The sequence below is a fragment of the Phallusia mammillata genome, chromosome 4 (genome assembly GCF_965637545.1).
Source record: "Phallusia mammillata chromosome 4, kaPhaMamm4.hap1.1, whole genome shotgun sequence".
Taxonomy (NCBI): Eukaryota; Metazoa; Chordata; class Ascidiacea; order Phlebobranchia; family Ascidiidae; genus Phallusia; species Phallusia mammillata.
The window spans coordinates 6210853-6277955 of record NC_137255.1 but is presented as its reverse complement, the minus strand read 5'-3'; the positions used below and the strand labels follow the sequence as shown (position 1 = coordinate 6277955).

Genomic DNA, 67103 nt, shown 5'->3' with positions numbered 1-67103 from the left:
ATCAACAATAAAACATTGGCTTTTAAACTCATACTCGTTTTTCTTGCAATTATTGCCAAACAGTAACTTCTTTGACTCACTTCAGTTGTTAGTTTGTTTTAAGTTTAAGCAAAGAAATGCAGCACTTTAATGGTTTGCACAACTATTTCGAACACACCCGGTTTACCCAACAGCCCATTTTATGGTCAGGCTGCTTGAACAAAACAGGAAGACTGGAACATGTAACAACGACACTGAATATGTGCTTCCAAAAGTTACTGAATCATAAGAACACATGGTACAGTAAGTTGCACCACTCCCGACCATATGTCGCAAAAACAGCATATAATCTATGGGAACGAAAAGTCATGCTTGCAAAGTTAAAATTTTCCATTGCTTAAAGCCAAACCAAAGTGCCAAATTATGGTTTGAAAGCACGTGACCGCTACAGCTTTGAATGCCTAAAAAGTATGAGGCGTGTTTGTTTACAGCGGAAACCTAATACATAAAAAACAGTCCTTCAAAAGTATCTTGAAAAGTTCTACAGATTCGGGACAAGCTAACAATTCAGATGGAGATGTTTGTTTGGTCAACAGTTGCTTTCATTCATGCTGAAAATCCTTGAAAGATCTCTATCAAAATGCCTGTAATTATGCCCGTTGAAACGCGGCTGGACGATGCTCTAAAGCAAAACGACAATATTTGACTTTTGTTAATCCAACAACATTGCCTTAATCCAACACACGCATGACTAAAAGGTAATGATTTTTTTAACCATTTAAGAAAACATTGAAGGTTTTTAGAGATCCCAATAGCCACAAAAACTAAAAGATTTGTCAAACGCATATAGATTGATTACGCGTAAATGAACAACTCTGCACTACCAGCATGCACAAAGAGTTAATATCCTACAGTTGACAATATTTCGCTCAGTGAAGGTAAGTATGGCAGAACACAAGTTAGAATATTATAGTTTGTCTCTGCAGTGGCTTGTGTGCTGCAAACGATTTATCAAGTGGCTATTTCCGAGAGACGATCATGTTACACGGCTGAGAGCAACACTGTTTTCGACTCGCTAGATGTCACTTTTAGGAATATACTTTGCGAAAACAGATCAATGCTCCCAACAGGTGGGGCAGGAACTTGGCCGAATGACCTAGAGCGCCTGACCCATATACAGACATAGAAAACCTTGATCGGGATTCGTCCCCGGGAGTGTCCTGGGTTCGAACCTCGTAAATAAAAAATAATAATAATGCTCCCAACAGGCGGTTTACAGATGAAAGAATGTTGTCCCTGTGCGTTCGCGCAATTACGCACTGCTTGTACAACACAAAGCAAAGATACACATACGTATTTGGTAAATATGTGTACGTTCAGTCTTTTCATTATTATAACATATTGGGTTTGGGCACTGGCGTACAGTCGGCCCTGTTTGTGAATATAAGTAATTACTGAAGTAGAATTCTTACGTGGTGGACGTTAGAATATAGTTGAAAAAGACGTTGTGAGCGGTCCCTGACATGTAGACTCTGTTGTGGGTTTGATCTGTGTTTCTCTGATAATCCACATAACGTAGAGAACTGCATCCTGTCGAGCTAAATTTCTGAACCATCAAAGAACATTTGAGTGTTAAATTTAAATATATCCTTATATGGATTAGCCATTATAGGCTATGTTTTCTGTTAAAATGTTTATTGAAGAATTATTTTGTTGTGGTACACGTTTCATTTTTTTTCTTGTTTTTCTATCCGCTTTTTTCCTTGTTAAAATAATTGGAATTTTTGCTTAAAAATTTATTTTCCAGTAGTTAAAGACGCTGAGAGATTAGGCCTAAAATAGTAAAATAAAATGAAATAGTGGTAGGCCAAACTTTTTTTAACTCGTTTGCTATTCACTATACAATAGTTGTAAATATTTAAGTGAAAAATGTCCCTTAAACCAGGGGTCGGCAACCTTTTTTGCACTGCGGACCGGTTTTACAACTAAAATTTTATCGCGGACCGGTCTTCAAAAAACTAAATATATAGCTATAAAAACGCTTAAATTAGTTTATCATGTCCGGGATACATGGGCAAAATGTTTTATAGCATTTAACCTGAAAAATTATACGGCCCGGTAACGAACACTTCGCGAACCGGTACCGGGCCGCGGACCGGCGGTTGCCGACCACTGCCTTAAACGCACTTTGAATAAAACTGCCAACAATTCGGGGTCACTGGAGAAGGTTGCTCTATTTTAGGCAAGTAAGCAACAACACATTTTTATTCGTCCACTTACTTGACTTGACACTGTAAAGAATATCTGTATGATGGAAGGATCGTTTGCTCCGTATACTTGATACAACGCGTAATGTATGTTGTAAGATCCAACCAATAAAGATCCAGTATTCCACTCAGAGCTTCCACTGCCGTCTGCTCCCAGATTGCTGCTTTCCTGTCAACGTGTTTGTTGTAAATAAAACAGAAAACAGACGGATTAATGTGAACTTTAAAAATATCTTAGAACTCCAACGAGTATTTAACTTTTTTGTGATGAAATCGTTGACCTTCCGATTTAATATATTTAAGAAAAAAACGTCTATAAAATTTAATGCATTTATGTTTAACCTAGATGTGTAACTACTCCCTAAATGGTTATTTTGACGCTTTCCCTGAAGTCATTAGGTTAACATTCTTTTTTATTTTGTTGCGTTTATATACCCAAATATTTATTGTTGGACATTTTGTTGGTGGTTCTTTGGCGTCGAACTGTAATTTGATATATTACGGTAAAGTGAAAATCCATTAGTTTCTTCTCAAAAGTAGCAATAAAAAATATTTGTTTACTGCTTTGAAATCGTCTCTAATGTTTCTAAACGTTAGTGTTGTGGATTCCTGTGACCCAACAATGTGGTCAGGCATTACTTAGATCATTTTTTTTAAACTGGAGCATTTATAAAGACGGCAAAAAACTCTGTTTCGCGACCAAAAATTGGTTCGGGGCCAACACCTACGTTGATGCCAAGGGTGGCTTACAATCCAAATGAAGGTATCAATAACTTATTACCTCGATGTAATAGGTCCTAGGACTTCCATCAGGATTTGACACCAGCATGGATAAGACGAATGGGTGCAACGCTTTGCAAACCATGGCAAAATAGCCTTGTGGATGACTAGACAAAACGAATAAAATTATATCTTCAAAACTAACTATTGACCTCAAGTGTAATCAAATAGTTAAGCTTAAACTCAACAAACGGTTCAGTTGGCATGATTTAAATGTCAGCTTCTGACATCTATCACGCAAGTCAAATGGCGGTGACAAGTATAAAGCAAGCCAAGCCATTTTTAGGGCCTCGTGTGGTATAAGTCGAGAGTGCCATTTGACACTTGTCGTGTTAAGCAGCTCAAGTCATGTATTTATGTGTCATGTACAAAACAAACAGTTACCAGTGATTTGAACCAAGTAGTTTTTAACACAAACAACCTCAGGCTATTTTATGTGGTTTTAACGCACTAAACATTTTCTGCAACTGCAACACTTACTAATAAGTCGAATTGTAATTGACTTGCACTTTTGAATCGCTGTTGCACCAGACTTTCAGCTAAATTAGAAAAGGAAGATTTCTGTTTATTACACTTTAAGCTAATTTAACAAAAAATAATAAATCCTATTTTTCACCTACGTGTTAACATACAAACTGTACCTTATTTCCTGTGTCATACATATCACCGCCTCCATCATCTATGCTGTAACCGTTATTTCCGTCGTACTTAAATCGATAGTAGTTAGACAAACGTCGGGGAAAGATGCTTGAGGCAGAGTTTGAAAGGGTATCAAAAAATAGGAGCCCTTCCAAAGCAATAGCGACATGAAATTGCAGCATGTTATTGATGATTCTAACAAGAGTGACTTAAAAATTCCGGGTATATTTCCCTCATATATGACTCATATTATGTTCTTTATGTTTATGTCAACATTATCTTAACTTATGTAACAATATTGGTGTTTTTAATCATAACTACTAAATGTTATAGCTGCACGCAACTATCATTGATTAGTAATAATGGAAATTAGATTATAATGATAAGATGAACTTACGTTGTATCGGACATTGCTCTATTGTATCAGACATGGCGCTTAGTGAGAGTCTACTGGTCAAGTTTTCTGTTGGAACAATTGGTGGTATGATTAAGAATTATGTTTGACTTATTTTTAGGCAAATTTGTGACTGAATTTTATTATATACAGCAGTGTAAATATTAACACATTTTTCTCCAACAACTTGTTCATGGTTTCTACACTAACTTTCATTGCGTAGGTTTTCAAAAACAAAATAGACAAAGTGAAATAAACAAGAATTAACCTCGTTTTACCTTGTAAGATTGAAAATCCAGATTCCACGGCTGTCATATTGTGCTGCAACGTTTCTAAACAAAAAGTAACAAGCTAATCATGATTTTCCCGTTAATAGTGCTTTTTACACAAGGATTAGTTGAAAACATCTTTATAGGGTAAATAGTGGGTAAGGGTATTTTCCTACTGACTACGCGTTACATACTAATCCTGACTATTTTTGGCGGTATGAGGGTAAAATCTACATAAAATATGTTAGAATCCTTAGAAGTTGTGGTGCATTATATCTTAAAACAGAGACAAAAAAAACAAAAACAAGAAATATATTTACGAAATAATACACAGCAAGTTATCATTAGAGTTAGTTCACCTTTCATGTCACGCAAGTCGTTTAAAACTAATTGCAAGTCGCAGCTGGAGTTGGTTGAACTATTCTGAAGCAACTCTGTAAATAAATCGCTTTGTCTGATAACAAATGTTATTGGCTTTCATGGTTGATAATTGTAACTCGAGCCATGGCAATACAGAGCTTCCTGGATTATTCGAAACTCGTTTAATAGGGATTTGATTATCCGGTCGTCTTATCAACCGTTTTATGAGGTGACAATGCGGGAAGTTACCAAGCCTCGTACTTATGCTACATGTTGCACTCATGAATTCAATAGCAAAAACGATTTTATATCTTACAATTTTTGAAGCTCTTAATATTTCAAAGGAGAAAAGGAAGAATCGTTTTATCTGTTGATGGCAATCTGAAGATTCGGTTTAATACAATATAATTTCATTCATCCGTTATTTTGCCTTATTAGGAAAAAATACAGTCCACACTGGAATGGATAATCAAGAATGCATTGGTAGTATGGTATAAGTTTCTAGAATTTCTAAGATAGGTGTCTACTGTACATATTGTTTTACGAACAGTTAAAACAACAAGCACCAAACAAGGGTTGTACATACAAGTTACCTTTCGTATTTTTGACACCGCTTTCAATCCTATCCAAGCTGCCAGTTATAACGGATAGATTGTGTTGAAGTAAGTCTAAAATTGGCAAAAGTTGTAAAGTTATAAGTTGGAAACAGGCAATTTTGTTGCAGGTTTATTACAACAATAAAAGTATTATATGTTAACATGCAACAAGCACAGTTTTTTTTAAGGTTTAGTTTGGGTGACCGCTAAGTAGTTTTAAGAGACCGCAAGTGTTTCATTTAAATACCAAAAACTGTAGTTGTAGTTGCAAGTCCAAATTTTGGGAAACCGCTGGAGAAATTTCGTTCCCCCAAAACACCTTAAAAAACACTGAACAAGTACAACAATTTAGTTCATCCATCATTACGTGTTTTTACCACCTTCTTGATTTTCCCGTCTGTGTAGTATGCCGACAATCTCAGTTAGGTTGTGGTGTGTAATATCTAAACACAGACACACAAAAATGGTTTGTTATATATGAATGTTAAAACATACAACTTGAGGTATATAATTGTCATTTAATATGTTTATCTTTCATTTTGCGCAATTACCTTTGTAACCGATGCAGGTTGCGATCGGAGTTGGTTAAGCTGACCCCAATTAATTTTAAAAAACTAAATACTTTAGCAAACGTAGCAAACATTAACAAAAAATATCAGATTGATATAGAATGTGCTTTACAGGTTTCTCGTATAAAAGTTTTCACAGCTAACTACTAACACAGAGTTGTTAGTCGGGTCGGGTTCGGTCCGGATTGGACTTAGGTTTTATAAAAAAAACGGGCTTGATTCGGATCTGCCTTTACATTCAGTGTAAGTATTTTTGTTATAAATGTAACTAGCTGAGTGCTAGACCTGACCTCATGTCAACGGCCCTAAAACGTCATGTTAACGACCATTGTCTATTGGACTTTCCCGAGGCTTTAAAAAGTATATACCTGTCAATCAAATTTTCAGACAAAAGACCACCGCGCCAACTTGGCATACCAGCTCGTTGTCCTAGTTATACACACCTTCGGGACATTTGTCAATCAACCCCTGAAATTACTCGTCGCTTTTTCTCTATACTGGCATAACAAAGTTTTACCTTTCAAAGCTGTCAATGTAGTTTGGAGAGATTCAATGTTGTTGTTTGTTGCGGTGAGACGCCCCGAATCATTTGCATTCATCGCTAAATGGAAGAAACATGTATACATGCAGCATTCAACTTTGTTAACGAAATCTGGATCATTTGAAACATAAACGCAAAGAAGACTTTTTGCTGTGTAAGATGTTTTAAGTGTTAGAAACCTTCGTGAGCTCTGTAGCTGGATTCGTAACGATTTTGATTTTAAAGCGATTTTGCGATTCATGTCTCATGAAAACGATACACTTGTTTTTATCAACAAGCTGTATTGTTTACGTTAGAAGTAATATTATGCGGCAATTTCTACGTTCTGTTTAGGCTATTGGTGCTGTTTCATATTAAAAAGCCCACATAACAAATAGATTATAGTCGATTTAACAAATTAATTATGTTAACTTTCAGAACTTTAAGTGACATTTTCGGCGACGTACTTCCTTAATCTTACCTTTCCACATGGCTAAACTTTTTCCCAGCATAATTGCTCCAGTTGAACTGTTGAACTGCTCCAACAGGGTAGTTTGTAAAGCTGGAAAAATTCATAAGCAAAAATTAAGAATGTTGAATTTTTATGCAAAATATGATTACGTGTTTGCTTTGGTAGATGGACAGTGTAGTAAAACGTTTCAAACCTTTATTCATTGCAGACTTTCTATCTTGTAAAGTTTTACAACAAAAAATTACAGCATTAAATCAACTATTCGCTTCATGACAGTTTTATCACTATTCGAAACTCAACAATCAATCTGCTTCGAGAAAGCATTGTAATTTCAGTTTCGTGATGTGCAATAGCCATCATTCATGTCGCTATTTCGGAATCATTCATTCTAAAACTTTTCATGCCTGGGATCATTCATTTCGCGAAAACCATTGTATAAAAAGGAGACGAGAGATTTTTTTTAAATCCTCACAAAAAGCTTTTAGGGATGGCTGACAGAATGACCACCAGGAAATTCGCTGCCTCGCACGCACAGTTTCGGTTTACCATCATCTATTCTGTTTGAGAGTGAAAATAAATTAAACCAACTACAGCAAAATGTCGGCATCTTAAAGTTTGAGTAGGCATAACTTTCGTTCGTGACTATCAGTTCGAAGCAAACGACTTTTACAAAGTTTAGAAAAGTTGGATGCTAATACAATATATGAATGAAATGATCCAATCTTACCACGTCTTGTTTCTATTTCCACTTTAGCAGAAACCTGGCGAAAAACAAATGTAATTTTTATTTGCCGACAATTTTTCCTGTTTTATAAACAATATATATCGTTAAAAAAGCTTTGATTTTATTAAGTCTTTCAGGATATTTTGCCAAAAAGTTTTTTAATGGAAAATGACATTGCTGAACTTTGATTGCTGAACAAATCAACTTTTGCACAATCGCACCGAGAAATGAAGAGCGACAAATCCGGCAGCAAAAATAAGGTGTGTGAAGATTAGACTCATCCACATCAATTTTCGATTGCCTTGGACGCTTTTATTCGTCTCCCTTATCATAGTTTCAAGTTTTTCGTTGTTTCTCACTCTGTTGGTGCTTTGCTCCGGTGGTGCAAAATTTGCTGCAAAGCACAAGACAACAGGAAGTATTACACACTGCATATGTAACTTGAATGGCCAAAGAAGTTTATGCGACCAGTAATGTTTAAAAGATTGTAAAAACCGAATTAATTCTGTTCTTTTCAGCATGGTCAATACTACGGAAATGCGTTACGTTGCCGTATTGTCTATGACGACTTCAATATAACTAGGGGCTACCAATGTCAACAAAAACAAAGACATATTGCAATTGCACTGCTGTATCAATATAATTAGCTTTGTTGTAAGTTTTGAGAAGGGGTAGAGAAAGTTTTTCGTAAAACGTTTTGTCGTGATTTTTTCGTTCATAAAATGTTGGTTGTGGTAAAATCAACAACGGGATCTCAAACACTCTGTTCACGGGCCAAGTCTGTTTGTGCGGTCCACGAAGTAATTTTACAAGTTACGTTTTGCCCGAGCCGAATATAGTGCCCGGCCATAGATTGGACTCAATATTAGTGACGGTCCTGGCTCAGAGGCGACGATTTTTGAGGATGCCTGTAATGACCTAAAATAGTCTCAATAATCGGAGAATGTGATTATTGCGTCAAATTTTTCCATTGTAGCGTCTTAGTATGCCGTTGTTTTCAATCATACTGATATAGCACCGTTGGTATTTTCACTACACTGCCCTTTATATCTTTATGTTATTTATGACATTTACAGCTTTTTTATGTGGTTAGTGGTACAAAAACACAATATTTCTATTGATGCAATATTTTGTCAATAAAAGTTCCAATAGTGTGGCTCTCAACTTACTAAATATAATTGCTACTTAAAACAGCTTTAAACAAAAACTATGTTGCGCACCGAACAGGGCCTTTATAGTGTTTCAAATTTGTATGCGGTCCCACAATTTAAACTCAGTCCTAATGCGAAGATGCTTATAAAGTCCGAATTAACATCGAATATATAGTTTAACATCAAGTTAACCAATTTGCCAATAAACTTACACGAAAGATATACAGATTTTTTTTACATACACAACAAAAAATTAAATATACATCATGTGTGTGTACACAATTAGCATTTAGCCATTGATTCATTTATTTTTATGATTTTTCAAAAAACTAGCCAGAAACCGATCCACAATCGACAAAATGCCCAGTCCGACTTGCAGTTCTTTTCAAAAAGTGACTCGTTTACTTAGTCGCTTATAATTCAGGTCTTGATATGATTTAGGTTGGCAAAACATTATATCAAGGCAATCATAAACAAAAGTCAGCTTCGCAAAAATAAAAAGTTCTTTACTGAAATTTAAGGCTTAACTTAAACTTCACGTAACTTAAACAAAACTAATCTTACGTACCATATTCATTTTCAACCATTTCCATCCCAGGCTGGTCGCGGTTCTGTGCACTCATTGCCTTTAGCTGTTGCTTGTAAAGCTTATCACTTAGAAAGTATAACTGATACTCAGAAGGACATTTTTATGCTTTAATTAGGACTGAAGTAGTAACAACGCGTTCTGCTTTTAATAGGGCTGTGTCGTAACGAGCCTTTTTCTTCCGCTTAAAAATGCTTAGTCAGCATTATTTTTACACCGGAGGGGATTTCCCACTGGCGTACAGAATGACGTTGATTTACTTTTTTAAGGACTATGACTCTTTATCGCTTCCTGGTGTCAATATTTCAAAATAGGGGCTCAAACATAGGTTTTAGCAGAAATGGTCTTTGTTATTAAACGCAAAAACGTAGGTATATATTCCTATAGGAATATGCAGTTGCCTCATTAAAAAATTCAAAAGATCACATAGTTAACTATTTACCATTTATCAAAAAATGAGAAGGTTTTATCTCCTCCCGGCGCTTGTTTTGGTGTAAAATTAAGATAATAATATCCATTATTTTATTTTTAAGAAAATACTGACCTCATTATAAATGGTTTACAAACAACAACAGTTGTATGTGTTGTAAAAAAAAATACATAACTCGGTCATATATGTTCTACACAAAGTTGTAAGAGGGCCCGAAATCGCGGCCTAAAGTCGAAAGTACAAGCCCGAATCTTTAGTTCAAATTTAATTCCAAACCCAACACTGCCCGGCACAACCCAAATCTAAACCGAAAAGTCCGGTTCTGCTTTACGTTAGTTAGTTTTTGTTAACATAAGTTTTTTATGGTTTTTATCTGCCTTTTCGAACGCAACCATCGCGCCCACCTCGCGTTCCAGCTCGTTGCCCTAATTATACACACTTTCACCTTTTTTATTTGGAATATTTGGTAATTAATTGTGGCATAACTCGGGTTTTTTTCCTTTGGGCTCGATAACGAGAAAAAAAGAAAATCAAATCAAATCGGTGCAGTCAATTGTGGCACAAGGCACAAAGTGATTGTTTGATTAAAAAAAACGTCAAGTTTTCCAAGAAAATGAGAAAAAAATGGCAGTTTAATTAATTATTGGCTAGAAAACTAAACAGGTTAAAAAACTAAGCAGAGAAAAAATGAGAAAAAAACGCATATTCTTGGAATTTTGTACGATTGCAAACACAACTTTCCGTGGAGACTCGCACTTAAAACACAACAACCTTGAAATAATAAAGGCAGTATTAGTAAACGTTTGTCTGCTTTCTTGGGAGGCCATTTTTGGGAGTCAAAGGCTTGTAAGACCATTAGGCACATGAACGAAATTCGCAGTAGTATACATGTCAAAAGTCGCTTTACTAATTACCGCCGAATAGCTCGCATAGTGCAAATGTGACAATGCTCAAAGCCTAAACTGCCTAAAAGTGCATGGCACACTAAAACGTCAAAAAGAAAGCGATATGGTAGAGAAGCAATACGCTACTTCAGGGGTTCCCAACCTGTGGTACGAAGGTTTTTCAGGTGGTACGCGAGTAGCTTCCGTTTCGTTCACAAAAACAAAATACAGGTCATGTCAATTGTCAACAAGAAGCACAGTTGCTTTGAAAACCCATACAACGCTGTGGGACAGTAGGCGTTAATTATGTTGCTTATACTAGATAGCATCTACTGTTTCATAGCTTAAGCTACAAATGGCTTTGAATATTGCTGGTTGTAAGCTAACAAAATAGATAGAATGTTCAATAACAGTTACATATGAAGAGGTGGTTTATGCTTCATAGTAGGCCATAGTTTTATGAATATACCGATACTGGTGGTAATGTGATAATGCAGGAACGTGAGCAGCAAAAATGCAAGAAACTAAATTTGAAAAAGTTGTAACTAACATTTCGTTACCAACTTTAGACTATCACATTTGTAGGTTTGGCTATTTTGGTGGACAGTAAACAAAAATAAAAATCTCATCAAATTTAGTTGAGGTGCTTTAGTGTTATTTTAGTAGGCCAATATTCTTCTTCTGAATAACACATGATTCGATCAAATTAGTGGTACGCGTGACAGTACAGAGCGTCCAAGTGGTACGAGATCATAAAAAGGTTTGGAACCCCTGCGCTACATTAACTGTTGCAATTGTAACTTTTGTCATTGTGTTTTATTTCGATTTACATGTCAGTGGTTCTTAACCTGTGGGTGGAATGGAGGGACACAATTCACGGTCTACGCATATGTCCCAACTACCCAGAGTTCCACTACAGTCCCACTCACCCTGAGTTCCACTACAGTCCCACTCACCCAAAGTTCCACTACAGTCCCAACTACCCAGAGTTCCACTACAGTCCCACTCACCCAGAGTTCCACTACAGTCCCACTCACCCAGAGTTCCACTACAGTCCCATCTACCCAGAGTTCCACTACAGTTCCACTCACCCAGAGTTCCACTACAGTCCCACTCACCCAGAGTTCCACTACAGTCCCACTCACCCAGAGTTCCACTACAGTCCCACTCACCCAGAGTTCCACTACAGTCCCACTTACCCAGAGTTCCACTACAGTCCCACTTACCCAGAGTTCCACTACAGTCCCATCTACCCAGAGTTCCACTACAGTTCCACTCACCCAGAGTTCCACTACAGTCCCACTCACCCAGAGTTCCACTATAGTCCCACTTACCCAGAGTTCCACTACAGTCCCATCTACCCAGAGTTCCACTACAGTTCCACTCACCCAGAGTTCCACTACAGTCCCAACCACCCAGAGTTCCACTACAGTCCCACTTACCCAGAGTTCCACTACAGTCCCACTTACCCAGAGTTCCACTACAGTCCCATCTACCCAGAGTTCCACTACAGTTCCACTGCAGTCCCACTCACCCAGAGTTCCACTACAGTCCCACTCACCCATTGTTCCACTACAGTCCCATCTACCCAGAGTTCCACTACAGTCCCACTCACCCAGAGTTCCACTACAGTCCCAACCACCCAGAGTTCGACTACAGTCCCAACTACCCAGAGTTCGACTACGTCCCAACTACCCAGAGTTCCACTACCCAAAGTTCCACTACAGTCCAAAATAACCAGAGTTCCACTACAGTCCTAACTAACCAGAGTTCCACTACAGTCCCGTCTACCCAGAGTTCCACTACAGTCCCAAATAACCAGAATTTCACTACAGTCCCGTCTACCCAGAGTTCCACTACAGTCCCAACTACCCAGAGTTCCACTACAGTCCCAAATGACCAGAGCTCCACTACAGTCCTAACTACCCAGAGTTCCACTACAGTCCCACTCACCCAGAGTTCCACTACAGTCCCAACCACCCAGAGTTCGACTACAGTCCCAACTACCCAGAGTTCGACTACGTCCTAACTACCCAGAGTTCTACTACCCAAAGTTCCACTACAGTCCCAACTACCCAGAGTTCCACTACAGTCCCAACTATTCAGAGTTCCACTACAGTCCAAAATAACCAGAGTTCCACTACAGTCCTAACTACCCAGAGTTCTACTACAGTCCCAACTACCCAGAGTTCCACTACAGTCCCAACTATTCAGAGTTCCACTACAGTCCAAAATAACCAGAGTTCCACTACAGTCCTAACTACCCAGAGTTCTACTACAGTTCCGTCTACCCAGAGTTCCACTACAGTTCCATCTACCCAGAGTTCTACTACAGTCCCATCTACCCAGAGTTCTACTACAGTCCCAACCACCCAGAGTTCAACTACAAGTCCACCTACGACAGGTTCCACTCCAGTCACTCCAGATAGTACTGTAACAACAAATGGTTTTACTGAAGGCTCTGGATCTAGTAACAATTCAAGAAACGGCACCGACACAGGTAGGTAACGTGCTCTCTCTAGAGGAAAAAGTAAACAAACAAAAACGTTTGTCTTTTATCAGTAAAGCAAAATTAGTGCGTCATATAAGCCCCTTGCTTATTTGTGAAAGATTTTCAATGCGTATGATAACATTACTCATGTGATAAAATGGAGTTATTGAAGAGAAGAAACAATTGCACGTAATACAACAAATCGCAGAAAAAACATTTACAGGTTCTATAACCGCTGAACCGCTAGTGATTTGCAAATTCACTGCTGTTCCAAACTTTGAAAAAGATTGCAATATGAGAGTTATGGAAGTAAATTATTGTAGTTGGCACTTTTTACGTTCCAACTCTTATGAGATCATTTTTGGTGCACTCTTTCAAAACAACTTTTGAAGTGATTCTTGTGATGATGTATTGCTTGTTAAAATTGTACACAATATTGCGTGTGAGAACAATGACTATGCTATGAGATATTTACTACAGAGCAGGAGCAATGCAGGGCGGTCAATACTTTATGTCCGAACCTGACCTCAACTCTAACCCATGTTTAAAGCCTCTAATTTTACCCAAAACCTAAAACATTTCCCTCATTTAATTCTCATGTCTTATTCCTGTCTGTGGTGGAACAAACTGCCCTTGTTTTCTTTCTTAATTCTGCGAAAATAGCCAAAATAAATTTATCACTTTGAACTGTGGAAAACTGAAGTTTAATTTGGTAATTCATACTTTCGTTTGCCTGAGTTATATATACTTTAGCATTAACATTAGATTTAGCTTGTATTTGAAAAAAATGCAAAGGGATGGTTATACACTTAGAAAGTTTAGATAAAACTAACAACATGATTGTGGTTGTTATCTGCAGTGGTTACTGGTGTAACCGCAAATTTGTAAAGGTGTTGTAAAGCATAAATTGAATGTAAACATGCATTATATAGAATTAGTTTGAGTAACGTCGGTTGCTGTAAAGTGCTGCTTCGGGCGCTTGCTAGGATTTTTGTTGACAAACCTGATTATATTAGCGTCTGCAGAGCGTTGTTGGTTTCCAGTACCCTGGGTATGTTTTGTTACTAAACAGTGGGTTAAGTATACTGTAGCATTATTATTACTCTATATTTAGGTTGCTACCTTCAATGTACGTTATTTTCCCGTTTTCGATGACATCAGTTGTTAAAGCTTAAATTACGACTGACTTCACTAGCCGGTTTTATTGTTAATATCAGCAATAAATTTTATCCGCCGTATTTGATCACATTATATCTAGACGGGGAAATTTAGGTAATTAAATCGAATTTAGCCCACTTGTACTCCTGTTGGTTTTGCGCATCCAATCACTACGGTCGCGACGACACACTGCTAGCATAACTTTGGCGCATCGTTCCGAACATCCCTACATTACTGTATAATATTACAAATGTTACATAAACGAGCGCAGCTAGTGTGCTGTTTCAACACGCCGATTTCGTAGCACTATACGATTACGACACACAACACATTAACCATACCGTAAGCACAAGGCTAGATTAACCATTAGGCAAAGTAAGCACGTGGTTATGACACCAAGAAATTAAGAGAGGCAAACAACTTTCTGTAGCAGAAGTTTTAAGAGTGTCTCCGTACGTATATGTACCGACAAGTCGAATTTTTAGTTGATACGTTTTTTACATACGTTAATATTGCAATAAAAATATTTTTAGGCTCGCTTTGTTCGTTAACAACTTTAGTCACAAAAGAGCTTGTGTGAGGCGGCCAAATCTTGAGCGAATAGGTCATCGGAATGACCCAATCCAAGCAATTGTCCCGCCTGAAAAGCAGAAAATAAATATAGGGTGACTTTAAGGCACATTTTGCATTTACGCACATGGTTAGGTTACTTTGGGTGCTTTCCCAAAGTTCCTATTTGTGCCCTTAGCAAGATTTATCTGGGGCGTTAACGATTAGCAAAAAGCGCTTGCTTCGTGCCGCGTTCGTTTTTTTTCTCCTGGAAACGTCGAGAGCAACCTTCTGCGCGTTCTGTGCGTCATGGAGTTCGCATGCGTTTGGTTGTAATTTTTACTTAGTTGCAGTTTAGTTGCTTGTATCTGTTGCAGTTTGTTAGTCGAGCATAAACATTTACACAGTAAAATGTTTTCAAAGCTTTTTTTTGTGAAGAAAGCCAGTACTAGATACTGTCTCAGTTTAGTCTTTGGGTAACTGAAAGAGTTACTAGCAACTTTTTACACGGTGCCATAGTTTATCTTGTTTGTCTAATTCAGGGTTGCCCAACCCGTCGATCGCGATCGACTGGTCGATCTCGGACTGATCTCAAGTCGATCGCGAGGGTTGCAGAAAAGTATTTAAAATAGTTGCTTTATAACGCGTTGCTGTACATAGATGACTTTGTTGGGTGAATTAATCATAAGGATATGTTAATAAGTTCATAAGTAGGCGTTACAAAAGTAATAGTTGCAGTAATAATTGTTAATTGTTACTTTGTTCTGGTGCTCGCTATGTCTTTGCTAATTTGTATTGGAATGGTAGATCTCGAGAATTGAACTACCTCAAAAGTCGATCTCGAGTCAAAAAAGGTTGGGCACCCCTGGTCTAATTGAACACGGGGTTCATTAAGACTGGTGCAAACAGTGTATTAAGGATTAAACATCAAGTAAAACATTTACATCTGCTGTGTGGTACCTAATCGATAACTGCGTTGAAACCCCTTGACAAAAGACGACCATGTGGTATTGTAGACTGGATCCTTGGAGTTGACACACTACGGAAATCAAGGTAAATTATCCACTGAATGCATATTCTCAGGCAGCGTATTGAAACTACATAATCTTTGCCTTTATTCATGTTTTGTTGCGTTAAGGTATTTTCCCAACTTTTTTTAACCGGTTTATTGCTATACTAATATAAACCATATTAACGTATAATATTGTAAAGGCATGCAGCAATCTTCCAACTGCTTCGCAGCTTTCTAAACGTGGGGCATTACAATTCTGCGACAAACGTTTACATGATTATTATTGTAAAGCTATAAGCGGCTTAAAATTTGACCTAAACCCGATACCGAAAGGGTTGAACCGGTCTGAACCTGAAAATACCCGATATTTAGATTAGGGTCTAAATCAGGCTGTTTTATTCTAACTTAAAAAATCGAACCCACCCGACCCATAATTTAATGACATTGAGATCTGGAGCAAAAGAAACAAATATGTAAATACGGCCAACTTTTGAGAGCTCTTCTGGCAACTGTATTTCTTGCACCGACGTTTCGACATCCTATACAGGTCGCAGTCATCAGGGCATACAACACTAAATGCGCGTAGTACGATGAACAATTGTTAGAATAGCTGCTGTATAATACTGATATTGTACATGGCTGCAACAGTCGTATATGTAAATATGCTTTTTTTATCAAATTAGGTTTCATTGTTATTGTTAAAGTGTCCGTAAAATGACAATGGTTTGAAAAAAAGCCAAGAACATGGGTCGGCAACCTTTTTTGCACTGCCCACCGTTTTTTAAAATGAAATTTCATCACGGACCGGCACTCATAAAAGCTACAAAAATTTAACAGTAATAAAGCATAAATTATTTTATCATCCCCGGGATGCACGGTAAAAATGTTTCGAAGCATTTAAGCAAAAAAGTATACAGCCCGATAAGGAACTCCTCGCGGACCGGAACCAGGACCACCAGGCTAGAGTCAATATCCTATTAGAATAGTTTTTTTGCATTTGTCAAGTGTTTCAGGGTTTGATAAAACCAACATAGCAAAGATGTGTAACAGCATTTCGACTACTTCGTAACTTCCTAAACGTGAGTCACGAGGTAAGTCGTAAGAGACATTCCACGTGACTTTTGCGCACAGGGGCTCGCGCAGCAACTTGCATGAAAAAAAATTCCGCTGGGTTTCAAAAAAGGGAAAATTTTCCATCTTGACTCTTAAAATTTTCCACGTTCGCAAAGCTGTTGACCGCCTGACACCGTGAACGTCTTAATCATTGTAATGTGGACAGTTCAGCAAGCAGGCGCTCGAAACTAGTCTTACTGCAGTTGATTGAGACAAAATGTATAATTTTGTAATATGTTTAGCTTGCTGTATTGGAATAACTCTAGCCCAACCGGATTTGGTTGACACAACGCATAACCAAAAAAATGCAAGTAAGTTATTTTTAATGTAGGAAATAGTCGGTAAGTTATTTTTCAAAACAGAATTTTTCCAGACACTATAAACTTAATAAATGCTGATCAGTAAATTTAAAAACATGTACTCTGGTTGATATATGCTGTTTAACATTGCGACATTAACGATTAGTCAAAAATTACTACAAATAAATGCTTAATACCCACAAAATTAGGCAACAATTCTTGGTAATAATAACAACATGAAAAATAGCATGTGCAGGTTTTGTATATTGGTTGCAAGCGTCAAAAGATGAACTCATTGCAAATACAAATCTCATATACGAGAAAGTAAGTCCAATTAAATAAAATCATTGGTGTTGCCGACGTATGTAACGTTACCATGATAGTACCTGAAATGTCACAAATGTGCAGATAAAGCCGATAAATGAGATGTTGCGTCGCAGGTTGATATTTAATAGTGCCGCAGCAAAACATTGTGGCCCAAATTTTGGATGTCAATGTTTGGTTAACGATAAGCAAAAATAATGTTTCAACCTTTCACAACCAATCAATCAAAACAAATTCAGCTAAACAAAATAATTCATTTTGGAATTTCGTCTTGTAAGTCGTGTAAAGACGTTATAAAGCAACATGCTTTGTTTTAAACGTTTCAATAAATTGATGTTCAATGTGTTTTACATATATTTACAAACTAAGCTACGCGCTCTTGTAAGATTCTTTCGAAAACATCCAGTAAGTTAAGTCTTGCTGTCGAATATTCAGTTGCGTCCCGAGACCGTGTGGTTTCTGCCCGAAACCAATTTTTTCGCCGACTTTATTTTTTTGCTGACCAAGCATTTTATCAAGGCCTACAAATGCATCGTTTCGCTTCGTTGAATTTTGGGTCACGAGTTTGTGCTGAGGTTGCGTCTGGTCTTGCGAAAATGAACCTTGACGACAAAGCCGTCATTGGACAATCAGCACAAAACAATTCCGTAGATGAATGAAAATTTGTATTTAACATCTTGCAATAAATAATCGAGGCACACATTGAATATGAGTGTCGTCATTGCTGGAAAATTAGACAAAAAATCTTGCCTTGTAGCATTTATAAAGATATATTTACGGCGTTTCACATATTTCGAATGTATTTGATTACCGTTCTAAAATGTTCCATTTTCGTGCTAAATCAATATGTACGTCCGTTAAATCTTTCCATTACCTAGAACTTTTGCTGTATGGTTAACGACTACACTGAAACGTGAACTTAACATAGCTACTTTTGATGCCAAGTTTCTGGCATAAGAATTTCTGTTGCTCAAACTTGCCAAACCAAGGGTGTCAAATTACTTCAGTGGCGGGTGCTGTGTTACCTCCTACACTTACGCGCACCAAACAAAATACGTTTGAATTTCCATTTACTTTCGGTCGCTAAATTTAGCGTTAACCGATGCTTTTTAAACCGAAATTTCCAGCAGGCACAAAGTGATGAAACAGTAAATTATAATTTTATGCTTACAATTTTCTCCAGCAAAACCAACTGAAAATTAGAGTAGATATTTATTTTTATTTTCAGTGCACACTTACACAAACTTGGTTGAATGCGGAAAACCAACTGTGGCTCCAGATTTTACCTATGTAAGTTTTTGTCTTAAGACTATCAATTAGGCCCACATTTTTTTTTGAATTGATGAGGATGTTGTTTAAAAATTGCTAAAATAAAACAAAACTTTTTTTCAAATTTACTCATCTTTTGGTATGCTATGAAGTATCTATTACAAAATTATGTGACACTCCTATCATAATTGTGAGAGGTCACGTTGAAAATGTTATCACTTTTTAGTAAATTTTGTCACTACCCCATACTTTTTATTTTCTAAACGCAACTTTAATAACTAACTCAGGACCCTCGTATTGTTGGTGGCAATGAAGCCAAGCCCGGCAGCTGGCCTTGGCAGGTTGCATTGACATCCTCACCTGGAGGCACATCGTTTTGTGGAGGGTCTATTATCAACGACAGATGGGTGGTCACTGCTGCACATTGCTTTGAATCTACAAGCACGTAAGGCTCACTTTTTTCCTATGTGTCTATCATGTGCCGTATCTGTTCACCACCGAAGATTTACCTGTTTGATAAAGTTTGCTGTTTGTTTTTAACTTGTGGGCATAGGTTGTGAAATTTTCCTTTTATCAGCCTAAAACCTCATGATATTTAAGTGTCTGTTTGTTGACAGCATCTCCCGTTTGTTTACCTCATAGCTCGGCAACCTTCTCACGGCAGCAAGACAAAATTAATATCAGAAACCCTGTTAGTTTGTCTATTTAGCTGTCCGCTCCATTAGCGTTTCCCTATTCTGTTAATTTTTTTATAATCGTACACTTTTTTCAATAATCGTACACTTTTTTATCTTCAGTGTGTACGTTGTTGCTGGGCGCCATGAAGCTGTAGGTTCCGCTGACGAAGTTTCAGTAGAAGTTGACTACAAAGTGATTCATTCACGTGGATCGTAAGATTGTACATAGTTTCGTTTTGTTAAAAAAACAAAGTGTATGCGAAACTTTTTGAAAAAACTTTAAAAGCGAACATGTGTTGCAATTATGTAACTCGAAACCAGTTTAAAAGTTTTTTTGTGCGGTACCTATAGGCAAGCAGTTTTGCAATACACTGTAGCCCCTGCCCGTACAAAAGTTAATCAAAACTAGTCACAATCATCATTGCTTGTTTTTATTCTGTTTCAATCGCCAAACGGTAAATACTTTATTGCAGTAATATTGCCTTATTGAAGCTCATCACGCCACTGACATTTAGTGACACCGCCAAATAATGTAGGCTATATTTTTTGCAGAAATGCATTTTATGGTTATGATATTGCTTTACTGAGGCTAAGCACGTCACTGACATTTGGAGACACCATACGACCAATTTGCGTCCCCACAAACACGCCTGAGTTCGATGTTAGTGCGGGAACAATATGCGTGTCCACAGGATGGGGAGATATAGGTAAAATTTTAATGTTTTACATTAGATTGGTTCCTGAATCGTGCGTTTGTTTACGCACATGCTTCATTTCTACAATGTGATAACTACTCAACAAAATCGATATGCACGATACGTCCACATACAAATTCGTGAGCAGCAAGGTTATAGCAAGCCCAGTATTTAGGTATAGCAAGCCCAGTATTGTTACACAGCAAATCTGGGCTTGCTATAACTAAATGTTGAAATAATTTAGACGCGTGTTTCTAACATTTTTCAAAGGTACTCCCTTATTTCATTTTTTACATAACAGTTCTCGTCTTAAGCTAAAGGAGTTTACGCTGTCATTTAAAATGGCAGTGCATCAATAAAAGCAAATAATTTTAATAGTACCCGATAAAACAACAGCTGTTTTTAACTTGTGTTGTATCTCAAATCTATTTATTGGTAATAGATAGGCGTGGTTCGAAGTCGGACGCATTGTACCAAGTGAGGCTGCCAATAGTGGACAACGAGGAATGCGACCGAATATATGACACGATTAGAGAAACCGTTTACGACAGGAACATATGTGCTGGTGATGTTGAAACTGGAGGTCCTTGTCATGTAATAAGTAGCAGTATTTTGAAAATTGTACTATAAATTTACAACTATTATCCCTCGTGCAGTACGAAGTGCTGACGTTTCCCAGTTTTAGTGCTGAATAAAACAAAGCAATATTCAAAACAATTTGTTCTTGGGTTATTTTTTCGATAAGCCTGGTATATAACTGCCTTTTTGGCACGTAAACCAGTGGTTCTTAACCTTTTGTGGACCGTGGCACCCTAAAAGTACCTTTTTGACCTTGTGGCCTCCTTTAAGTAACCCTGTAGGACCTGTGGCCCCTTAAAAAATGTAAATGGCAATCTCATGTTGGAATTCAGTACAAATTTCGACTTTAAACAGGTCGAATAGAATAAGCAACAATCCATAATGGTACAAAACCTCAATACAGACAAATATTATGTGAAATAGTCGATTAAATTAGGCAATGAAGTTAAAAAGGAAATGAATTTTAGTGGGTGTTTCTGGTAAATCTACACCAGTAGCCCCGGAACAAAGGAAATGAATTTTAGTGGGTGTTTCTGGTAAATCTACACCAGTAGCCCCCCGGAACACAGGTTGTGCCCCCCCCCCCTGGGTTGCCATGGGCTCTAATTAAGAACCACTGTACTAGACTGACTTTAAGTTCATTACATAAACCAATTCTGATCTATAGATTTGACTGTATTGTATTAAGGCTTGTTTTTTGAATCTCGTATTTTTAGGGAGATTCGGGGGGTCCACTAACCTGTCTCATCGAAAATACTTGGTATTTAATGGGAGTAACATCATGGGGTTATGAATGTGGAACAACCTATCCTGGAGTTTATGTAAGAGTTCCGTGGTTCCATGATTGGATACAAGAAGGTAAATAAAATGCAGTCAACTTGCAAAGCAAAAGTAGGTTTTAACCTCATTAAAAAATGTGTCAAATGTAAAGTGGTAAATAAATTAATACAAAGTGTAGTCTTGAACTAACGTAACAGGTCATTCTGTTCTGTTTGTTTGCCCAAAACACTTTTACGTAATAGTTTATAAAAACAAAGATTTTTATTGTGCTTTTTAGTTATTTGTTTTCTTTCCAGGTCAAATCTTTTATGAAGAATATCGTAAGTAGAAAAAGATGAAGTTTTAGTTTAAACATGCTTGTCACCAATTTTCGGAATGTCTATTTGATATTAACTAAACGTCGCATTTCAAAATGTAACATTTTTTGCTTGGATATTAACTAAACGTCGCATTTCAAGATGTAACATTTTAACAAACTTTTTTCGCAGTGAACTGTGGAGGCCTTACAACATACACTGATGTAAGCGGCAATTTTTCTTTACCTTCGTTTGATGGCATCATACGTCACAGTAGCGTTTGTAAGTGGACAATTTTGGCTCCAGTAAACTCGGTAAGTTTTTGAGCAAGTAAAACTTTGCAACACGGAAGTTAACGCATTTGAATTGCAAACCAAATTAAAATACAGTTTAGTCCTCTGGCACATAAATTCAACTATCTACTCAATAATGTCAATAACTGTGTCAATAACTTTATTTGGAAACGCGACTATTATTTACAGCTGATCGAGATTCGTATTCTTGACAAATACTACCCTAGGTGTTCTTCGACATACTTGGCTGTTTACGACGGGGAAGATCTTGTAAGTGTTATTTTTCCACCTAGACATTGTTTTATAGTTTGTTTTCTCAAAGACATGATGCGTTTAGTGGGACATGCCTTGAACACATTTAAGTTGCCGTAACACTACATACAAACATGCAACAACTATACTGTATTAGCGGGTTAATATATCAAAACGCATCTCTAGTCATGTCTGTAACATATTCTTTGGTTTACAGTACACTGGTTATGAGTATTGCGGAACACGCAGCATACCAGATTTCGTTTCATCAACAAATAATGTCACATTTGTGATGAGAGGAGGTTATGAGTTTGGTTTTCAAGTCGTTTGGGAAATGAAAGGTCTCATTTTTGATACTGTCTATGTTTTTGATTGTTTTTGTCCAATACGCTGGACATATACATATACATATATATAATATACTGACCTCATTTTGAATCAACCATTTTGATGTTTAAACCATTATGCGAAAAGTTTAATTCAGGGGTCGGCAACCTTTTTTTCACTGCTGACCGTTTTAAAACCTGAAATTTTATCGCGGGCCGGCCTTCAAAAAACTACAAATATTTAGCAATAAAAACGTCTAAATTATTTTAACATCCCCGGGATGCACGGGGAAAATGTTTCAAAGTATTTAACCTGAAAACGTTACGGCCCGGTAACGAACTTCTCATTGACCGACACCAGGTCGCGGACCGGCGGTTGCCGACCACTGGTTTAAATCACGTCGCACGGCAACAAATGCTGCAGAATCTACAGTAGCTGTTGTAGAAACACGCAAGACCAATAAGGAGAATTTTAATTCCCCTATAGTTATTCGTTTTTATTTCCGCTTAATTTTTATTGATATCTAGGCCACCATTAGCCCGATTTTAGTCACTCTGACGAATGGAAAGAAGCTACTTTGGATACAAATGCAATGTGTTTTTTTTTAGAAAAGTTCTGCTTTGAACCTTTTGTCATAAACTCTACCAATGGGTTTATCACATCTCCATTATACCCTCAAACTTACCCTCGTAACCATGAGTGTGTATGGAGAATTGAAGTTCCCAGCGACAAGGTTTGATGTTTAATTGACATTGTTACTTGTTTGTTATATCCGCCTTAAGTAACTGGGTGGTACAGAAATGCTGTTTTTTGTGGAACAGCTGTCATTAATGTACAGCAATGATGTGTTTGTTTTGGTACTTTTTAAAGGTGTCAGTTAAATTAAATTCTATGCGCTTTATTGCTGCCTGTACGGAAACGCAAGTAAACGGATTACCACCACCAAACTAGGAGTCCACAGCTAAAACAAAACAAAAATATCTGCAACACCCTATGTTGATGTAATTACATTACATGCTTTAAAAATTGCTACAACACTATCATATGTTACTGTTTGCTATTTTCCAGGTCCTTCACGTTAGTTTTAACGATCTTGATATTTACGAATCATCTGATTGTGGTCGTGACTACATGCAAGTTATGGATGGTGCGGAAATGGTAATTTCTTACCCTTACCTTGGTCTGATATGCTACAGGCAGTCTTTAATAGCGGGTTGTATTATCAAACTGTCATGCCTAAAACATCACCTTATAATGTCCGCTTTACACATAACCAGAGTACACAAATTTTACATAATTTTCTTCCATCGTCAACGTTTTCAGATGTATGCTTTCTTTAAAACCGTTAAATACTTTGAATACGTTTTTAATGCGGCAGATAGTTATGCAATCGTTGCTTTGTTTTAGTACACGGGAAGAAAGTTCTGTAGAAGTACGACGCCAAGAAACTTTGCAGCTTCCAGCAATATAGTCACCGTTGACTTTACCACCAGCCAGGATATCATTTCGGGCGAGTATCGCGGTTTTAACATCTCCTGGCATACGTCGGGTAAGCTAGAATACTTCTGCTGAATTCTTTTTCTTAAAATTCTGCGTTTAGACCTGGTCATACTTTATAAAGTTTCTAGAAAAATCGGTAATAGTTAGCCCACAACTTTCTCTGGTAAAGTTTTTGTGTATGAAATTTTCTGAAAATGAAAAAAAAATGATGAGGTGGTCATCTGGAAAATAAATTCATTTTGTTTTTAGTCTTTCTTTTTTAAGGAAAAACAGCATTTCAACCACTGTTTTATCTACAGCTAACTTCGAAAAAATTACCTTTTATTCGTTTCGCTCAGTTGGCTTTTAGTCAAAATTGCTTAACTTAGATGTTTTTAATGTAGCCAATGGTCATCTGATTGCTGATGCATTTTATAGAACGCTGTAGCCTGGATGAGTACGCCTGCTGGAACGGTACTTGCATTCCTGAATCAAAACATTGCGATTTGGTGAACGATTGTACGGACAACAGTGACGAAATTGAATGTGGTAAACATATCAGCAAGTTATATTAGCCCCCTTCAATTAGCAAGTTTAATTAGTCTCCCCTTAACTAGTCCCCTCTTAGCCTGACTGAAAACTTAAAATGTTTGAGAAAGTAAACATGACATGTGCCGATCTTTTTGTGTTGATTGAGTCATCGATAGTACAAATCTCAGAATACAAACCATTTTTCATTGCTTTAAATATGAATTATTGTAGTTTCTACGAAAATTTAATATTGAAAAACGTCCAATAGTTTTGTCAGAAAAAACATGTAGTAAGTTGGACTTGTGAAGTTAATTGCTTATCGCATTTTAACATTCAAAATTAAGCCAAATTCTTTAACATTAGCAACTGTTCAACTTTAGAGGTGTTTTTTAGCGCACCCGTCCATGAACTTGTCTGAATGCGGAAAACCATCGGTTGCTCCACAGTTTACTTGGGTGAGATTTCGTTAAATGAATAACAATTACACGTAGTAATACTGTATAGAGTCTATACAGACAGTTGTTCAAAAATGGTCGTAATAACCAAAACAATGTTTAGGATCCTCGTATTGTTGGTGGCAATGAAGTTAACCCCGGCAGCTGGCCGTGGCAGGTTGCATTGACATACTCACCTGGAGGCACATCATTTTGTGGAGGTTCCGTCATCAATGACAGATGGGTGATGACTGCTGCACGCTGCGTTGATTCTTACAACTTGTAAGATTTCTACTTTTTCCTCTTTGTTTTCTTATCTTACAGTCTTTAGAACACGTTGTGCTGTTTGTTTTGGTTATAGGTCTAAGTCTCAGTGTTTATAATGTTATGGTGTGCTTTTAAATTAGTTACTATCTTTAAAATTTGTAAACAATTAGTTTGGCAGGTCGGAATTCAGTTGCCAACGCTTAACTTACCGCGTCAAATGTAGGCTTTTTTCTTTGGTAATTGTTTCAAAACATAGCATGGTTGCCTACTTGAGCCGGTGCGCCTTTCCATTTATAACCGCTTGCCTCCAAAATACATTTAAGTCCTTTATTAACCCTTGTTATGCTTTTTAATACTCAGGGTGTACGTTATTGCTGGACGCCATGAAGCTGTTGGTTCCGCTGACGAAGTTTCAATAGAAGTCGAGCATATAGCGGTTTATCCAAACGGATCGTAAGTCTTTGGCTTAAAATTGCTGTAAAAACAAAAAGTATGCAAAACCATTTGAAAACGCATTGTAAACTGATTACTATTATTTTCAAAAAGTTATAATAAGAAAAAATCTTGTAACAATTATTTGTTGTTTACTGTTGACAAATAATTTACAACGTTAAAAAACGGTCATAATTCAGTCAATCAAAACTTGGTCCCATTGATCTTAAATGCAAAACCTTTCTCTTTTAGTTACCAATAACATATGCTGGTTTGCAGAAACCCGTTTCGCGGTTCAAACATTGCCTTATTAAGGCTAAAAACTCCACTGACATATGGCGCCACCATACGACCGATTTGCGTCCCCACAAACACTTCTGATTTCTATGTTCGCGCGGGAACAATATGTGTATCTACAGGATGGGGTCATATAGGTAAAATGTTAAGATTGGCTTTTGTCCAGTGGATTTACATTTTTTGGTCAGTAGGTTCTGGCACATAATTTATATTTTTTGACCGGTTTTGTTACAAAAAGTCTAGTGACAGTAACCAGTGATGCTAACCGGTTCTCTGATCTCATAATTTCATGAGACCGTTCTGTAAAACCTGTGTGAATCGGCTGAATCCCACCACTGGTTTTGTCGATGAAGTATTTGTTTGTTTTAACTTGCATGCTTACTAAGTTCAAGAAAAAACGTTGGTGAATATTCTCTCACTGATTTTTCATGTGGCTCTCTTTGCACACTGTGATAACCATTACGAACAACACTATATGTGCAAGCAACGGACACATACCAAATTAAAGAGCAGCCAATGAATGTGTTAGCGCAATGGAATTGTATCGGCACATAAAATTATAAGGTTTGCTGTAACACCTTTTTTATCACCGGGTTTGGACTCGGACACTTAAATTCCAATCAAGATTGTGCGTCCGATAAATATGTGCATAACATGGTCAGTCTATGTAACTGCATGGATTTTTTTTTCGTTTTGACTTTTGTGTTCGGAGGTAAGAAACATCCCTTTTTGCTGACAAAACACAGCGGATTTTTTATTTTTGTGAATAGCCACTTAGAAACTAATTTGTGTTATAAGCTGTTTAGTTTTCGATAACATTAAATCTCCGCACAATTCAAAGCTAGCGTTTCTGTTGTTTGTTCAACGGAGCTAAACGCATGTAGTTGTCGGGTTTTCTAAAAGTGGTATTTATTGGTAACAGAATCAGGTGGTTCAGATTCGGACGCCTTGTACCAAGTGAGGCTACCAATAGTGGAACACGAGGAATGCAACCAAATATACAACGGTACTGGAGAGAGTATTTACGAAAGCAATATATGTGCTGGTGATGTTGAAACTGGAGGAGTTGGCCCTTGTCAGGTGATATGTATAACTGTATGAATGTTCAGTTGTTGTAAGGCATGCTACATTGACAGTTGTACTGTAAATATTTATTGGCCGGAAACGGGCCTATTATGGTGCAGCCCAGTGCTGGATTATCCATTAGGCAAAGTAGGCACGTGCCTAAAGGCCAGATAAAAATCCAGACCACTTTAAAATCCGTAGAAGTTTAGTCATGATTTGGTAACACTGACACTTCTAATTTTTTAGTTGGCAACCCTGATTTTCAGTGCACTTATAAAGTGTGCCTACAGGCCAGCAGACCCTTAATCCGACACTGGTGCAACCTGTTTTAACTATTCGTTAATAAAAGAATATTGATCTATTACACAAACAATTGTTTAAAACTTGCTTTTAGGGAGATGCGGGAAGCCCGTTGAACTGTTACATTGGAAACTCCTGGTATTTAATGGGAGTGACATCATGGGGTTATGAATGCGGTGCCAATTTACCTTGGGTCTATGTAAGAGTTACTTGGTTCCATGACTGGATACAGAAAGGTAAATAAAAAGCAACAAGTATTTAACACCAATGTATGTTACTTTAATAAGGAAATTGTACAACGTTAACCGTTTGCTAAAATTGATAAGTATAGTCGCACACCAAGAGGAGGTCATTTATGTCCTGTTGCTTGTCCAATACGATTTTGCCAATAAGCATGTGATGAATGAAATAGATTTTTAGCTATTTTGTACAAGTGTCGCCAAAATTCTCTTGATTTAAACTTATTCAGTGGCACAAACTGACGCCAAATAAGATCATAGAATTACTTTACCCGCTTCGCGGCACCCCAAAATTGCCTCACGGACCCCTAAAGGACTGCGGACCCCAGTTTGGGATAAACAATGCAAAAATACGTTTGTTGTTTTTATTGAAAGGCTCTTTCGAGCGAAAACTAAAAACAACCTACCGGTACTCGAAATGTACTACTTTACACGTTTAAACTCCGATACATTTTACGTGCTTTAGTCTTTAGTTTCTGTCACATTGTTTTGCAAATATTCACTTGTCACAATTTCTTCGTGTGGTTTGGACGTTTGCAGTGCGTCGAGAACTTACGCACGTACTTAAAGGACGATTTGCCAAAACGGCAATTTTAACAACGAGTTAGGTTTCAAGTCATTTGTTAGGGCGGAAGCAAATCATGTATTTTTGACGGCTAAACTGAGATCACCTTGGATCAAGTTTAGGCCGTTACAGTGCTTTGCAAACGGATATTAAACATTGCTTAAAAATCGTAAATTTATTACCTATTTTATGTTTTATTAGAGAAAGTTATTGCGCCAAAAATACTTTAGTTTAGGTGAAAATTATATATGTCATGTTTATGTTACATTAAAATGCCTGTGTATTTCAAAACAATCGCAATTGTTGCATTTCAACTGACGTCTGTTCGATAAATGGCGTCACTACAAACTCCGATGTAACTTTAACAGAGATGCTATTGTGACGTTATACAAAGGCACCCCCCACACCCCCGTACTCTACGCCTGTGTATGGAGTACTTTCTGCAAAATTGGTACAGCTCTCTGCGACCCCTCAAGTTTGTTAAGCGACCCGCGACTCCTAGTGTGGGAAGCCCTAGCTTAAACAACACTTGTTACATTGCTTGTCGAGCTGTTAGTTACAATTTTGTGATGATTAAGTTATTTTCTTAGGTTTATTTACCTATTTCCCTTTTTCAGCTCAATTGTTATTTGAAGAACATGGTAAGTACTCAACTTATACATATATACACCAAGTACATATTTATGCAAGTTATGTATAGTTGATAAATGTCGCATTTCAAGACATAACATTTTTTGCTTAACTACCTGATAAACTTTATCACAGCAAAATGTGGTGGCCCAAAAATATTCACTGATAATAGCGGCAACTTCTCTACGCTTTCGGAGTATGTCGTCCATGAATTTGATCGCGTTTGTAGGTGGACAATACTGGCTCCAAATAACTCGGTGAGCTTCAAACTTCTTTAAATCTTTAAAACCATTAGTTAAAACACAAATGAATCTCACAGCAAACTGGTCAGTGTTTTTAGTTTCCAGCCATAAACTTTGTTTTATACATAACATATTTCAGATATCCTTTTCAACAAAGCAGTTATTATTTGTTTTATAGCATTAAACAAACTGAAACTGAAAAAACGCATTACTTTCGTGACTTTTTAAACGCAATTTGTAACTAATCGCAACAGGTACTTTATGCGTGTCATTGACTGTGCAGCCAATGCTCTATATAACTTGTTAATATGTTTCAAACACATGTCACATCGTTCAACCCTTTGATTAACGTAGGACAGGTTTTTAAATTTTAGTGCAAAGTGATACGATATTCCGGGTAAAATTGGATACACGATTAAATGGTTTGGTTTGTAAGCTGAATTGGCGGTTTTTCTGCCTACTTTTTAATCAAAACTGCAATATAAAAAGTGTAGGATAGTATGTAATCAAAAGGAAAATGGTTTACTCTGAATGTAAAATTAAAAAATAAACATGTTTTACATGAATTTTGAAACACTATTTCTTCCAGCTCATCGAAGTTCGGTTTCTTAACACGGAATACCCCGAGCGTTGTTTTTCAGCAAGATTGGCAATTTACGACGGTGAAACTCTTGTAAGTGTTTTTTTTTAGTTACTTGCATATTTTCAGCTGTTTTTATGCAAACAAATACACTCACTGTAAATAGGGAGAAGCCCTAAGTAAACCTAAAGTTTACAACTAACTTGATTAATGCTTGGTGAACGGCTAATTCGGTATAACGTCTTTAAATAGGCCTGGCCTTTGAACTCCTTCAAATATGATTTCTGTGCCGTGATCGCTGGTCGCATGTTTAAGGGCGGATCCCACATATAGATTTGTATGTTAATTGGTTGTAGTTATTTATTTAAAAAAGGTGTAAGGTATAGTAATAATGCCAGGTTATCGGGCAACGGAAACAGATTTTGCCCACAACAGCGCACAAACATGCACAAACCTTTTCCACTTTGAAATGGTGTGTCATGCTATGTAAAATGGTAAACATAAGTGTGCGCTTGAAATTTGGGCAGCTTTATCGAGAGGTGCCATCATAATGCTAATTAAGAAAACATCTTTTGGTTTGCAGTACACCGGTCAAGAATACTGTTGGACCAAAATTCCAGATTTCATTTCGGCAACAAACAATGTGACGTTTGTGCTACGAGGAGGTTATAACTTCGGTTTTCAAATCGCTTGGAAAATGAAAGGTCTCTTTATACCACTTTCTATATTTTCGCATGATTATAATTGCTATTATATGCATTTTACTTCTGGCAACAATCTATTTTTTTTTTCAGAGAAATGTAGCAACAATGGCTTTGCATGTTGGGACGGATCTCAATGCATTTCTGAATCTTCGATGTGTGATGGAGTAAGAGATTGTGCGGATGATAGTGATGAAATTGAATGTCGTAAGTAATAATTGTATCATTCTAATTGGACGACCTTCAACACAAGTCCGTGCTAATTTTGGGATAAATCAGTTTAGAAACCTATAAGGACATCTTCAATCGTTGACATTATTGTTAAAAATATAAAAAATGTTAAACTAACTAGAATAGTACTTGTGACTTTTTAACACAATTGACTATGTTAATGTGGATTTGTGGATTTGTGGATTTACTTACAAAACCGAAACAAACAAACCAGAAAACAATTTAGTGACTTGCTGTTTTGTGTCACTTTCCTGCAATAATTAAGTGTTTTTGCTTAATTTTGTCTTTTATTTTTTTTCAATTTAAGTTATTGCACTTGCATATTTTTAGCTCAATTTTCATCAAACTTCAGTGAATGTGGAAAAACAGATGTTGCACCTGGTTTTACATGGGTACGTTATCAATTCCGATTTCATGCAGAATCTGACGTTTTGACAAAATGAAACTCTTGAATGCCAAGAAAGTTTAGCGTATTGCAATTTCTTCCCTATTTTGTCGGGTTCGAGCAACAACATGTTTGAATTTGTTTAAATACAATAAATTGACCCTATTGCCAATACTTCAGCATTTAAAATTTGTCAATTCTGCAGAATCCACGTGTAGTTCATGGAGGAAGCAAACCAACCAACGTTTCCTCCTGGCCTTGGCAAGCATCTATCTATCAAATACGCCTTTATCTCATTTGCAGTGGTTCAGTGATTGGCAATAAATGGGTTTTGATTTCTGCCAGCTGTCATGAGGGCAGGTACATGTATTTTCAACGTAAAAAGATAGAAACGCATAGGATGATATATATGACCATTGTTAATGTGGTTGCAGGGGTGATATCTCCTGGTTATCAGTAAAAGTGGACCGAGAGCCATTTCCGGACGGAAATTTCCTCAAAGTGGTAGCGATTGTTTCTCATTACAAGCGTAGGTTCTTGGATCGTTCCAGCGATGAAAACGATATTGCAATTTTGGAAGTTTCACCGGCGTTTATATTCTCTTCGACACTTCGGCCCATTTGCCTTTCGACGAACAACTATGACATTAAGATAGGAGAGACTTGTATCGCTATTGGCAGAGGTCAGAGAAGTGGAAAGAATTTATCCGATATTTTTTAAATGTGTTTTTGCTGACAAGCCTTAAGCAGGTCCAACTGGAATGAACGTTACTAATCAGTCTGTGGTTTCAAGGATGATTGTCCTTCGTTGTTGTAATAGCACTGAAAACTCACAATTTCCTTACATTCGTAATTTTATTCTGCAGGGTATGACACATATCACGAAATCTATCAAATTCGTCTTCCCATACTTGACAATGAAGCTTGCAGTAACAATATGCATTTTCCTTTTAATGAGGACGCAGTGTTCTGCGCTGGGTACACTGATGGAAGAGAAAGCATTAGATGTCACGTAAGTATATAAGCACAATAGATTTAAGACAATATTTTCTAACGTTTTTAACCAAAATATGTAGCTTTGATGCCCATTTTTTGCCACCTATAGTCTGCTTGGTAAAACAAGGGCTTGAGTTCTGCCCCTCTATTGCTCATTTTTTTGTTTTCTCTACAGTACAAATGATTTCTAAATTGTTTAGATTATTTGTCACTGCGAAAAACACCAGCCCAAAACTATACAACTCAATAATTGCCAAATTGCAGGGTGTTATAGGCTTGCCACTGATGTGTTTGATCAACGAGAACACATGGACTCAAGTTGGTGTGTACACAGAAAATACTACATGTCAATCGAGTGAACCAAATTACTTCGTAAAAACATCGTTTCACACTGAATGGATTGCCAGTGGTTAGTTCGACTAACATTAGGCCTACTTTTTCCGAAACATGTCAGTATTTTTATAACCTTACAAAATAAAAGAAATAGAAGCTTGATTAAGTCCTACTTGTAGTAAACTTAGCTTGGAATTGTAAAATTTTACTTAGTTTCTACATTAAAATATTTAAATATTTCTGCTTTGATTTCAGTGATGGCAGGAGAAGGTAACAACATTGGTAAGTTCGCGATTTGATTTGGACAAATCAAAACATTTTTAAACGAAGTATTATTGTAAGTTGTATATATTTTTATAGTGTGTTAGTTGACGTATAACATAGCCTACAGGTATTAGCTTTTGCTTGGTCCTTGTGGCATAGGCGGTGAATTTAGTGTCAATAAAAATATTTTTCATGTAGCTATGGTTAAACTTGTTTTGAATTTGTAACCAACCGTTTGGATCTTTTTTATAAAGCGTGTGGCCAAAATTTTTTTAACGGAACTTCCGGTGTTATAACGTCACCTGGTTACCCTGGAAACTATTACAACCATTTGCATTGCGAATATAACATCACTACTTCTGATGAGTTGGTAAGTGAATGTAAATATTGGAAAGTATTTTTATCGAAACTTCAAATCATACCAATTTAATAGATGTGATGTAAGTTCTTGCGCTTATATTTAAACTTTTCATAGAGTAGTTCATATTATTTAACCCATATGAGTTTCAAAACAGAGGATTGAGTTATTTTACATAGGTAGCACCCTTTAATTTATTTTGTGTAATAAATTGGCAAGAAGCAATTTAATTTCCTTTTGTTATTCACAGGCGATTACGATTTCATTTCAACATTTTGACCTCGAGTATGGTTCCATCTGTTCCTATGATTACTTGGAGGTTTACAATAAAACACATTTGGTAATGTTTGAAAGATTAAAAAACATACCATTAAAGATAATTGTTCATCACTTACATTAAAACTTAATAAGGGCATTATAAATCATGTTGCAACTTTTCGGACTCCTCCTTGATGTTCAAAAGCCAGGCTTGGTTTAGCGCGACATGTAATGATGCAATTAAGCTTTTACATTAGTGATCCCAACCTGAGCTTCTAAAAACGGTTTATTGTTCGTGGTGGTCTACAGACTTGTAAAACCACTATTTATATTTACACACAATGTCCACATAAATGTCATGACTTTGTTTAGATCTCCGATGGAAAACTATGCAGCAATGATCTTCCACCAAACATCACTTCATGCTCCTCAACACTACGTATTGTGTTCCACACCGATTTAAGTCATGTGAGATCGGGATTCTTAATATCATGGACAACATCACGTAAATCCCTATAGTAGATGTTTTTGATAAACATGTTTTAAAGGATTAAAGTTTCGTCGACTTCGGCCAAATTTAATCTGCTGTAGTTAATCCACTGACATCCGTACAATACATATGTTGTATCATAAAACCTTATGTGTTTTTAGGTAATCGTGCTGTTATCAACGGAGGCCAAATTGTTTCATTGCTCATCACAGTTCTGGTTACTATAATCGGGTTAAACTAAGTTACTAAACAATTACGACGGCGTCAGTTCAACATGCACACGCTGTAATTTGTATTTTTTGTGTATGGCGTAAAGTCCAACCCTCAAAGTGCCTAAAACTTCACAGTATTACAGTCAAGGGTAATCGTATTTAATCCTACAGATACATTTAATTTTCATGAATTATGAACGGTGATTTTAACTCAAAATCTGTAAGTTTGTTTTTCATAAAACACCAACACCAAATGTAAATAGTTTTATTTCTATAGCTTTAATATAACAGAATTTTACAAGTGTTTGTCGTTTTCAATTAATTTAATAAAGTAAAGTACAAAAGTGTTTTAAGTTGTGTGAGTATACAGTTTTGGCGTTCGTAGTGGCAGTGTTTTTGTGCTTGACTATTCACATTTTAGAGTGATAACTGCCAAAGTAAACGCTTTATGGTGTAATTCATGTTGATCACTTTTGCGTTTGTCTATGATCACATGTTGATCACTTTTGCGTTTGTCTACCTCTACCTAATTGTTCCCTATCGTCCTTCACAGTAACCTTTTAATGCATACATTTCTGGTGATTGATCGTTTTCGCTTGATGTGTTAGTTTTGATGACGATAGTTTCATTCTTCTACTTTTTAGACTAATTTGTATAACTTTTATATTAGTTTGCCCTTTGTCTTGGCACCATATATATGGTAACCCGTACTCGTGCCCTTATATGCAATCAGACTTAGTATGCGGCCAATGACTGTTTTCTAAATTTTTCCGTAATCACATGCTAATAAACACTGTTTTGATAACAACACCAGTATCATTAAACTTCATTCACGAAGGTATTTTCAGGATATATAAACAGCGCTTCTAAATCTATGTCGTTGGCACCGACCCCTTAGACATCTGGGTGATTGTAAAAAAACGTCTTCACTAAATAAATAAAACATTCAACTAATATACTTTACCTGATGATTAAAGATAATGTGGTAATTAACCCAGTTGATATGCATGAGTTGACTTTATTGCGCTTAGTAAAAGAATGACACTGAAAAATCACCAAGCCGGAAATAGCTGCGCAACGTAAAAACGTTATGGAGTGCAAAATAGTGGACGGCACAATTGGTGGATAATGACTATATGCGCTGCAGCTAAACCATATTATGAAGCGTTATGTGGCGGGAGATCACCAGAGAGTGAGTGAGTATAGCACGACTAGGGGAACGTTGAACTTATCGAGTGGGCCCTAGAAACTAACCTCCCGAGCTAGGGAAACAGAATGGGGTTAGACAGAAAAAGTACCAAAGGAAGCTTTGTCGAATAGTTTTAAGCGCCGTAAGGAAGACACACAGAAGTAGCTAATCCTAGTTTAATAGTTTACTTTTAACTACGATGAACATAAATAAGATTAAACCACTGTTAAAACGAGTAATTAAATTTAAACATTACATAAATATAGCAAAAGCATGAATTTACTTATGATTAAACCAAAGGCAACATCGGTTATTACATGCGAACATTACCAAAACAATGTTTTAGTTACTTGAATTGGTCGATGAAAGATATCTATGCCATTGAGCAAAAAATGAAAGTATGTATATTTGGCAATTTGCTTGATTTTTTTTTCAGCGTCTTCAAATGTTTACTTTGAAATGCTCCAACTAAACATAACTGACATTTCGTTTTAATACCTTTCATTATAAAAAAAACAGTATTTTATTCATTGAATTTATTTCTTTGCGCTTACTTGGAATTACCTGCCTACAATATAACGTCGCTTTAAAAGTGTACTCCGTATTCAAATGTTTGCGTAGCACTGCCGTAAACGAATTTTATCAGATGCTGGTGGCATATTTTTTGCTTAATTAATCCCACAACGATTTTGCTTTTATTGACCCCGTCGTCAGCCCGGTGGTAAAGGGCATTTATCCTATGCCTTCAGCAATAGGGCAATCAACGAGCGGCGTTTGCTTCTACGCACAATCTGTTCGGAGCTCCTTTAAGCAAGTGTTCGAAAGCAGTGCTTTTGCAGTTGTTGAACAGTTCAAGTTATGACTTTTATCAGTTTTTTTGTCAGTTACTCAGTACAAAAACGACCAGTGTTATGCGAGTCTAATTTGTTTAGGTTATAACCTTCAGGTCGACTTTGGAAACCTTTTAAGGTAGTTTACCATTTTAATTTTAGACTGGCATTTACTTTGCTCTGTTCTGGCGTCTTGTGATCAACCCTTGTAACTAAAATGGTCTCCAACTGCATTGAAAACGATCTTGAACTGAAAAAGGTAGATCAAGGTACATTATACTGCATGATTTCTTAAATATATGGTTTCTTAACATACAGTAGCGTTGATTTGGCGTCTGTATTAGACATTGCTATAGTGCGGTTGGATTTCGTCAAACTCGAAAACTTTTTTGAGTAAAACATGGATAATGCTTTTTAAAATATCAAAAGCGTGGGATTTTACATAAAATTACTTTAATACAAAAACGAGTGTTGGAACTACTCTGCTAATTGTTTTATTTCAGATTTCTGCGTTTCGGCCGGGAGCATTATCACACATTTGGTGTAATCAAAGTGTGAAGATGATTTTACCGTAGATAGGAGTATTTCACAGGTAATGTTTATTGTTGCTAATTTACAATTCCATTCACCACGTTGAACGTTGCAAACAAATGTTTCCCTTCCAGATATTTCAGGGTTGCCGATTTTTAAAAATCCGGTTAAGTTAAGCCCTAATCCGAAAAATCCGATAACTAATTTATTTTTTTATTTGAAAAAAATATATATTTTATTTCATTGATATCTACTAGATAGAATTTGTAAATCTTGTAACATAACATTGAGTTTAACTTAACGTGCCAGTACAGATGAAATTGGTTAGACAAGAGCAAGTCTTGGGCTAATTATTTCGTTGAAAATTGTTTTTATAGCTTCTTACGCGGCTTAACAGTTTCCAACTGTAGTTGCAAAACAGATCAAAACGTTTAACTTTTCGACTAAAGGGACCCGGCGGGAAAAGGCAACAAATAACAATACGAACCGAATAATTAAGCGGTAAAACGGGTTTGATAAACCCCTAAAACCGAAAAGACATAGCAGCGTTTTTCATGTAGCAGTCATGAGTTCAGTCATAGGAGATGTTCCACGTATTTTTGCGTACAGGGCCACAGAAACTTGCATGTAAAAAGTGTCCGCTGGGTTTCGAAAAAGGGGGAAATTTTCCATCTTCGCAAAGCGTTTAACTGACACCGTGAACGTCATTGCAATGTGGACAGTTCAGCAAGCAGGCGCTCGAAACTAATTTTACTGCAGATGATTAAGACACAATGTATAATTTTGTAATGTGTTTAGCTAGCTGTATTGGAATAACTCTAGCCCAACCGGATTTGGTTGATACAACGCATAAACAAAAAAATGCAAGTAAGTTATTTTAATAAAAGTAAATTAAAAAAGGGATAACAAAGTAAAGTAACAATAATGATTCAACCTTTCACAACCGACCAATCATATCAAAGTGAGCTAAACAAAATAATTTAGTTTTATATTCTATCTTGGAAGTCTTGTGCGTTATGTGAAGAAGTAAAAGCAAAGTGCTTTGTTTTAAACGTTCGGTAAAAAATGATGTTCAATGTGTTGTACATATATTTACAAACTAAGTTACGTGCTTATGCAATATACAATTCTTTTGAAAATATCCAGTAAGGCATGTTTTACTGACGAATATTTAGTTGCGTGTTTCGCCGACTTTCATTTCTTGCTGGCCAAGCATTTTATCAAGTAGAATGAGTTCGCTCTGTTGGTCTACGAACGCATCGTTTTGCTTCGTTGATTTTTGGATTATGAGTTTTTGCTGAAGTTGCGTTTGGTCTTGCGAAACTGAACCTCAACTGCCAAGCCGTCATTGGACACTCGAACCCCAAAATTTTCGGAGATGAATGAAAATGGCTATTTAACATGTTGCAATAAATAACCGATAGTTAATTTGACGATTTATTTAGGAACGCATATCATTGTTGCAATTGCTGAAAATTGGACAAAAAACAATCTAGTGTACGACGCATTGCCTATTGTTTTTTCTTGTTGCATTTGTGAAGATCACTTTTTAAAAAGCGTGATAAATATGCTGTGATTTATTGATTTCGTGTGTATTTGATTGTAGTTCTAAAATGGTTAATTCACGGACAAATGAGTATGTATGTCCGTTAATTATTTCCATTATCTTGCAATTTTGCTATACGGTTCATCAACTGCACTAGAGCGTGAACTTACAGCGCTACTTTTGATGCCAAGTTTCTGGCTTAAGAATTTCTGTTGCTCAAACGTGCCAAACCAACGGTGTCAAATTTCTTCAGTGGCGGGGGTCTTGTTTACCTCCTACACTTTACGCGCAGCAAACTACTGAACAATACGTTTGGTTTTTGCATTTACTTTTAGTAGCTAAAGTTAATGTTAACCACCCATGGTTTTTAAACTGAATTTCCAACGGGCATAAAGTTATGAAATAGTAAAATAAAATATAATACAAATATATTTTGTGCTTTTTATTTTTTCCAACAAAAGCGACTGTAAACTATAGCCGATATTTATTTTCAGTGCACACTTACACAAACTTGTTTGAATGCGGACAACCAGAGATTGCTCCAGATTTTAATTACGTGAGTTTTGGGTTATCCAATAAGCCCACAGGTCTTATTGAAATTCAAGAGACGGTTTAAAAATGGCTAGAATAGAACTTTATTAACTTTACCCATCTTAGTGTGCTAAGTAGCAACTATTACCAAATTGTGTGACACCTCTATTATAATTACAAGAGGTCACCTTTAAAATGTTATCACTTTTCGGTAAAATTTGTCAGTACTCCATACTTGGTTATTTTTTTAAACGCAACTTTAATATGAAATTCAGGACCCTCGTATTGTTGGTGGCAATGAAGCCAAGCCCGGGAGCTGGCCGTGGCAGGTTGCTTTAACACGTTACCCTGGTGGCACATCATTTTGTGGAGGCTCCATTATCAATGACAGATGGGTGGTCACTGCTGCACATTGCGTTGACTTTTTAAGCACGTAAGGCTAATCTTGTTACATATTTGTTCATCGGACAGTCTGTCCACTGTCGAAGATTTACTTATTCAATAAAGTTTAGTGTTTGTTTTACTCAGTGGTTCTCAACCTTTCGTGGACCGTGACCCCCTAAAAGTAACTTTTGTGCCTCGTGGTCCCTTTAAATAACCCTGTAGGACCTGTGGCCCCCTTAAAAAAAGTAAATGTCAATCTTGTATTGGAATAGAGTAAACAATAATCCGTAATGGTGAAAAACCTCAATATAGACAAATAGCATGTAAAATAGTCGACTAAATTAAGGAATAAAGTAAAAAAGAAAATGGCTTTTAGTGGGTGTTTCTGGTAAATTTACACCCGTGGCCCCCGGTACACAGGTTGTGCCCCCCTTGACTGTTTGTTTACCTTTAGGGTTTGGCAATCTTCCCAAGAAAGTAAGCCATAGCAAGCTTGCCTTTTTGCCAAGAGCTTTCCGCCCCCTTTTGCTTTTCCAAATTATTTTAGCATTCTGTTAAGTCTTTTAGAAATCATACACTTTTCAAGTCTTTCATAAACTATAAGCTGTTTTATTTTCAGTGTGTACGTTATTGCTGGGCGCCATGAAGCTTTTGGTTCTCCTGATGAAGTTCCGATACGAGCCGACTATAAAGCGATTCATCCCGATGGATCGTAAGTCTGTGCCAAGTTTTTTTTGTTTAACAAAACTAAATGTATGCAAAACTAAACATTTCACAAAACAATCATTCTCTTGATGCCATAAACGGTCTTTGTTTTTCAGTGCAAGCAAGCAGGTTTTAATGCATTACGAACAGCATTTTGTTGATGCCATAAACGGTCTTTGTTTTTTCAGTGTAAGCAAGCAGGTTTTAATGCATTACAAACAGAATTTTCTTGATGCTAAAAACAGTCGATGTTTTTCTGTGTTGTCAAGCAGTGCTATAATACAGTGGTTCCCAACCTTTTTTTGACGCGACCCAAATACTTCCCCAAATTTTGTTTTGTGGTCTCTCGCGACCCATGGACATACCTTCCTACTATTTTGGTTGTATGTTTGTATCTAAATCACGAAAGTTTTTTAAAAATTACTTCGCCAGTTTTGAAAAATAAATTATCAAACAAATAATAATCGTTTTATCGACCAAACATTTCCATTTAGCCCGAACTTGAGAACTGGTTGAAAGCATTCAGCCAGACAACGCTCAACAGTGATCTAACACATATTTTATGACGTCACAAACAGAATTACCCATTATCACATCATGCTGTCACAAAATTATTATTTGGCAGCAATTTAAAGTCTTGGGAAATAAAATAATAACACTACGAAACAAAGTTAAATAGTAGATGTTTTTGTTAAAAAAACAGGCGACCCAACAGAATTTTCAGGCGACCAAACTTTGGGTCGCGACCCATAGGTTGGGAAACACTGCTATAATATATCCTGCTCATAAAAAAGTTTTTCAAAACTTTGGCACATTTATCTATAATTCGTTAATGTTTAAATTGCCGAATAATGTATACATTTTTGCAGAAACGCATTTCTAGGTTCTGATATTGCCTTACTGAGGCTAAGCTCGTCATTGAACTTTAGCGACACCATACGACCAATTTGTGTCCCCACAAACACTCCTGATTTCTATCCGAGCGCGGGAACACTATGCGTGTCTACAGGATGGGGAGATTTAGGTAAAATGGTTTTAGATTGGTTTTGTCTCTAAATTGTACGTTTGTTGCAACTTACATGTTTTACTAAAAAAAAATATTAATACAGATGGAGTGCAATCTTCTTATTTTTTTCTGTTTTGTTTCATACACTGTGAGAACCACTGTAAACACTATATGCAAGCTATTCCAAACTTTTTTTTACAAGCACACCCTTTTCAGTTGGTTCATTTTTTACCATTTTGGTAGATCACTGGGTCCCTCTTTTTTGCAAACGGTCCCGCGGGGCGCTTGTGCCCACGTTTAAAACCACTAGGTTTGGACCATAACGCTCTTTTTTACTTTGAAATGCAACCACTATTGGAATTTATAGGTCATTTAGTTTGTCAAACATGTGCTCACTTATTTGAATTTGTTGATATAAAAGTTTTCGTGGGAAATAAATCTGGCGGTGCATAAATGAAAAATTCTTGTCAGCATCTAATAAAACTCGTGCAGTTGTTTTTCAAAATCTATTTTATTGTTAACAGAATGGCGTGGTTCAAATTCGGACGCATTGTACCAAGTGAGGCTTCCAATTGTAGAACACGAGGAATGCAATCAAAAGTACAACACGCTTGGACAAACCGTTTACGAAAGCAACATATGTGCTGGTGATATTGAATCTGGGGGAGTGGGTCCATGTCAAGTAATCGATAGAATAAAGCATAAATACTGTTAATTTTAGGCGTACTATATTGGCAGTTTTATTGTATATTTACATTTGTTATAAATACGATTAATACATGCTGATTTTATTGCAATTTCCAGTGGTATAAACTTTAATCTTTGATAACCAAGTATTGCTCGTCCAGCAGTTTTTTGTAAGCAATCGACGTTCCGACGTCCTATACAAGACGCCTTCATCAGGCTAATGACATAACTTGCAGGACAAATTTTAATCTTTGATTTCTGCAAATAATTTATTTAATGATTACTAAAAACGCTGTTATTAAAAGGTAAAAATGCAGTTTAGTTTAAAGTCAACTAATTTCCCGTATTGGACTTTAACAAAACAAAAGCAATATTTCAAATAATTTATTGTCTTGTCCAACAAGAGCCTGTTATACGACAATCTGTTTTCAACTACTGGATTCAAATCGTTAATTTGCCTCAACTAAGTCTATTGTATTATCAATTTCTGATCGACAGATTTGATTATAACTTATTTTAAGATCAAGGCTTGTTTTGTTAAATTTCGTATTTTTAGGGAGATTCGGGAGGTCCCCTAACCTGCAACATCGGAAACGCTTGGTATTTAATCGGAGTAACATCATGGGGTTACGAATGCGGAACAACTTTTCCTGGAGTTTATGTTAGAGTTTCATGGTTTCATGACTGGATACAAGAAAGTAAGAGAAATGCAACCAACTTATCAAAGCAATACGCGTTATTTCAAGCGTTTGCTAAAGTAATACAGAGTATGGTCGTGCGTCAAGAGGTTATTTCTGTCCTGTTAAATGGTCCGATAAACTTCTAGTTCATATTGTTTGATCATGGGCGCCGGCACGTGGGTATAAGATGGAATACTTCAACCTCTTCCGGAACTTCATGTAATTTTAAATTACCATAAATTTTCTCGAAGCAACTGATAAATGAAAAAGTGCGAAAGTATCATGCCCAAAGAAGTAAAGTTAAAATAGTCAGTGAATGTAATTTCTGCTTTATTTAGTATCCGGTGTTGTCTCCATAGCCTCGGCCGTTTTCCTGCTTTTTGAACAGACTAAATGATACACGTGCAAGGTAGAAGCGTGGCTGTATGATTATTTTTTATAACACAGTGGACGCGATTGTACTGCATTTATGTTTTGCCGTATGTACATAATTACTTAAACTAGTAATGTATATATGTACCTGTGTATGTCAAACCCCCCTCCCCCCAACTGACTTTTTGCCGGTGCTCATACTTGTGACGAATAGAATTGATTTTTACTGTTTTTTTAATATTCCTTTTTTTACAGCTCAAGTATTTTTTGAAAGCTATGGTGAGTAAAAACTGTGGTTGGTTTTAAACAGTTTTTCTCTATTTGGCTTTCTAACAGAATTTTTATAGCAAACTGTGGAGGACCAGTAATATTCACTAATACAAGCGGAAATTTCTCGTCACCCTTGTTGGAAGGATTCACATTTCCCAGTACTGTTTGTAGGTGGACAATTCTTGCTCCATTAAACTCGGTACGTTTTTGAGCAAGTAAAATCCGTACAGCACGGTTGTCGGTGCAAACCAATATTGACATACACCATATACAGTGGTGGGATTCAGCCGGTTCGCACCGGTTCTACAGAACCGTCTCACGAAATTTTATGAGATCAGCGAAACGTGGTTAGCATTACTGGTTACTGTCAATGAACTTTTTGCAACGTAACCGGCTAAAAATGTGACTTTTGTGATGGAACCGGCTGACAAAAAAATGAATCCCATCACTGACCATATATGCCTCATCATATCTATCTATTTGCTTTTGATATGTAAATTATCTATGTTGACTTGATTTACACGACTTTTCGACTATATTTACAGCTGATCGAGGTTCGGTTTCTTGACGATTCCAACCCTACGCGATGCATTTCAACAAGCTTGGCAATTTACGACGAGGAAAATCTTGTAAGTGTTATTTTTCAAATTTTAAACGGAAAAGATGTTTCAACAATAATCGTGTAGTGGGAACACATTTCTTTATAAGCCCACAAATGTAAATTATACTCATCTCTGGTTATGTATGTATTTTAAGCTTGCAACATATTATGTGGTTTACAGTACACTGGTCGTGAGTTTTGCGGGTCAAACAACATACCAGATTTCATTTCATCAACAAACAATGTGACATTTGTGTTGCAAGGAGGTTATGAGTTTGGTTTTCAAGTCGCTTGGAAAATGGAAGGTATCATTTATACGACTGTCTACATTTTCGCATGATTGTTTTTACTCTAACTTACACTCTAACAGTTAACTTCTAACTTACAAGTTGCATCATGTAGGTTTCTGATAATTATCCATTGTCCAAAACACAACTTATCTTATTTTCTGTAATTGCCACTATATGCATTTGACTTGTGGCAACAATCTAGTTTATTTTCAGAGAAATGTAGCAGCAATAGCTTTGCATGTTGGAACGGATCTCAATGCATTTCTGAATCATCGACATGTGATGGGATAAGAGATTGTGCGGATGATAGTGATGAAATTGAATGTCGTGAGTAATAGTTGGTAGTTTTTTCTAGTTTGTAGTTTTTCAGTAAGGTCTAAAAACACTTAACCCATAGAAAATAAAATATATTTGGTGATTGATTGTAAGATCTGTTGGCAAACTCGTCACGGACATCTACTATCAATCACGTTTACATGCTGTTTTAAATGTTCTTCAAGCCTATAGTGACAAGATTTAATGTCGTGAGCGATCATTTAAATTATCCCGATTGGACAATCTTTTAAATGTTATATTTCGCAGATGTTAAATGTTATATTTCATTGGATTCACTTATTAAACGAAATTAAATTGACCAGACTACGATAAGTGTTGGGTGTCACTTTTGACCCTGGAGTATAGGACCAACTATTTTAATTTATTACATTGAGCAACATTTTTGTTTCAGCACAACTATCATCAAACTTCAGTGAGTGTGGAAAAACAGATGTTGCACCTGGTTTTACATGGGTAAGGATGCTTGTTCCAATATCAGGCGTTGTTGACGTTTTGACAAAGTTCGATGTACCTATTATTGTTAATGCAGATTTAAAATTTGTCCATTCTACAGAATCCTCGTATAGTTGGAGGAAGCAAACCAACCAACGCTTCCTCCTGGCCTTGGCAAGCATCTATTTACCAATACAGCTATAATCATCTTTGCAGTGGTTCAATCATTGGCAATAAATGGGTGTTGTCTTCTGCCAGCTGCCTTCAATACAGGTAAGTTACTAATAATTTGAAATGTATTTACTATAGACACACTTCAGATGACACATGATCGTTGTCAATATGCTGGTAGGAGTAGTTCCAGCTTGTCTGTAAATGTGGAAGGAAACCCGTCTCAGAATGGAACCTTTCACGACGTGGTGTCGGTCGTTGTACATTACGGATATGGGAGCTCCTATAGCAATGAGTACGATATCGCAATTGTGGAAGTCTCCCCGGAGTTTACATTCTCTTCGGCACTTCGGCCCATCTGCCTCTCCAGTAATAACACTGAGATTAAGATAGGAGAGACATGTATAGCAGTGGGGACTGGACAGAGAAGTGGTGAGAATTAAAAACTCTGACATGTTTTTTCTTTGCACGCATGCTTGAAGCAAGTTTGTAAATCAATTGTGCTTTCAAACCGAAGATATGACAGTAAACATTGGTTTAACAAAGCATTCGTGGTCCTTTTGACCCGAAGAAAGTTACAATAAAATATGTGATATATAAATATGTCTGTTCGCCTGATTTGTAATTGCACTGAAACAAATAGTCGGTACAACTTCCTTACATAGATTTGAAGTTTATTTAGGGTTAGACATTAAAACATTTTTAGTCCTTTACTCTAACTAGGCTATTTCTATTGATTTTCCAGATGATTTTACGGGGCACGATTATGAACTCTACCAAGTTCGCCTTCCGGTACTTGACTACGAAACTTGCCGTAACTATTACCCTTTTGACGAGGAAGCTATGTTCTGCGCTGGGTACACTAACGGGAGAGATCGAGGCACATGTTACGTAAGTATCTACAAGCACAAGAGAAAGAAAGAAAGACATTTTCCGGGTATTTCAACACTGCAGATTTTAGCCAATATATCTACCAGTAGAGTGCAAGGGTGGTGGGATTTAGCCGGTTCGCACCGGTTCTATAGAACCGTCTTACGAAATTTTATGAGATCAGCGAACCGGTTAGCATAACTGATTACTATCAATGGATTTACTGTCAATGAACCAGCTGAAAAATTACTTTTGTGATATAACCGGCTAACAAAAAAAATGAATCCCACCAAACGGTGCAACCATTTATTCTCATGTAAAACTAAATACAGAAGCAGGGAATTTTAATGTCGGTCATCTTTGCCTAAGTTCTTTCCCTTTCTTGTGGTGTTAAGTAATTCAGAAAAGTTATACCTTTATAGTGCAAAAGGGTACAAATAAGTGTTTTAAAATGTCTCTTAATATAACGTTTAATGACGTTTCAGGGTGATGAAGGCGGGCCACTGATGTGTTTAATTGACGAAAATACATGGACTCAAGTTGGCGTCGCCACAGAAACTACTACATGTCAGTCAGGAAGACCGAGTTTCTTTGTGAAAACGTCTTTCCACGCTGAGTGGATTGCCAATGGTAAGTTTAACTTGCAAGACATTTAAGATATCTTAAATCGCGTGCACTCAGCTTTGACTTAAAACTTTTTATTGTTGTATCTTGTAAAGTAGGCACTTCAGAAAATGACAAAAATTGTTAGGCCTGATTAGCACCAATGGCTGACAAACAAAACCGTAATGAAACTTATCTAACATAATTCTTTTTTTAGATTCAATAATGCTCCAATATTTCACTTTTATTTTAACAATAAAACTTTTGTATTTTCGCAACCAAATTTTTTTCACATTATAAAAAGTTGTACACGAACAGTCTTAGGTTTGGATTGGTCGTAGCAATAGCAATTGTTAAACAAAATCACCAAGTCCAAAACTTCATTGTAAATCATTATAAGTACGTGTAAAATTTGAAACTAGATCAAAACAGAAACATTTCTGTTTCTTGTATATTAAAAATATAAGCATTATTCCTTTCTGGATTTCCAGGGTTCCTCCATGTATCTTACATTCAGCAAAAAAAAAAATTGTTGTGTATTGTCAAGTATCTCTTAGTTTTTTAATTTGAATGTTTATTTTTATTTCAGTGTTGGCCGGAGAACATGAAAACCTTGGTAAGTGTCGAGATTTGGTTTGGAAAAAAATAACTTAATATATTCGGTTCGCATACGACATTAATATCACTAAATCTGGGAAAAATAATTGACAAAGCAACAGTGCTTCCTAATCAAAATCAGTCAACAAAGTTGTTTAACGATATATATTTCACCCCAAAAGGGCAACTTCAGTCGTTCTGCGAAACAACGGGTGTAAAAGTAAAACAAACCAAGCAATGAAGTCAATCCATATTAAACACACCAAAGAGATACAGCAACCTGCTACAAGCCCTTGCTAACTATGCAAGATCTGCGACAGAACTGCGTCTGAGCTACACGAAAGGCAAAGACTACAACAAGCGATAAGGGAACAATGCGATAAATAAAAGAAGGAAAACGGGAGAGACGAGATAACCGTCTAGGCCAGTGGCCACGAAAGAACTCTGGAGTAGACACAAACAAACAACTCAGTCCAAATAAAATCGATAAAAACCAGTAAAAAAATAAAATAATAAAACTGAGTTATCGCACCCTGGGCAGAACCATTTTTTGAACATTGATAGTAGCTTGGGTAATTTTAGGCACTTTACTTCGCAAACGTCCAAGTCTTTAAAAGGCGGCTGCTGTAAAAACGTGACATGGAAACACTCGGCAATATCGGGATAGGTGGCAAAGAGTTCAGGGTGTTTAACTGCGTAATGGCGCAACTGCGCTGCATTATCGTTACCTTCTTTAATATCATGTTCTTTCTATACCGATCTATGGTGGTCCCATCGGGTGCTAAACCGGTTTTTTGTTTGGCCGATGTATTGTTCTTTACACATGCGGCATGTGCCGCATACACACCAAAGTTTTTGCAGTCCAGCACCTGTTTTAATCTAATATCTTTGCCGCGTGTGGTAAAATTACACTGCTCATACACCATAAATCTGGGAAGGGTTTAAAAAACATTGTTAATTAATTTTTCATTTTTAGAATAACTATTTTTTTTTACATTGCCTTACTTGTAAACTTCCACTTACGGTTTGCTAAAAACATACTGCTTTAGTTTCGTTTTGACTCTGTAGCTGGGGCGGAATCTGTTTTACACGAAGCTATAGATCAGGGGTGGGGAACCTGCGGCCCGCGGGCCGCATGTGGCCCGCTTCCCTTTTTAATGTGGCCCGCGTCACAATTTTGTTAAAGTATACAAAATAGGATCTAAAGAATAAAATTTTGATGTATAGATATTTCCTTGAATGATTTCGACATTATCGGTGATTTATATTCAATATCTCCCCTTTCAACATTATGAGTCAAACTTTCATAAAATTGCCATACATTCAACCACTTGCTATATTATTTGTAACGTAACAGCCACTCGATTGTCTCTCCTTGCAGTAACTATTGATTTGCCATGTGACGTTATAACGTTTCAAATTGAGTTTAGAGCTATTAGCTTACTGTGCAAATCGTTGGATCCTTATATTGTTATTTAAAATTTAATCTTGGAAAAAAAGAAAGATCGATGGTGAAGCTAGTGTGTTCCAGAAAGAATGGCCAAACTCCCTTCTTTATAGAAATGATGGATAAACATGTTATGCCCTGTTTGCTGCAGATGTAGCAGCAAATAAAAATAAAATCAGGAGCGTTGAAATATAAAGCCACTTGAGTGCTCTGGGTATTTGATACGGAATTAAAAAAATGGCCCGCCCCAAATGTTGTGCAATTAAAGCGGCCCGCAGTACTAAGTAGGTTCCCCACCCCTGCTATAGATACACTATTTTTATGTAGGTAACCAACCGATAGAAATTTTATTTCAGAATGTGGCCAGCAAGATTTTATGGCAGATTCTGGTTCAATAACGTCACCTGGTTACCCTGGTAACTATTTTAACCAATTGGATTGCGAATATACCATCATTACTTCTGTTGGAATGGTAAATGACTTTAGATATGACAAAACGTTTTTATTTAAACCTATGAAGTGTAAAGACTAACACGTCAATTTTAATATGTAATGAAACAAAGTAATGGAAAACTAAATGCTGTGATTTCTCATTTGCCTAGGTTTCTGTTTGTATGTTTAAGGTTGTAAACAGTTCTGTGGCAATATAAACACCGCTTTACATGTTCAATATGTTTTCTGTATTTCATGTATTCTGTGATAAGAGTTTCATTAACTATCAATTAAATTACTTGCGGTCACAATTTTAAGTATTTATTGTGAACGATATGCGACTGAAGCCATCATTTCCGTAACTTCGTATAGCATAAGTAAAATTTTTCTTAAATTCTTTCTGCTATTTTTTCTTCAAATTTTCTTTATTTTTGTTTTTTACGCGTATGAAGTTTAAGCTTAACACAATTACACAACTAAATACATTCGCAGCAACCATTCATTTAAGTTGTAATACCCGAGTCTGTTATTATTTAGTGAAGACTGTCCTTTTATCTTCCAAAACTCGCAGAAAACGCGACTTGGTAAGCCTCCATTACAGGCTATTGTGACAAGCAAAGTTTAAAAAAAAAGTTGTATAATTACATTTTTAACTGCACAGTCCCTCTGTTAATATGTTTGTGTCATCTACAGGCGATAACGATTTCATTTCATCATTTTGATCTCGAGCATCATTACCTCTGTTCCTTTGATTACATGGAGGTTTACGATGGAACACAATTGGTAATTTTAATAGATCAAAAACATTCTATTATTTGTAGCAGTTTCCCATGTTGCATAAAACACATTGTTAGTCTTAACACAATTTCAGGCCTATCTTGATGTGTTACAGACAAAGTTCACATTCATATGTCACGACTTTGTTTAGATATCCGACGGAAAACTATGCGGTGATGATCTTCCGCCAAACTATACTGCATACTCCACCACACTACGTATTGTGTTCCACACTGATTATAGTATCGTAGATTCTGGATTCTCAATATTTTGGACAACTTCAAGTAACTTTCTATAATAAATGGTTCTGATGTACCAATGCAATACGACTTTTGTTTCGATTGCAACCAAAACAGCGACCAAAAAGTATTAATATTTGTATAATTTAGCGCGAGTTTGTGTAAACTTAACTCTTTATATAAATGCATTACTAGGGGGATTCAAAGAACGCACAAGATTGAACCGATTCACAAAGCCCACTTTTGTTTAGTTTAATCATTCAAATATTTACGTCACCTATTTTTTATTGCATTTTCACATTATTTTGTCACACTTAAATGAAGTATTTTTTTATTCAAGATTCTACTGTGCCACCCACAAGCTACCCACCAACAAGCACAGCCCAGCCATCTACAGGTAAAATAAGATAATAATCACATGTATATTTTTTTCTATACTTTGGATTTATATGCCAGATTGCGGAACTCTAAATTACACTTCATCGTCCGGTGTTATAACTTCACCTGGTTACCCTGGAAACTATTTCAACTATTTGGATTGCGAATACGTAATTTCCTCTTTGCCACACTTGGTAAGTAAATGTGAAAAAATTCAACTTTTATAAATAACCAAGCAACTAAACATTTACTCTTGCCTAAATATTTGTTTTAGTAGTTGATTGGCACTTAGGACAGGTTTAAAACGCTTCACAACTATAAGCTGTTTGATTTCTTGTTACTATTATTTGTAGGTGTTAGAAATCTCTTTTGATCGTTTTGACATAGAAGGTCATCCTGAATGCGTTTGGGACTATATTGAACTTTGGGACAGCACAGAATTGGTAAGTTAAATATTTTTTCTTCGATAAGTGGTCAAACGAGCATAAGTCCAAAACACATTACCTACAATTTGACAAAAACTAGTTTGTATGTGTAATATACCAACAACAAGGATACTCTAGTCCGAAAAACAACGAATAAAAACCTGATGTCCTGGGCCCTAGATCCCACAGCAAATAAAGCAATGTTTGTTCACAACAAAGTGCAATTCTAAATTGACCATCTTGCAGTACACTGGAACACGGCTGTGTGGCAACCAAGCGCCTCACAACTTTGCAGCGTTTTCTACAACAGTGCGTATTGTTTTTCACTCGGACAATATCGTAGTTCGAAGTGGATTTGCAATATCATGGAGAACAGCAGGCAAGTGAATGTAGTCTTTACACTTCAAAACGTGTTTTTTTATCACGGCTAATATTTTTGTTGCAGTGCGTTGCAATGATAATCAGTTTACGTGTTGGGATGGAAGTTGCATAGCTGAGATCCAACATTGCGATGAAGTAAGCGACTGTCCACATGGAGAAGATGAGATTGAATGCTGTGAGTACTTTCATACTTATAGTTTAAACACTATTGTATTTTTCTATAAATTGCTTAATAGGAACGTACGATGTTCTGTACTGATGTGATGTGTTTTGTAGGTTTTTTCTTTCAACTGTTTGTTCTTTTATTTCAACTTTACCTTTTTTCAGTTCAGGGATTGGGGTCTTCTGATCATTGTGGAACTGTTGACATACCACCGAGATTTACATGGGTATGAGATTATTATGTTTTCGTTGTTTCATAGAAAATCGCCAAACATATTAATACTAGACGTGCAGAAGGTGCAACAAACAAAAAACATTGCAAAATGGTAAACTCGACGGTCTTTCTTATTAGAAGTAAACTTGCCTTATTCATCAACTTAAAACCCGACCATACGCATTTATACTAATGATAAGGTTTAATTGTTGTGTTGATTTTGATGACTTATAAGTTAATGCCAACAATTATTTGAGGTAACGTCATTACCTTCAAAGTTGTCTGAAACTGGGTAGGTAAATACGCTAAATATTCAATAAAAAATGAGAAATCCCTGAAGTATTACCCTTACGAATAGATGCGTCGTTATGTTGGCCAGCATATCGTTGGCCAGATTTAAAACAGGTTTAGGAATTCGATGTTTCTTTAAATACATAGTTGATCCTCACACAATCAACATTTTTTTGCTAACCTAATTAACCCAATTTCATTTTTCTATAGGATCCTCGCATAGTAGGCGGAAGTCCCGCAGAACCTGGTTCCTACCCGTGGATGGCTATGCTCACTGATCAACAAGACGGTTTTATCTGTGGTGGTACGATTATTAGTGACACCATAATTCTTACGGCAGCTCACTGTGTGGATGAAAACGTTGGGTAGGTTGTGTTATTACGTCGCCAGCTGTATTATTCAAAATCCAATTTTAAAACATAAACTTACAACATGCATGTTCGTCTTGAATAAATCAAGCTCAAATTATTGTTAAGTAATATCATTTACCTTGCACCAAATTAAAATGTGCATTAACGTAAAATATATGTCTCAAACTTTAAGTTATATCTTAGCTATCACTTCAGTGACTATAGAAAATTTGAATACTGTAATGCGATTGATTCTTATTTCCCCTAAACAATCGTTTTCTGTGGTTTATCTGTAAAACAAGAATTTTAAGCTCAAATTTTACCACAACAAGTAAACTTTACTAAGCTAATTTATAATAAATTTTAGGGATTCAAGATTTGGTGTAGGTGTGTTTGGCGAATTTGAAAACCACATACCGACAAACGATACCCCAAATATTATAATTTTGGTAGTAGACTTAAGAAGTAAGTGATGCTTTTTTTCTGTTGACAGGGTAATAATTCATGTTGGTCATCATTATTTATCTGACAACGACACGGTGCAAACTTTTTCGGTGAATTCTATTAAATTGCATGAAAACTACAGGTACCATAAGAAAATGAATTAAACAGTAATGTGGGTATGTTTAACATTGGTAATTCATTTTATAAAAATCAGTATAGATTGTTTTATGAGTATAAGAACGATGTTAACAAAAATGTGGTACATTTATTACGCAAAAAGGTAAAATCATTTTTCGCATTTTGAACAACGCTATTAGGCGCTAATCTACAAACAATACCGGTTATTTAATCATAAACATAACTATCAAAGTACTGGTGAATATAGAATACATCATGCAGGCGTTTCAACATCAATTTTTGCTAAGTTATATAAAGTGTTCTACAGCTCGATTGACAACCTGCACTAATGATGACGACAACAGAGATTGTTGAAACGTATGCATGATGTATTCTATATACACCAGTACTTTGGCAGTTATGTTTATGATTAAACTACTTTCCAAGTCCGTGTATAGTGTTCCTAAATACGAGTTATAAAACTTGACTTTGCTGCAGTACTCGTTGACAATTTGGAAATTGTTTTAGTCACGCACATGAAGGATTTGACATCGCCTTATTGCATTTAAATCGAAAGATCAACTTCACGAGAAGAGTAAAACCGATCTGTATCCCACCTTCATCGCAGGGAAAGTTTGAACTAACACCCGAAATGAGATGCATCGCCACTGGATGGGGCAGTCTTGGTAAGAACTTTGGTTTGCAATAATAAAGTGATCATGGACAGGAACTTCGCCGAATAGCCTGGCACGCCTGACCCATAAACAGACATAAAAAAACTTGATCGTGATTCGTCCCCGGGAGTGTCCTGGCTTCGAACCCCGTGAAAAAAATAAATAAAGTGAACATGAACGAAAGGTCTTAAAACCCAATTAAAAAATAAAGACTTCTCCAGTCTTGACAAGATTTCCCTATGCCCAAAAGTTTTCGAATTGTGCTCTTAGTTATGTTAAAAATAAATAACGTAAGATTTTCGGAAAATCATCTAACTATCATACAGATCTCTCCGTTGGTGGGATTCAAATTTTTGTCAACAAAATTTTTGTTTCTATCATAAAAGTTGTATTTTTCGCCCGGTTCGGTTACAAAAGTTCAGTAACAGTAATTAGCAGTAATGTTAACCTGTTCGCTGATCTCATAACATTTTACGAAACGGTTCTAAAGAATCCCACCACTGGATCAGTCTTGATTACTTGGAATTCATGTAAATTTAACAGGTTTGATTTGTTAACAGCTTACTAGCCTATTTGTTTATTTAAGTTTGCATACGTGGTTGAACGTATCTTATTGTTTACTTTTTCCCCATAACTATAGAGATTTGCCTCATATGTCTTGCAACAATCCCCACCGTTTTTTTTAACTTAGCAGCTCGTGCTTTACTCTACAGGTGGGTCCAACTACCCAAACCAGCTTTTCCAGGTTCGCTTGCCGATTGTCGAAGCAAACAGATGCAACAGCAGTTATTTGGGATATTTGCTGAACTCTCAAATATGTGCTGGCGACTTTGAAAACGGAGGTATCGATACTTGCCAGGTAACACATAAAGATTGTATAGTATCATGTGGTTAAGATAACTCATGTGTATCACGCAATGGTTAAACAAGCTACCGTTTAAAAGTTCAATAACAATTACTCTTGACTACAATGACGGACGATAGTAATAAAAAAACTGTGATAAAGTGACAGAGAATAGAGTACAAAACTGCTATTTAAAAGCATGTCTACACATTCAATGGCATAGTTGTTAAAACGTGTTTTAAAAAATCTTTGAAACCATACTGAAGGATAACATTTCATAAGCAAACCTATACAGTCCATTACAAAATTGTGCTCATACAGAAATCGCGAAAAAACTTACACGTGGTATATATATATATATATTTGCTACTTGGTCGATAGAAACAAGATAAAATTCGATTATACCTTTCGTTTACTTGACTACTCTTTTTGTTACTCGAAGATTGGTCAACATTATTTATTTGGACAACAACTACGAAATTGTGATTTATGCGGTAAACTTTGAAAAGTAAAATTTGAATTATTTAGGCTACATTGGTTAAAAAAAACCTGTTTCGATAGCCAGTTAGAACATCCTTTGCTTCCAACGTGGTTTATTTATGATCCCATTTGTCGAGGCACTATTTAACATTATCGATTATTTTCGAATTCTATACGAAACGGACTCTAGATCAAATATCCGACGTTCCATATTTTTGAAGGGTGACTCTGGTGGACCACTTATCTGTCTGTTTGGCGAAACAGCCTGGTATCAAGTGGGCGTGACCTCGTACGGAAGTGGTTGTGCTGTAGCTGGATCTCCTGGTGTTTACACAAGGGTTTCTTCCTTCTACTACTGGATCATGAACAGTATGTTGATCGTTTTTGTTTCATAAACAAACTTGTTTATTTCAGTTCATAGTACATTAAAAGGTTACAGACTTTTACTGTGTTTATTGTTTGAATGATTTCACCTTGCCCGAAAGGGTTCAACCTGTATTGATATTCCGCAGGAATTGCAATGTATAGACATATGTAGTTTTGCTGACTCAGCAAACCCCTAAGTTCTGTTTATACATTGCTCTTGTTGTTTCAACTTTCACCTCTTCTATGTAAAATAATTCTATTCTACGTAAAATATACAGCGGGTGCGTTTTATGTGTGTTGTTTTAATGGTAGCGTTTGTGATCAATTTAAGTCGTTATTACTTTGTAGATATAAATTCGACGTTGCCGTCTCCGCCACCAACCAACCCACCCACAAACCTAGCTACAAACCCATCCAATACTACAACTGGCAACCAATCCAGAAGTACCACCACTTGTGGTGGGTAACAAAAAGTGTGGTAAAAGTAATTTGTGTTTGTTGTGCTATCTGCCTTGGGTCGTCATGAAACCATTTGACCTTTGGGAGTCGAAAATGTAAAGGTACTGGTTTCGGTTTTTCGCTATCGGTCCCGGAGCTGGTTAAGACTTAAAATTTAAGCTCACTTACATATCTGGCGCATATGTTTAAAGGAAAATGTTTTGTATAAAATGTTGCACTTGCATTTTTTACATGATACAAAACTTAAGAGCAGTATACGAACTCAAACTTTTTTTAGGTGCTTCATCTACAAAGAACAAATTCCAAGTATATTCAGTGCTCATCACGGCGCTCCTAATTGCAGCTTTAATAAACTACTAGATGACTTCACATGAACAAGATGATTTCATTACTGCCTCAAATATATTTTAACTTACAAATAACAATTCTAATAACATTTTCATCACCTGTCTTTGACAACTCAATCACTTACTTTCTCACCATTTTCTTCATTTGTATCCATTATTTGGATTTATTGATAATCGTAATTTGTTTTCGGTCGTGGTTAAACAGTTTTCTTAACTTTTTAAGTTTACTAATTATATGAAACCTTTTCTGGAAATCAGGCTTTTGTTTAAAATAACTTATTATATAGCACTGTATCCGAGTTTCCCCGGTCGCCTTTAATGTCAAAATTTGAAGAAAAATTCGCTACTTGTTTGTTGAAAGGAGTTCTAGTATGCGCTTGCAGGTTTAACTCAGTTGGTCTTATCGAAGTTCACTGGAATTACAATACAAATTTTGGTACACTTAGCATCATTAAGAGGCAGAAACCTGCTGGAATTGGCTTGGAACTAGATTATTCCGGTGAATGCCAACTCCGGATATTTTAAATCTATATCACCCAAACCGTTTTATCGTGCGCATCCTTTGAGCTTTTCTTTGGAATTTGTTTTTTTTGCAAATTCGATCAAATTTTTATTGGATAGTTTTTCTTTACATTGAAGAAATGGTAGTGAGGCGAAAGCAGTTTAAAAAGTAATTTTATTCGTTTTTAACAATACTTCTTTAATTTTTAGGTCTTTAAAAGTAACTGTACCAAGAATTAAAGAACATCTAAGATATGACTTGGAGAACTACATAAAGTTTACAGTTTTGGTGAAAAGTTCGTTGAGAGCAAAAGTAATTAAGTTATTAAAAATGTTGCGAAGTGTATTTGTATTAAACGACAACTTTTAGTTGAAATGTTTTTTCGAAATATTGATACAAAACAATCCAAACTATATCCCCGTGCATGAGTAACGAAACCAATATTGTTTACCAAAAATAGCTAATATATGTGTAAAATGTTTTATTGCCACGTGTTTCTTTATTTATCTTTTTCGATCCTGGTTTAAACTGGTTTGCAGGTTCGGTTGGAGGCTCAATCAAGGGAAGAACCAATTTGAAACCCGAATATTTAGGCGAAAACCCACAAAAACCGGATTTTTCTTAGATTTTTTTGACCCTCAAATACCGAAAAAAGGAAACGGCCATAGCCTTAGGGTTTTTTCGAACATCGGGCCAAATTTTGGGTTTTTAAATCGCGTTTAAACCGGTTTGAAGATTCAGTAAGCTAATAAAACTTTACTAAGCTAATTTATAATTAATTAAAGTGATTCAATATTTGGTGTAGGGGTGTTTGGCGAATTTGAAAACAACATACAGAAAAACGATACGCCAAATATTATAATTTTAGCAGTAGACTTAAGAAGTAAGTGTTGTTTTTTCTGTTGGCAGGGTAATAGTTCATGTTGGTCATCATTATTTATCTGACAACGACACGGTGCAAACTTTTTCGGTGAATTCTATTAAACTGCATGAAAACTACAGGTACCATAAGAAAATGAATTGAACAGTAATGTGGGTATGTTTAACATTGGCAATTCATTTTTATAAAGTATCAGTATAGATTGTTTTTGAGTAAGAACGATGTTAACAAAAATGTGGTACATTTATTACACAAAAAGGTAAAGTTCCACACACTTTGAACAACGCTATTAGGCGCTAATCTACAAACAATACCGGTTATTTAATCATAAACATAACTATCAAAGTACTGGTGAATATAGAATACACCATGCAGGCGTTTCAACATCAATTTTTGCTAAGTTATATAAAGTGTTCTACAGCTCGATTGACAACCTACACTGATAACTAGGGATGGCCCGATAGTACTGTATCGGCGCCGATACCCGATGCTTCGAGCAGTATCGGTACTCGTCCGATACTTTAGCAGTATCGGTACAAGTACCGATACTTTTTTTGAGACTTTATCATGTGTAAAATTGAAAATGAAAGGAGGCAGAAAAACAAGAATCATCGGCTGTGATGAAATATTTATGGGACTACATTTAAAAAAAACGCGTTCGTTTTGGATTTAATGAAATAATATGACCTAATTCGCTACAGCGACTTAATAACGACTAAATTGGAAGCTTAACAAAGCAAATTTTCCTGCATTAAAATGTTTTTAGGCCTGCCATCCAGTAGTGTTGCTTGTGAGCGATTATTTTCTGTTGCTGGTAATATTGTGTCTCCTTTAAGAAACCGTTTGTCACCAGAAAACGTAAACAAACTTATTGTCATCAAGCACAATGTGTGAATAGATAACTGATTACTCATTTCAATTTCAATTTCTGAATTTCTGTAAAAAAATGTTTAGTGCCAGTAGTTTAGTGCTGTTTCTTGGTGTTAAGACTTAAATGGTGAAGTGTTTTGTTTAAGTGATTTATTATACTGTGTGCGTTGTTAAATTAACTGGGATGGTAAAAAAGCAGTTAATGTGTTAGACTCAGTATGTTGTTATATTAACTGTGATGGGAAAACACATTACAAATACATCAGTTTGAAAATGTTGTTGCTTGTTTGCAAAGTATCGGGTATCGGTATCGGATCGCAGTACTTTTGGGGTAAAATATCGGGTATCGGTATCGGTTCAAAATATTGGTATCGGGCCAACCCTACTGATAACGACAACAGAGATTGTTGAAACGTATGCATGATGTATTCTATATACACCAGTACTTTGGCAGTTATGTTTATGATTAAACTACTTTCCAAGTCCGTGTATAGTGTTCCTAAATACGAGTTATAAAACTTGACTTTGCTGCAGTACTCGTTGACAATTTGGAAATTGTTTTAGTCACGCACATGAAGGATTTGATATCGCCTTATTGCGCTTAAACGGAACAATCAACTTCACGAGAAGAGTAAAACCGATCTGTATCCCACCGTCATCGCAGGGAAAGTTTGAACTTAAACCCGAAATGAGATGCATCGCCACTGGATGGGGCAGTCTTGGTAAGAACTTTGGTTTGCAATAATAAAGTGAATATGGATGAAATGTCTTAGACCCTAATTAAAAATAAAGACTTCTTCAGTCCTAGCAACATTTACCTGTGCCCAAAAAGTTTTTGATTTGAGCTCTTAGTTAGGCTAAAAATAAATAACATAAGATGTTCCGAACAATATACAGATCTCTCAAGTTAAGATTACTTGGAATTTATGTAAAGATTTAATTTGTCAACATCTTATTATTTGTTTTTTTAACTTTGCATACCTTGTTGGACTAATCTTAATGTTTACTTTTTACCAACTTTAGCCATATTCCTCCGTTGTTTTTCTTGTTTTTATATACCGTTGTTTTTAACTTAGCAGCTCGTCCTTTGCTCTGCAGGTGGGGCCAATTACTCACACCAGCTTTTCCACGTTCGTATGCCGCAAATAGATGCAACAGCAGTTATAATGGAGCTTTGCTGAACTCTCAAATATGTGCAGGCGACATCGACAAAGGAGGCAACGATACTTGTCAGGCATGTAGATTGTACACTGTAGAGTATCATATGGGTAAAGACGACTCATGTATATCACCCAAAGATTAAACAAGCTACCGTTTAAAAATTTAATAACACTTACTCTTGACTACAATGACGGAAGATAGTAATAAAGAAATGTGATAAAATGACACGGAGTACAAAATTGTTGTTTAAAAATTCTTCTAAACCATACTGAAGAAGTACATTTTATAAAAAAACCTATGCAGTCGTTTGTAAAAACTGTACTTGAAAAACTAAAAAAATTGTAAAACTATACTGAAATCGCCCTGAACCAACGCGCGCTTATTATAGACGATACCAGTTGCGGATATAATATGTACTAAACTGAAGCTTTAAGTTTCAGTAATAGATTTTATGCATTACATTGCATAACGAAAAACACTAATTAAAGTGTACTAAAAGCTTCAGTTAACTATTTTTCTAGAGAGACTTTCTTTTGGCACCGTTTCTTGTAGATCTCGTTTTGATTCGGTATACCCTTGGCGTAGGATCTAATAATGTTTACTCAATAGACTTACAAAATGGTTTATGTATTTTACTACTTATGGTCAATGTAAACAAGAACAAGTTTGCTTAACTTTAGTTTGCTCGACTTGTTACTGGAAGATAGGTTAACATTAATTTTTTAGGACATCAATTACGACATTGTAATATAAACTTTGAAATTGGTTGAAGGCTACATTGATTGAAAAATAAATTTGTTTCGATAGCCAGGTAATACTTGTCACCCACTACGCACAACATACCCTGTTTCTAACTTCGTTTATTCATGATGGCATACAGTTGAGGCATCTATTGAAAATGTGAAGTTTTTTAAATTAACCCTATCGATTATTATCGAATTTTATACGAAAAGCTAAATGACCGACGGTTCATATTTTTAAAGGGTGACTCTGGTGGACCACTTTTCTGTCTGTTTGGCGAAACAGCCTGGTATCAAGTGGGCGTGACCTCGTATGGAAGTGGGTGTGCAGTAGCTGGATCTCCTGGTGTTTACACAAGAGTTTCTTCCTTCTACTACTGGATCATGAACAGTATGTAGCTCGTTTTTGTTTGATAGACAAATTTGTTTGCTTCTGTTTATAGTTCCATACAAGCAGTGGTGGGATTCAGCCGGTTCGCACCGGTTCAATAGAACGGCCTCACGAAATTTTATGAGATCAGCGAACCGGTTAGCATTACTGGTTACTGTCAATGGACGTGTTGTTACAGAACCGGCTAAAAAATATAACTTTTGTGATAGACTTGCCTGACAAAAATTGAATCCCATCACTGCATTTATGGCTTAGAATTTGTATGTTTTTTTTTTGATTGAATGGTTTTACTTTACCCGGAAAGGTTTAACTTGTGATTAAACACCCCTGGAAATGTGATGTTTTAATGAGTAGTTTTACTGATTATACTGCAAACCTCGAAGTTGTGGTCATTTTATTGCTCTTGTTGTTTAACCTTTTATAAAACAAAACACGGTTCAAAGTGCGATAGTAGCGTTTATTTAATAGTAGCGTATCTAATCAATTTGAGTCGCTTACTTTGTAAATATAAATTCGACATTGCCGTCCCCGCCATCCGCAAACGCAACCACTAAAAATCAACCAAAAAAATTGGCAACCAATCCAGAAGTACCACAAATTGTGGTGGGTAAAATCCAAATTGAAAATCCACTACGACATCAATTGTTTTATATTGCCTTTTCACTTAAATATCAATGTTGCTTGTGTTGCCTTGTTGGACACCATTCGCCTACTGCTATCATCCAGCGCATTCACAGTATGAAAGAAGTCCGTTTTGTTTTCAAATATACTTATAAGCGACAGTGTCCACAGTGTAAAACGTATATAATAAAACTTACATATTATTTCATTTTTAGGTGGTGAGATGGTTCGAATTCATTTTGTATTATTGCTTTTCACACTTCTGGTTACTGTTACTGGATTGAACTGAAGAATTGGGATAAGCTGCAATTACATGATAAAGCAAATACTCAAAACTGCAATATTCTACACAATCTTAAGGTCGAATTTATGAGACAAACTTCATTTTCAAATGCAATTTCTAATCAAGCAAATTCTTTTTTTGGCGGACGTGCTTGTTATCATAAAACAGAGTCGTTTTTTACTTTTTTACACGAGAAATCTCCAATTTTTATGTTATGTGCATTTGTTTGGCTCTTTAAACGATTAATATTTCCTCAACATTGTGCTAAAAGTAAAGATTATGTTTTGCCTGATCTGTTTTATTGCTTATGATTAATTTGTATCCAATTTGTAATTTTGTTCCAATTTGTAATTTGTGTGCTTTTTATATTTTAAAATTGATAGCAATGCACTTAACCTATTTCGTTCAACTTCTTGTTTGTGCTAGTTTTGCCACTTTGGGAAACAAAGGTTCGTCTTTTTATTATCGAATCAAATTCAAATTTTGAATAATCCACTTTGTAAATTAACTTACCTTTTTTCTAGAGTACAGACCAGCAAACAAGTTTTGTTTGGACGCATGAAAAATACTGGTAGTTACCTAATATGACTCACTGTTACACGTTATTACAAAAAAGCACGACGAGATGCATTAAATTGTTTGTACTCTCGTAACAACAAGTTTTTTTTAAGGCAATTTTGCTTTATTTCAGACCAATAGTGATTTTTCATTTGTGCAGATAAAGAGTACAGTTAACCACTTTTAAATACACCACTGTTGCATAGTATGATCGCCAACTGGTCATTGTACAGTAAATTTTGCGTATGGTAGTAGTAAAGGTCGCTAACTGCACAAGAATCTATGCATAGCCGTAAGCATTTTAACGTTTTTCGTATAAGTCGACTTTAGGTACATTTGCACCAATCGGTTGCTGTGATGCAATTACAGAAATTCCAAGAAGTCACTAGGGCTTTTGCAATCGGCGAAGGGCGCTTGCTTCGTTCCATGCTCTGTTTGTTACCTCGTGCAAACGTTGATAGCTACTTTTGAGTGTTCTGGAGTTCATATGTGTTTGGCATAGAAGTTGCTTAGTTGTCGTACAGTTTACTTGTTGTAATAGTTGCAGATTTCAGACAAGCATACAGGAACTTTTTTATGCCTTCTGGAGCCTTATATCCAACCATTTACAATAATAAATGTAAATTGTACATGTACGCCACAGTTTAACTGTTTGTCTGAATCAAACTATAAGGTAGTCTAAAACAATGTGTTAACAATTTAATATGGAATTAATCACAAATCGTCGGCGTGATATCTATGAACTGTGTTGAAAGCCCTCAGCAAGAAATGATGTTTTACTCCCACAATGCGACCCTCCATGATGACAAACAGAAAAAGGTAAGTTATCCAATAAAATAAAGTATGGTTTGTAAAGTAATCAACCTTTACAGTCGCAGTTTTTCAATGATTACTGTTATCTACATCAACAAAATACAATACCTAATGTTAAACGTTCCATGCCAAACAACATTCTGTTTAAAGTTATCCCTTTTAACTGTTTTGGGTTAAAATGCACGTTATGAACTTGCATAACAAAATTACAAAAACCTTTACGTTCGGATTTGAAAAATTTGAAGTTGTTGTTATTGTTTTGCTTCACAATATAAAAGGAAAACCAAGCTTGAATACGTTTGTGTTTATGTAGGAGATGAACTTCTTTTTGAATATGAAATGTTAACTTAACATGCAAGTTTATAGTGTTACGTTAAAATGAGGTTTACTAAGAAGATTGTGTGGAGTTTTTTTTGGCATATTAATAACTTTGCGCACCTCTTTTAATTCTCTACATTTGACATGCCGTGTAACTTCTTATTAATTGGATAAACAGATCTACATTTTAAGTAAATGTTTGCCACAAAATAATAGAATAACATGTCTGCCAAAACAGTTATGTGATGTGGTTTAAACGATCATAAATATGTTACATATTAACACCATACGATTTGATCAAAACATTTATTCCCAAGAGTCTTTATAGGACACGTTTGACATAAATATTTGGTGTCGTCCCATTTTTGCCGGACTTAGTGCCTTGCTAATACAAACCACTAACATTGTGAAGACATGTAGCAATCTTTCGACTACTTCGTAGTTTTTTAATTGTGAGACACGAGACAAAAACCTTTTACGTGTTGCTCGCGTAAAAAGGAGCTCGCACAAGGCCTGCAGGTGAAAAAATATACGACAAAGGGGTAAATTTTCAACGTTGGCGGTTAACTGTTTCCTCGTTCGCTCTGCATACATCTGACATTGTGAGCGTTTTAATCATTGCAATGTCGCAGTTTAGAAAGCATTCATTGCTGCAAACTAATTGTATGCAAATAACTTGAACAAAATGTATAATTTTGTAATATGTTTAGCTTGCTGTATTGGAAAAAGTCTAGCCCCGACGGATTTAGTTGAGGATGTCGGTAAGTTATGTTTTAAAACAGAATTACCTGGAACACCATCATTCAAAAATAATCGCTGCCAATTAAATCAGGTGACAATTAACGGGAGCGAAAACGATAAAAGGCGTGGCCGAACTTATGCCGATAAAAACTGGGCAAATCGAAGCAGCTAAGTTTTAATGAGATGTTTATGTGCCAAATATTTGCAATAAAAATTACCGCTACAAAGCTATCAAAAAACAGAGAATTTGAAACATGACAAGCCCTTGTGATCAGCTATTTATTTATTGTACAAAATACGACTTAGTGACCTATAACATACACTAAACATAAAAAGCGATATGCTCTCATTTTAGAACGTGTCATAAAAATAATTCCTACTTATTTTATCGTATATGTGTTTCAAAAACGATTTTTTTCCTGCCACCAAACGTTTATTTCCTCTATGTTTGTTAAATTTTTCCGCCAAATATTTAGTTGCGGCTCAAACCGATTTTTTGCTGACCACAGTGATTCTGGTTGACTCACTGTGTTTGCGAGCGTGCCATGCGTTGTCTCGCTTCGTTGATTTGAAGTCATGCGCATATGCTGAAGATCAGTCTGGTCTCAAAATATGAACTTGTAACTATTTACCGCCAATGTCAACTTAAACAGATGCTATGCTCCATGACATATATTTAGACAGAAATGTAATGGCCTCTTAGAGCGTTGCGTTAAAAAAATGCTTGGTTAACCCACACCCAACATAGAAGTTTCAAAGAGGGTTAAAAGGGCGCAATAAATTATTCGAATGTTGTTATAATGCTCGAACAACCCAGTTACACAAAAACTGATTTACATCAGCCAAAACTCCTTTTTTATTGCTTTTTTTAAATGCTCTGTAAAAAGTCTTATTATCAGACAAATACTGTCCGAATCATTTGTATCAATCCTACTGTAAAGTGTAATATCTTGGGCTCGATGGGATAAACTAACTTTCCGTCCCAATTCTTAAAATTTGTTTTTCAGCACGAGTTCCTGAGATTGAAACGCGTTAACCCAAAATTTATAGGGTAAAACCAAAATTCAACGCGTGTCAAATTTCGATTGTGGTGGATACGGTGTATAAGTTCTCACTTGGACAAGTTTACCTACTAATAAAAGCAAAACTCAACTGAATCATTAAATTTTTAAACGAACTTTTCAAATCCCAGCCTTTTGTGATATTAAACTAAACAAATTGTCAGCAAATGTCACCTGACGTTATATTCGGCTTAATATCCATAACTGTACTATCTTATCTTTGTCAAAAAGCTGAATCTTATCTATCTTATCTTTATCAAAAAGCTGTAAAACATAAGATAGTGCTTTGTTGTTATGTAATAATAGGCTAACTTTCTGCAAATTAAAACAAAGGTACTCTACTGGTTAGTTTAAATTGCGCAGACACGGCACTAAACGCCGAAGAATGCAGCGTAGCCGTTACAGGAACGAATGGAACAATCTTTTCTCCCAACTTTCCGTCGTCATCTCCGCCAAACTTCACTTGTAATCATTGGCCCACCTGACACGGTATGAATGTTACAATTAGTAATAAGTAAAAACAACGGTTTATTTTTTATATGCTTACTTGAAATATGTTCATGTTCTCTTTAAACCTAGTTGGTTCTTGCTTTACTTTCTGAAAAGGCCAGAATTATCCAAAGGCCAGAGACTTAGCTTTATGGATTTCAAAATTTAACTTCAACATGTAAATGCCATATATTTAGATTCTGATTGTAGAGTTTGGTTATTTTACCATACCTTACTCTGCCGGATGTACTGATGCACGTCTTTCGTTATGCGATGGAAACAGCACCTTGGCACCATTGGTATGGACCATGTAATATGTGTTAAAAAAATATAATATCGCACACAAAATTTGAACTGAAGTTTGTATCATAGCAAATTGTAAAATCTGTGGGACCAATTTTTTCATGTAACGAGTACAATTGCTTTTCAGCATGAAGGCCGCCATCTTTGTCAGTATTACTCATCGGACTTCGGATCATCAAGCAACATAGCGCTACTTGTCTACAAAGCATCTCATAGGTTGCGAACAGTATTCAGCATACACTGGTACTCGATAGGTAACTTGCTTCAAATCAATAGTTCTCAACCTTATACCGATCGCGTACCACCTGGCGACTTTTTCTGTCGCTCAGTATCAATTGAATTTACTAATCCCTGTTTGAATGAGTGGTCCATTTTTCTTGACTAGATTAGCATATTTCAGAAATGAGCAGTGTTAGTAACCCTGAAAGAATGTCCAAGACCAGTGTATCGTTCGATACCAGAGCCGAAAAGTTGGGTCGGTTGCTGTTCCTGATCTAACTTAAGGTTAGTATATTGTAGATACTCCTCGCGTATCACTTGAAAATCTATGGCGGGTACCACTGGTGGTATGGGTACAAAAGGTTGAGAACCATTACTTCAAACTGAAGCTAGTTTTTAAATTTGATTGATTGAAGGGTCTTTGTGTTTCAACGTTTTTAAATCTTTTCTGTTAGAAAACTTTTGCGTAGCACCATTTGTCCTCAACTCAACGACTGGTTCTATTACATCCCCATTGTATCCTCAACCTTACCCTCTTGCCCAACAGTGTGAATGGAGAATTGAAGCTCCAAGTAACAAGGTTTTACATTTTTCAAGAACCCAGTGTTAAGTTTATCGCCTACTCGCGTTTAAAGGCTTTTGCCAAAAAGGAGTCTGTTGTGGTTTGTGTATTTTACAAGTATTTGATAATAAAGTCAAACAGACATCTAGAGTTACTTCTGCCGTCAGAAACATTACTTATCCCATGATGTATGGTGGTGAATGCTTGATGACCGGATGATTCGGTATGGCGCCTTCAATGGGCCTGGCGTACTGTGATTTATATATGAGTGTGTCGTGATTGCTGGTCTGCATAGACGCTTCAGGGCTGATCCCAGTTATGAATTTATGTTCACCTTATCACATGATATTAGCACCACCAGCAACTTACACGTGTAAAATCGCATACGAAACCAAACAAGTTTAATATTTTTAAAAAAAGTCTTAAAATCTCACAGGTCATTCACGTTACCTTCAATGATGTTGATGTTTCCAATGCATATGATTGCTGGCGTGATTACTTGCAAGTTTTGGATGGTGAAGAAGTGGTAACTTTTTGTTTATTTCCCTTGTAAAAATGGTTGTGGTAGCCGGATGTCACTACTAAAACAACATAATTTAACACTTAAAATTGACACACTGCTTAACATGGATGTTTCCAAGAATCTTGAACTAAGTTGACCATGCATTGTCGGTAAACTTTTTACACTATTAACCCTAAAATGTCAACTCTGCCTTGCTTGCACAAGCTTACAAAAGTTGCTTTTGAAATGATTTTTTATTGGTTTTCAGTACACGGGGTTTAAGCTATGCCGAACGAGCCCCAAAAACTTCACAGCTTTAAGTAATGTTGTCACCATTCGATTTGTATCAACCGTTTACAAACTTTTGGCACCTTTCGCGGCTTTAGTATTTCCTGGCACACGACAGGTGAGCTAGGTTATACCTATAGTTAAAAATATATAAAGGTATAGTGTAATACTGGCAAATTCACAACATTGTTAGTTTGTATGATCAGATTTTAGAATACAAAATAGAATACAAAATGCAGACTAAGTTTTAAAAATTGTTTTCATAAGAAAGGGATTTTTCATAGTAGTTCATTTTATCATTTTTTATTGGTAGTTTCAACA

The 67103-nt window shown here is 36.2% G+C and overlaps 5 protein-coding genes across 5 annotated transcripts in view; 4 read left to right on the top strand and 1 right to left on the bottom strand.

Moving 5' to 3' along the window:
- LOC145222627 (uncharacterized) overlaps positions 1 to 7901 on the bottom strand; it is a 9182-nt gene extending 1281 nt beyond the window's left edge. The window contains exons 1-13 of the mRNA XM_080088789.1: positions 7791 to 7901; positions 7573 to 7606; positions 6371 to 6454; positions 5662 to 5727; positions 5282 to 5356; positions 4688 to 4762; positions 4338 to 4391; positions 4063 to 4128; positions 3668 to 3813; positions 3507 to 3565; positions 3028 to 3133; positions 2260 to 2415; positions 1452 to 1585 (exon numbers count right to left, since the gene is read on the bottom strand). Coding sequence (XP_079944915.1) covers positions 1452 to 1585; positions 2260 to 2415; positions 3028 to 3133; positions 3507 to 3565; positions 3668 to 3813; positions 4063 to 4128; positions 4338 to 4391; positions 4688 to 4762; positions 5282 to 5356; positions 5662 to 5727; positions 6371 to 6454; positions 7573 to 7606; positions 7791 to 7901 — 1166 coding nt within the window. The remainder of the gene's footprint in view (positions 1 to 1451; positions 1586 to 2259; positions 2416 to 3027; positions 3134 to 3506; positions 3566 to 3667; positions 3814 to 4062; positions 4129 to 4337; positions 4392 to 4687; positions 4763 to 5281; positions 5357 to 5661; positions 5728 to 6370; positions 6455 to 7572; positions 7607 to 7790) is intronic.
- A 3210-nt stretch (positions 7902 to 11111) lies between these two features.
- Positions 11112 to 34185, top strand: LOC145222626 (ovochymase-like). The gene is made up of 41 exons (XM_080088788.1): positions 11112 to 11121; positions 11540 to 12143; positions 12199 to 12632; positions 12686 to 13120; positions 17186 to 17254; positions 18795 to 18856; positions 19123 to 19280; positions 19633 to 19725; positions 20065 to 20219; positions 20650 to 20801; positions 21503 to 21644; positions 21863 to 21886; positions 22055 to 22176; positions 22345 to 22425; positions 22625 to 22748; positions 23343 to 23467; positions 23803 to 23892; positions 24142 to 24283; positions 24652 to 24762; positions 25138 to 25199; positions 25303 to 25460; positions 25806 to 25898; positions 26157 to 26311; positions 27097 to 27254; positions 27634 to 27775; positions 28961 to 28984; positions 29109 to 29230; positions 29805 to 29888; positions 30379 to 30499; positions 30590 to 30703; positions 31058 to 31119; positions 31318 to 31472; positions 31547 to 31794; positions 31978 to 32123; positions 32372 to 32516; positions 32696 to 32726; positions 32903 to 32907; positions 32959 to 33074; positions 33313 to 33402; positions 33693 to 33825; positions 33972 to 34185. Exons 1-41 carry the CDS (start codon positions 11112 to 11114, stop codon positions 34049 to 34051), a joined length of 5577 nt encoding a protein of 1858 aa, XP_079944914.1. The 3' UTR covers positions 34052 to 34185.
- A 3189-nt stretch (positions 34186 to 37374) lies between these two features.
- Positions 37375 to 56042, top strand: LOC145222610 (ovochymase-2-like). The gene is made up of 34 exons (XM_080088769.1): positions 37375 to 37439; positions 38613 to 38674; positions 38925 to 39082; positions 39653 to 39745; positions 40608 to 40762; positions 41269 to 41426; positions 41988 to 42129; positions 42739 to 42762; positions 42831 to 42952; positions 43299 to 43382; positions 43536 to 43659; positions 43858 to 43971; positions 44372 to 44433; positions 44534 to 44685; positions 44765 to 45015; positions 45329 to 45474; positions 45939 to 46083; positions 46646 to 46672; positions 48457 to 48572; positions 49226 to 49315; positions 49461 to 49593; positions 49889 to 49945; positions 50005 to 50120; positions 50280 to 50369; positions 50598 to 50730; positions 50797 to 50907; positions 51060 to 51121; positions 51610 to 51764; positions 52243 to 52335; positions 52839 to 52996; positions 53698 to 53843; positions 54530 to 54677; positions 55023 to 55133; positions 55411 to 56042. Coding segments are annotated over exons 1-34 (3822 nt in total). The 5' UTR covers positions 37375 to 37438; the 3' UTR covers positions 55494 to 56042.
- Positions 56043 to 58366: 2324 nt separating this feature from the next.
- Positions 58367 to 61683, top strand: LOC145222614 (trypsin-like). The gene is made up of 4 exons (XM_080088773.1): positions 58367 to 58454; positions 58831 to 58966; positions 59877 to 60024; positions 60861 to 61683. The coding sequence occupies exons 1-4, from the start codon at positions 58426 to 58428 to the stop codon at positions 60932 to 60934; spliced, it is 387 nt and encodes a 128-aa protein (XP_079944899.1). The 5' UTR covers positions 58367 to 58425; the 3' UTR covers positions 60935 to 61683.
- A 461-nt stretch (positions 61684 to 62144) lies between these two features.
- Positions 62145 to 66545, top strand: LOC145222625 (bone morphogenetic protein 1 homolog). The gene is made up of 6 exons (XM_080088787.1): positions 62145 to 62305; positions 64783 to 64908; positions 65106 to 65207; positions 65339 to 65465; positions 65886 to 66010; positions 66429 to 66545. The coding sequence occupies exons 2-6, from the start codon at positions 64831 to 64833 to the stop codon at positions 66543 to 66545; spliced, it is 549 nt and encodes a 182-aa protein (XP_079944913.1). The 5' UTR covers positions 62145 to 62305; positions 64783 to 64830.
- Positions 66546 to 67103: the final 558 nt, after the last annotated feature.

Coding starts and splice junctions, on each gene's coding strand:
- LOC145222626 (XM_080088788.1), top strand. Junction 12,144..12,198: donor TCCACTACAGTTCCACTGCA/GTCCCACTCACC, acceptor GTTCCACTACAG/TCCCATCTACCCAGAGTTCC. Junction 32,124..32,371: donor GAGAAAGCATTAGATGTCAC/GTAAGTATATAA, acceptor GCCAAATTGCAG/GGTGTTATAGGCTTGCCACT.
- LOC145222610 (XM_080088769.1), top strand. Junction 39,083..39,652: donor TGCGTTGACTTTTTAAGCAC/GTAAGGCTAATC, acceptor TTTTATTTTCAG/TGTGTACGTTATTGCTGGGC. Junction 39,746..40,607: donor GCGATTCATCCCGATGGATC/GTAAGTCTGTGC, acceptor ACATTTTTGCAG/AAACGCATTTCTAGGTTCTG.
- LOC145222614 (XM_080088773.1), top strand. CDS start 58,426: ATGCATCGCCACTGGATGGGGCAGTCTTG. Junction 58,455..58,830: donor CACTGGATGGGGCAGTCTTG/GTAAGAACTTTG, acceptor TTTGCTCTGCAG/GTGGGGCCAATTACTCACAC. Junction 60,025..60,860: donor CTACTACTGGATCATGAACA/GTATGTAGCTCG, acceptor TTTCATTTTTAG/GTGGTGAGATGGTTCGAATT.
- LOC145222625 (XM_080088787.1), top strand. CDS start 64,831: ATGGAACAATCTTTTCTCCCAACTTTCCGTCGTCATCTCCGCCAAACT. Junction 65,208..65,338: donor ACAGCACCTTGGCACCATTG/GTATGGACCATG, acceptor ATTGCTTTTCAG/CATGAAGGCCGCCATCTTTG. Junction 65,466..65,885: donor CATACACTGGTACTCGATAG/GTAACTTGCTTC, acceptor CTTTTCTGTTAG/AAAACTTTTGCGTAGCACCA.